The 51,592-nt window shown below is 52.9% G+C and overlaps 1 protein-coding gene across 1 annotated transcript; it reads right to left on the bottom strand.

The window, feature by feature from the left end:
* Nucleotides 1-1,744: 1,744 nt before the first annotated feature.
* On the bottom strand, nt 1,745-49,391 carry LOC105188635 (homeobox protein araucan). The gene is made up of 8 exons (XM_025300404.1): nt 49,333-49,391; nt 48,541-49,019; nt 34,616-35,020; nt 25,590-25,723; nt 16,730-17,088; nt 11,378-12,416; nt 11,089-11,176; nt 1,745-1,917 (listed from the first exon to the last, which is right to left on the bottom strand). Exons 2-7 carry the CDS (start codon nt 48,586-48,588, stop codon nt 11,137-11,139), a joined length of 2,025 nt encoding a protein of 674 aa, XP_025156189.1. The 5' UTR covers nt 48,589-49,019; nt 49,333-49,391; the 3' UTR covers nt 1,745-1,917; nt 11,089-11,136.
* Between the last annotated feature and the right edge of the window lie 2,201 nt (nt 49,392-51,592).

The following is a 51,592-nucleotide window of genomic DNA, read 5'->3' as shown; positions in this document are numbered from 1 at the left end:
GGTATCCGCTCGCGATCTCGGAAGAGGCGCGTCGTTTCGGTCCGGCCGGTCGACCCGACATTGATTCCGCGTCCCATCACGAAAGGAGCAAACAGATCCGAACAGATCGACCGGAGGTATAATAGGATCTCGAAAACGACTCACCTTTCCAGCGGATGTATCGTATACACATGTCTCGTGTAGGTGTGTAGGTGTGTAGTGCGTGTGTAGTGCGCGCGCGTGCACGATCTCTGATGGCGTTGCGACGTCGTCAGCGCAGATTCTCAAAGCGCGTTCGACGCTTTTCTATTTACAGAACCGAGGATTTTCCTACGCGTGCGTTCTGAAACTTGTATCTTACCGAAGATACCGATAATCGAATCGAATGGAGTCTCGACGGAAAAGAAAGGGAAAAAAGAAAAATTAACCTCTGAATCCGTGAGCCACTTAAACTCGAGGGGTCCAACCTAAACCTAAACACAACTAGGTTGTACATTTCACCGTTGTAAGCGCAATTCAACGTGTGCGACGTACAACCAACATTTTTGGCGCGTTACAGTAACGAATAAACACGCTTTTCGCACTCAAAAAGGGTCAGAAACTACTCGCGACATTGCTGTAGATGGTACCGTATTTTGCGTACGTGGAAAAAAATATTCGCTAAAGAAATTAGGATTTCTGATTTTTCCCGGAGCCGAAATTTGTCTCATAAAAGTCGGACTCCTGCCGCCAAAATACGTTTGGCTCGTTTATTCATTCGACCACTCTTGTCGCTCCGTGCGTATGCGTTTTGTATCTATCTATGTATGTATGTATGTATGTATGTATGTATGTATGTATGTATGTATGTATGTATGTATGTATGTATCTATGTATGTATGTATGTATGTATGTATGTATGTATGTATGTATATATGTATATGTATATACGCATGCATGCGTGGAAACGATGCACCGGTGGTACCCGGGCATCGAAAATCGTCGATGGAGAGATCGTTTCACCTCTCTCTCTCTCCCTCTCCCTCTCTTTCTCTCTCTCTCTCTCTCTCTCCCTCTCTTTCTCGACCCGGGTGTAACCGAAAACGTTTACCTCCACCTGAGCGTGCCTCGGCGACAAGGTGAACCCGCGCGTCGCTGCTTGCGCTTCTCCTCGCCGTCGTTCCTCCTAGAGAGAGCGAGCGTCGGCGAGCACGGTGGTCGATGCGGTTACGGTAACCAGTAACCGATCAAAAATAGCGGCCGTGCTCTCTCCGCTACGCTCGGTCGCGACAGGCGTACCGAGAGAGGTGCTCGCGCGTTGGACATAAATTCTCCCGCGGTGCGATATATATCCCCCATTCTCTCTCTCTCTCTCTCTCTCTCTCTCTCTCTCTCTCCTCTGGTACAGCCGAGCTCGCGATGTCGTCTCGCCGTACGTAGCCGTGCGTAAGCAGGCACTTTGACGTAATTCTCCTAATTCCTAAATCTCCCCTAAGCCGTTGCCGCTGCTGCCGCCGCCGCCTCCTCCTCCTCCTCCCGTGCGCTCGCACACTCTCGCACCCCTTGCGCGCGTGCGCTCACTCTATCCGCCTCATACGTCTTCTCCCAGTCGCGTTTCCTTCTAGAGGAACGATTTATGTATCTCGAAGAGTCAACTGCCCTCCGACCGCCATGCCCTCCGACCGCCACCCGCCCACCCTTCTCCCCAACCCTTTCTACTCTTTTCTCTACTCGCTCTTTCCTTTCCCCTTTCTTTCTCTCTCTCTCTCTCTCTCTCTCTCTCTCTCTCTCTCTCTCTTTCTTTCACCCGCTAGTGTTTCGCGCTTCCTTCTTTCTTTCCATCTGACACGAGGTCGAGATAACGCTAATAAATCTCGAGACCACTCAGGAGTGTGTATTTACAGTCCAGTTGCAGGACTCCCTTCGCAGGACCTCTCCTCTCAACAGCGCCGCCTCGTCCTGCAACAGAGAAATGGAAATGATCTTAGATCAGCCGCCGGTCTCGGTGTGTCCTTTTTGTCGTTTCACGAGGGTGGAGACACGTTTCAACATGACGCTCGCATGTCAGGCACGTCGTGTATACCTGAAGATATTATTAGACACGTGCGTATCCCGTTTTCCGCGCGCCTGTACGATTAACGACGCACGCGCATGTCGCCGTCGCGTTTAGCAGCTCCCCGACCCGCCCTAATGATTCGCCAAGACCAAAGTGCTTACGGATTATCGGCGTACGCGCGCGCTCAATTGCAGTCCGCTCCTGCAAAAATTGCCGGCTCGATAAGGTCACGACAATTGCAGCCAGCCAGCCAGCCAGCCAGCCAGCAATTACAACCCGTTCGACGAGCAACGTGGCTGATTACGACCGGTTTCATCAACAGTCCGCGATACCCGCGAAAATGATATTTGTAAACTCGTAAGCGAAACCGTTAACGCGCTCTCGTGCCATTTTCTACCAACGTCCATTAAACGTTCCCGAGTTGGTCCCAAAAGTTTCGCTCCAAATAAGGCTTCAATTTGGGGTTAAGGTTGAAACGAGCGCCCGTGCGTTTCTCAGTTGACTCAGCGACCTATTGTTGCGCTCTCGCGATCAGCGTATCTTGCACGCACGCACACACACAGAACGTGTGGTGAACGTGTCGATTGGTACGCCGAATATATAAATTTTCCAGCGGCGTCGCCGCAATTGGTCACATCGAGTTCTACAAACCCGCTCTTTGTGTATCGCGCACGCCATTTTTGCGCGGCTCGACCCGTTGTCGGCGGATAATTGTTGTCCGGCGTGATACCGCGACAGCGATTGTCACTGTTAATAAACGATAAAGCACCACGTGCCGCACGAGATAAAAGGCGATCGTTATGCAAAACACGCCACTCAGCCGGGCCATTAGTGGCGCGTGTATCGCTGTCTCTCTCTCTCTCTCTCTCTCTCTCTCTTTCTCTCTCTCTCTCTCTCTCTCCGCTCGCTCGCGGAGCGCACGAGGCACTTACACAGGCCGTAAACTATTCGCCGCAATTGTGTCGACTGTTTTCGCGTGGCGCATTAGGCAGGAAGGCGATCCTGACGCGCGCGAGTTTTATGCGAGAGAAACGAAACCCCCCGCGGAATCGACAGAGCCGAGTAAATCCGAGTCCGAGTCTCTCCGCGACGGAGGAGGAGGACGACGACGACGACGACGACGACGACGACTGCGAGTTATCTCTTAATGGACGAAAAGAGTTTGATTTAATCGCACGTTCTCTGTTAACACTCGCGACGACAAGCGATTTCCATTTCCGAAGCCGATAAAATTAGCGCGATCCGAATCGCTCGCGGAGAACCTGCGCGCGACGGCCATTAGCGGCCTCGCGACATGTGTATACGTTCCCGTGTATTGCGCGTATCGATTCCACAGGTTACCACATCTCTTCCGGTGAACAACAAGTTTGCGATATGCGCGCTGCAGTGCAATTGCGTCGTATGAACGATAGGCGCGCGGCCCCACTCGTCTTCTTTGCCTGTTTGTTCGCGCTGTTTATGAGGATCGCGTTGAAATAATCGTTAGTCACGATTTCCAAGCGCGATCTTAGTCGAGACTCGACCGATGCTGTCACACATACGTGCGTGCGTGCGTGCGTGCGTGCGTGCGTCTGCCCTCTCTGAAGAAGCTTCTCGAAAGCGAGAAACGTTTTTCGCTCTCGGTCGCGTCGAACAGCGTCGCCGGCAACGTGCGCGATCGATGGACGCATAAGTCCCGCAGCATCGCGTGAATAAACCATAGGGATACGAGCATGCAAATCGATATGAAACGAGCAGAGATCCTTTTCGCTTGCTTTCGCTGGGGGAGGGGGGAGGGGCTTTTATAGCAGCAGACACGCGTTGTCTTGAGAAATGTAAAACTCGAAATTCCGAAAGTGGGGCGCGGTTTCCTGAAATCCAAGTACCGAGGAAGCACAACTTTCCTGAAACGCTGGGAGCATACAACTGTCCCGTAAAGTTGCGACACCGCGAGATCAGCGCAACGCGACTGTAATGTACTGAAAGTTATTCTTATTATTATTATTATTATTATTATTTTGGGAAAGCCGTATTTCCCAGCGACGAATTCCGACGCGCTTTCCGACTTCGGTATGCTTTGCTTTTTCCGTACGTTTTGCTTTTCCGCGCTACGTTTCGCCAGGATGATGCCAGTATTCGCCTTCTACGCGCTCGTTCTCTCGTCGAATAGATCGAATAGATGATTAAGAGGAATTACGAGGAAGTTTGCATCCCCGACTCACCGCTGCCGTCCGAAAGCGTTACGCGCAAAGCGCACGCGAGTGACGCTGATCGATGCACGACGCATCGCCGGCGATACCTTCGAATCAGCCGTGTTTCGCCGAACAATTATGCGGACACGGGCGCGCACGATGATGCGCGATAACGCCGGCAGGGGGATTTCCGCGCTGCGCGATTAAACGGCACGCCAATATCCATTTGACGCCGACGTTTCGGGAACGACGGCCTCGCGCAGCGGACTCGCAGCAGCAGTCCGGCGAATATTTCGAAACGCCACTGTCCGTAGCACAGCAAGGGCGGCCTGTCTGTGTCTGTTTGTGTTCCGTCGTGCTCCTCTTTCTCTCCCCTATATCACCGTCCGTTCGTTCGCTCTTTCGTTCGTTCTTTCTTTCTTTCTTTCTTTCTTTCTTTCCCTCTCGCTCGCTGAGTCTCGTTCCACGTTCGCCGGACTGCGACGAAATGACGCCGCGTCGCTCCGGATGACAAATGCCCCGCGATTATGCGGCAAGTCGTTTGGAAAGTTCTGCCGTGTGACATCTGGATGTTACACCGCCGGTTTCCAGCGGGAGCATCGCCGGCAATAAACATTTACGATTATCATTTGCGGCGCGGCGCGCCGCGCGCCGCGCGCCGCTCGCGACTCGCGTCCCCGTTTCTGCGTGCGCATTGTTACGAAACTCCTAGCGATCTATCTGGACGATAAAAAACGGGCTCACGGCGGGGCGTGCGCGCACACTGCCGTGCACCGTACGTACATGTTTATCGCCATTATTATTATCGACGTCGGCTGATCTCTCGCCGGCTTTTATTCGATAATGCGGAAGGGAAGGCAGCGCGCGATCGCGAAACTCGGCGAGCGCGCGTGCAAGCAGTGACGCACCGAGGAAACTATTTCGCCTTGGGTATCGGAGAGACGTTGGCGCAAGATGACAAACTTCCTCCTTCGAACTCGGAACTTTAAATGTAAAAGAACGGGAGACAGTGTAATTGCTCAATCATCATCTCTCTCTCTCTCTCTCTCTCCCTCTCGCGAGCGAGCGCGCGCGCGCGCGCGCGACTCAAAATCGCTCGTTAACTCGAAGCCGGCCGGACGGACAGACGGACGCGCGGGGCGAAGGAGGTGTCTTTTCTTTTTATAAACGCGAGGCTACTTACATCCGTTGTCCATTCCTCGACGACTGACCCCTCGTAGAAACCTGTTTATCCATTCTCCACTATCTCTAACGGATGTCCCGAAAGCAACGTTATGAAACATCAAGTACCGCGGGGTAAAACCATCGGGCTCTCTATTCTCACTCGGCTATCGCAATCGAACCTTTCGAATTCTCGTTCTCCGGTGATTTATAAGCCGGCGGAGTGATTATATCCGAATAATTTCCCCGCGCGCGCGCGCGCGCGCGCGATAAATTTGCGCTCAATGGCCGCTCGTCGAAGGATACTACGAAGCGCGCGAGCGGATTCGGATTAAGATCTCAGTCGCGCGACGTTCATTCTCGCGGCCGCAATGAGCTACGCGGCCGGGGACGGTAATTTATTTACAATCGCGGCGAGAATCGTGCCGATTACGACGACAACTTCACTGCCGCTCTTTCTCTCTTCTCTCGGCTAAGCGACGTGACGTCGTAATTTAACGCGAGAGAGACCAAGAGAGAGAGGATTCTCGCCGGGAAGATCTCGGCTCTCGGCGTCGATCTCAACGCGCGATATTGTGCGCTTTATAGAACAAGGCTCTCCAAGGAGGAGAGAGGGGAAGAGAGAGAGAGAGAGGGAGAGAGACAACGCGCGCGGTGGGCGACGAAATCCGCGAGGCGACGCGCGACGCAAGCGCCGTAAACGCGAATTTCATCGCTCGAATTCCCATCCAGTTGATCCCCGGATATCGCCGCCGCGCGCGCTCTGTAATACCAATGTGCCATCGTGTAATTATTACGCTGGTCTCGCGTGGCCGGCACCGGGTAACTTGCATAATGCAGAAGACAGCCCCGGCCGGGTCAAATTATAAACATCAAACAATCATTAATTCAACGAAAGCACCGGTTGCCGGGGAATTTTAATAATAACTCGTGTGTGCTGTGATAGCGCGCAGCTCGCCTTACATTATACCCGGGACTTTTACCTCTTGGCGAAGGAGGCAAAACATTCCGCGCGCGTAATCGATGCGAATTATATTTCCTTGGGAACTCGGGTGCGCCGCGCGGTCGTGGCGACGCCGGCGCGCGCGCGCGCGCGCACATGCGCCTCCATAATGATTTAATTATAACGTGCGCTCGCCCACGGCGAGCGGGGGGGGGGGCGGGAGGAGGAAGATTCTGTTTATTTTATAACTTTATTAATAATCGTCCGCTAAGTGTACGCACGAATCACCGCGCTGTTTACACGCTGATGGCGTAAGGGCGTAAGGATAACAAGCTGGCGCGGCCCTTCGACCGCGCATCAGTTCCTCCACGAGCCTGGTACGATCATCATCGTACCGAAGCGAACGGCCGATTAAGCAGCGAACTCGCAGCGCACGAGAGCGTCATTTTTTTCTTTTTCTTTAATAAACCGAGATAGCATCTCCTAACTGTCTATCTATCCGGTTTTAGAATCAACGCTAGTCGGCTCGGCTCGCGGACGCCGGAGAGCGGCGCGCGCCTCTCGCTCTCGCTCGCCGTCGGAGCTGCATTTTTATTACCAATCGATAACATTTGCATCCGCGCTAGCGCGCTCCGAGTCACGAAATTGTGAGTGATAGCGACACGCTTCGCCTCGTCTGTCGTTAGGTCTCTCGAGAGCGAGCGAGCGAGAGAGAGAGAGAGAGAGAGAGAGAGAATATGCGAACGGGATACGTGTTCCTCTCTCTTTCTTTGCTTCTCTTTCTCAGGTGGGCGCTCTCCGATTACTCCCAGGTAGCAACGGAGAAGAAGCCGTCTAGCGCGCATCCGAGTACGCGCGAATCCGGGCTACCGTTTCGACCCTGAGGACTCCTCTCTCACGATTTACGCGCGCCGGCCGTTACGCGTGATAAACACTCGGAGCGGCGTGAACTCGCGTCCCGAAAATAGAGGTCGAGGACAAAGAAGGACACACGGTATGCATATGCGCGACGAGCAGCCGGCGGCGTGTGTCGCCCGACGAAACACAAGCAAAGGCCGGGAATTCCAGAAACGCGCGCGTTTCTCAAAGAAGCACCGGCTACGGTAGACCTTCTTCGAGATCTCTCTCGAAGAGAAGAGAAAAACAGAAAGGGAGAAGGAGGAGGAGGAGGAGGAGGAGAAGGCGGAGGGGAGGGTAGAGGCAAGAGAGAGAGAGAGAGAGAGAGAGAGAGAGAGAGAGAGAGAGAGAGAGAGAATGAGCGCGCGAGAGGAAGAGACGAAAAAGAGACGCGGGAAACCGCGACGACGTGTTCGAGGATTTATTAAGGAGACACCTGAATCCCCCGTCTGGAATCTTGAAGCCGTTAAAAAGATCGCCTATCCTCTCGCCTGCGAGGCGAACCATGAGTGCGCACGGTGGTCTCGAATTTTATGCAGATGCCGTGAGATCGTGTAAATATCCGGCTAGTCAGGAGGCGACGATAGTTAGAAAGCGGGTTCCGGTCCGAGGGACCAACCGGCCAGACTCAGAGTCCTCACCTCCGGCAGCCATCTTAATGGCAATTAAACATCTGCGCGCTAATTGGCAATTAAAGGGCACGAGAGAGTGTCATCGGCAGTGCGTCGTTGCTTTCCTCGCGAAAGCTCTCCTCTGCGTGCTCTGTTTTTCTCCGTCTCTCTTCTCTTTCCGCTCTCGGCGATGACGGTAAAAGAGAAAAGAGGAGAAGAGAGCGGATCGGGTCTATCTGGTGGTAGGTGCTACAAAAGGCACTGTCTCGCGCGACCTGCGCGACTCACACTCTCTCGTATACCTGTCCGCTGCCTGGCTGCGCGCGACAGGAAAGGCGAAGAGGGAGAGGCAAAGATCGAGAGATGGTCCGAATGGAGCGGGTGCTGGAGTCAGGATGCAAGGAGAAGAGAGAAGAGGAGAGAAGTGCGAGAGGGGAGCAGAGAGTAGCACTATAAGCGCGTCCGAGTTGCGAACGCACGAACGCGGTATATAGTATACACATAGACACACACACACACACACACATAGCGCAGGAGAGAGGAGGAGGTGAGGTGACGACAGCGAAAACTAGTTTATTTGGAACGCGGCTATAAATTAGGATCAGATCGCTACGAGATAAGGGAATACGGGCTAACACCCGGTTCCCTCCGAAAAGACGATCCCCTCTCCCTCGCACTCCACCTCACCCCTTTTTAACTCATCCTCTCCTGCGCTCCCCTCGCCGTCTTTCTACTCACATCCGTCGTGGCATCCTACAAAGACAACGACGACGGATGCGTCGCAGCCGATACGTTCGCATCGGCCTGACCGGCGATCCTTTCTCTCTGTCTCTCTCTCTCTGTCTCTCTCTCTCTCTCTCTCTCTCTCTCTGTCCTTCTCTCGGGTCCTCCTCATCGCCACCTCCTTCGTAGTGACGAACACTCCGGAGGTTGATCTTGTACCTCACGTTTCCCGTTTCGCCGTCCGACGTGTTCTCGAGTTACGTCTCGCGTTTTCCCTTTGTGACCGACCATCACCTGGTTTATCAATGATTACGCTCGACCCAGCGATAATGACGTCACAGCTACTCCATCGATTCGTTCGACAATGTTGCAGCAAGGTGACATTAGAAACGCGAGAACGCGCGTTCTCGGCTTTCGTCTTATCCATACGTTGACGTTAAAAGCTGATACGCACTTTCTCTGGCCGCCGCCGATAGTTTCGATCTTGTCGAGCGAATTCCCATCGCCATTGGACGCAGACACGGCAGGGAAGGATTCGAGAGTAACCCGCACTTGGCTCCAGCCGTTCTCTCACCTCAGCCCTCTCTCGTCGGCCATGGAGGGCTGAGGGGACGGGGGGAAAGCGGGAAATGTATTTTCGCGAAGAGAGCGATCCAGCTCCTTTACGATTTCGACGAATCAGATAACCCTTCAAGGACTCGTGCTCGCATCGCGACGTTACGGATACCTCCACCTCTTCTTCTTCCTTCAGCTCCACCGTCTCCTCGGCGAGACTCGGCGAGGTGGAGAAGAATGGTGCGGAACGGCGAGGGGGTAAGCCCTGGAGATGAATCCCGCGAATCGTTTGTAGAGAAACGAGAGAACAGCCATTTAGACACCCTCCTTTTATCCACGGCCGCGAATGAGACGGAGATTCCTCAGCGTTCCCAAGACGCTTTAGCGATCGCCTTGACTCTATCGCGGATAACCGCTTTTCTATCTTTCGCGCCAATACGAATCGCTCGCTCGCGAGTCGCATACGTAACGCGCGCTTTCTTTCTTCCTGCCCCGTCTACGCGATTGTTTCGTCCCCCCCGCCTGATCCGCAAACTCGTCCGCAAACAATTTCAAGTTTCGCGCTTGCTTTCGGGAGCAATGGCCAATTCTTTCCTCGCAATCCCTCTATAATTGGCACAATAATTCACGCGTAATTCTGCATCGCGCGCGCGCGCGCGCGCGCTCGAGACAAATCTCCGTGAATCGCTCATCCGTGATGCGACGTGTGTAATTTCCATGGAATTTACGAGAGAACACTATTCCTCTTACGACGCTGCCGGAGGTATCCATCTTGAGGTTAATCCGGGACCCGCTAGTAAGGAGATCTCGCTCTCGGGAGAGAGGAGCTAAACGCGAGACTGGACCAAAGTCGTCCGTTCGGTCACCAACGCGACAGGTTGAGGTTGAGGTGTGTCCGGGTATATACGGTGTCCCAACACACGCGGTTCGTGCGCCCATACACCCAGACGGACGCACGTGAAGAGAAAAGAAGAAAAAAAGGAAGGAAAGAAAAAAAGAGAACTCACGGGGCCGACTGACTGGTGTGGTAAGAGAAAGACGCGGTTAGCCAGTGGTGATTCCATTCACTGATTGAAATCTCCGTCCATTTGTCACTGTCAAGGAGGTGGCGATAGCTTCTTTCTCCCTATTTCTCTCGCCGTCTCTCGGATCGTCTCACTCACTCTCTCTCTCTCTCTCTCTCTCTCTCTCTCTCTCTCTCTCTCTCTCGCTCTCTCTCTCTCTCTCTCTCTCCCTCTCTCCCTCTCTCTGTCTCTCTTTCTCTGCTTCACACGTCGCCTAAACATCATGGTAGACCGACCGAGTGGCCGCGTGTTACTCGAAATGTACGATGTCCATTATTATTTCAACTCGGGTCGCCAGGCCTTAACGACCAATCGACGCGTTGGATATTAATTTCTTATCGATTGTCCGAGGCGCGAGGGTCGCGAGAGAGTTCGGCAGAAAACGGAGCGACGCCGGTTTCGGCCTCGCGCCGCGCGCGGGCACCGTTCGCCGTTCGCGCAAGCGAATCCTTGTATCGATTTTCGTGCCGATAAGCCGCTCATGTACCGTTGCTTCGGACAACTTACCTTTTCTGACCCCTCCCTCCCGCTCGTGCGTCCGGGCCCCCAGCGGGTCGCACCGTCGACAGTACGTCTCTCGTCGAGACTTTTTGTAGGCCGAAAGTAAATTACGAGCATCATCGCTCGACGTAGATATTAACGCAACTGTGATTATATATATATATATATATATATATCGCGAACGACCCGGAATCTCTAGAGTCAATTTCTCCACGACAGAAATCGCTCTGTCGAATATATCCTGCGCGATTATACGCATCATTGTTATATTCGTGCACGTGTGCGAGTAGTGACGTTGCGAAAAAGAAACGGGTAAAAAAAGCAGTAGTGACGTTGCGAAAAAAAAAACAGGTAAAAAGAAGAAGAAAAGGAAGAGGACAAAAAGGTTGAAAGTAAAAAATGGAAATACACGAGCGAAAGAACAAATAGACATGATCGTGGGACTTACATTTTAAAAGAAAAATGACTGTCATGCTGGATGCTTCGCGATGGCTGCTTAAACTGGCGACACGAAGCCGCTGCCCATCGACTGCGAGCTGTAACAAAAGACAGGCACGTTCACACATTTTTGAATCGCTTTTTCAAACTGTTCGAAGCAACAACGCATTCTCAGCTTCGCGACAAATTTACAAATTATCACTCGCTTCGACCACCAGTTGACAGCGACTACGACTCGCGTTTCCCGAATCGTATGGACGTACGCGAACAATAATTATCAGACCACATTTTCTACTCACCCTTTGTAGAAGGGTTTGAACGCAGTGGTAGCTTCCGTAGGCGGCAAGCTGGCAGTGGTTTGATGCTGATGCAGAATAGAATTCTGTCCGACTGGCGAGAAGTCCTTGTGCGGCGAGCTCTGCAGCCGTGAGCTGAAAGACGACGCGCTACTGGCCGAGCCCGAGCTCGTCGACAGGTAACCGCCACCACCGCCGGGGTGACTCGCCCCGTAGGGATTGGGATTGCCGTTAGTCGCGGTATTGGCATTGCCACCAGGGCAGTAAGCACCCGGCGGTGGTTGGATCACTCCGTTCGGCGTGGCCACTTTCATATTGGGTGGCGTCTGTGGTGGAGTGTCCGTGCCAACCTCGGGAAACCCCGCCGCTGCCGAGGAGGACGCGCTTGAGCTGGAGCCCGACGACGAATTGTTGTAATGCAGCTGACCACCGGATGAGGACGAAAGGAAACCGCCGTATCTCACAGCGGCGCTCGAATAGGGCGTCGTCGCTGCCGCGGAAGGGCTCATACCCGCCGACGAGGGTAGAGCGAACGAACTTAAGCTTCCTCCTCCAGCACTAGCACCACCACCACCACCACCACCACCACCACCACCACCACCACCACCACCACCACCAGCAACACCCGCTGCTCCCGTCGCACCGAGCCACGCTTGTTGGGAGTGGTGATGGTGTCCTTGATTAGGTATATGGTGTTGTTGTTGCTGTGGATAATGCTGCTGATGATGCAGGTGGTGGTATTGTTGTTGATGGGGATGCGAAGACGGTGGTGGCGTCTTACACGCCGCGGTGTCTGCCAACGACCAGATTTTGGGTTTCGTCGCCGGGATCGGTACGCCACCGGCGCTACAGTCCTGTTTGATCCCTTCTTCTTTCATATGTTCCTCACCGCCGTAACCCTGATGATGATGATGATGATGTTGCATCGTATGGTGAAAGGGATGCTCGCTCCGTCGACGATCGTCCTCGAGATCGAGATCGTCCTCGTCGTCGAGATCTTTCTCGTGCTGCATGAGCTCCGCCTTCACGTGCCTCATCGGCTCTGGAAGCAGTCGGGGAAAAATTATTTTTAGACTTACGAACCGGCTCGACTGCAAAAACATCGAGATTGATATGTTGAACCTTATGCGATTAATTTAGACTAACGTGTAAAGAACGTAGCCGTTATAAATGAATATCATTAAATGCTGAACTATTTCCTCTGTATTAAATATACTTGGCCCGTGTAACTATGTTATCTAAAGACTGAAAACTCGATTGTAGAAATGGAAAAAATTCCTGTTTCTAAAGCAGGGTTTTATATCCAGTCAACTGTTCGATAATATTAACCCAGTTTCACGGCAGTCGAATGTTCAGACAAATATTCTCGGCCACGGTAAAAGAGAAATTGTTTCTGTGACATGCTTTTTTCGTCTGACCCCCAGTTAGTCAGCTAGCCCAGAGCATGGACAGAGCTTTCTTCCTTATTTACTGAAAACTATATTATGTATCGATATATATTTTAGTGAGGGTCACGCGACGTTTGTCACACGCGCGCGTCGGGGAATATCTCGCGAAAGTGAAAGCGGCTGCACGAGAAATATAGGCATTAATGGTTTATAATGTCCTGAGAGAGTGCGAGAGTGAGACGTGGAATGCGAGTCATCGTGACGGGATTCCAACGGCGTGGAGGGTCGTCGAGCGTCGGTGGTGACGATGGTGGTGGTGGAGATACGGATATCTCCCTTACGCCCTTATACAGTTAAGCTGTAAGGGATGCTGTGAAAAAAGGGAGCGAAGCCTTCAACCACTTTGGGGCGCGAGAGATTTCAGTTTTCCCTTTGGGGTAGCCGAGTGGGGACACGCGAACGAAAGGACAGGAGGGTGGTCGGCAAGGAGAGTGAAAGAGAGAGAAAGGGAAGCATATCCTTTTCCTTTTTCTCTGATCTCCCCGTCCCGTCGTCTCTCTTTCTCTTTCTCTCTCCCGGGGCACTCCAGGATCGTCCCAACCGTCTGCCAGCCAGCCAGCCAGCCAGCCAGCCAGCTAGGCATCCACCGAGCCGAGCCGAACCGAGCCAAGCCAGCCAGTCAGTCAGGGGTGAGAATTTCATTAAGAGGTTCGAATGTGTCGGCAGAGGGTTTACTTGATGGGTCGTCAAGCGATAATTCCCAAGCTCGAAGGGCGTGCTGCTACACTCTGGAGTGTAAGAGAGACGTAGAGAGGTTGATAGACAAAGAGAGAGTTGAGGAGAGAAAGAGAGAGAGAGAGAGAGAGAGAGAGAGAGAGGGAGGGAGAGAGAGAGAAGGAGAGGAAAAGAGAGTTTCGGTTTAGGGCGTCCGCACCCCTTTATAAAGGGAACCTTATGGGCCAACTAAATAGATACTACCGTCGAGTCCACAAGTGGCTCTTTAACTTTTGACCCTCTTTTATCAGACGTTAATCTCATAATCTTGGCGCCGCGTAGGTGGCTTCGTGTTTGAATCGAATAACTAAATTGTATCGGACTCAGGTTTACGGGTCAGGTCGTTGGCCGTTTCACATAAATCACGAGAGTGCGTAATACAGTGTCCTCTCCGTTCCAGTGTTACATATACTTACACAATTACGCGGAAGAAACCGAAGAACTCTCAGCCGTACGTCTGACTTTACGTAACAATGGCGAGTTCCACAAACGGGGAATTTGAATGTATATCCTACATGAATACGAATATTTCAATCCGCGCGCGCATATAGATAGCTGACAGTTCCGGCGACCTATGTTTCTCAGGCTCGGCGTAGAAATTCATGAGCGCCGAAAGTTCCCCCTTGAATTTCCAAGGGTCACCCGGCATAGCGAGAGCGAAGGCACGAGTGTGTGTGCGTATCCGCCATACACCCACACGTATACATACACAAACGACAAAGTATGTCCGTACACTTTTACCATACCGCGGTCTTTATCGTCATAGAAAACGGCCAGGAGCGACGAAATTTTCCAACCGAGACCACCGGCGGCGCGACTCCTCTTTGCGCGCGCGCGCAATGAGTGATCTCGCGAGGAAAGCGGCGGCGCGGCGAATCAATTGCCCGCCGCTCTTCTCTTTCTCGTCTTCGCGCTCTTTCCCAGCTGGCGCACCTCGTCGGGGTAGTGCGCTCACCCCCCACCACCACCATCACCATCACCATCACCAACACCGACACCATCATCGCCGCCACTCGCCGCCGGTCTTTTCGAAATTACGAGCCATTGCAGGACGCGTGACGCAGCGCGGACAGGACCTAAATATCCCGAATCGGCCAGAGACCAGGACGACGAATGAGTGAAACGAGAAGGTGCGCGGCACACAGGGACAGAGGGAGGAGGGACGGAGGAGCGAGAGGAATAGAGTGCGGGAGAGGAAGAGAGAAGCCGATATTGGCCAATGTGCGGTGGGGTAATGGTGGCCATAGGAGGGTCCGTACCATTCGTCTCGCCGCGGGCGCCGATACATCACCGTACCTCGAATCAGCGTTCTCTCCGTGTGTATCTATATACATTCGTATACATATGTATATATATATACACACATGTACATGTATATACGCACGTATATGTTAATATGTGTGTTTGTGTCTATATATTTATATATATATATATATATATAAACCTTGTGGCACACGGAGTGTATATGGTCCTACGGATGGCTACTCAGCCTGGGCGCACCCTCTCCCTCTCGCTCTCCCAACACGCATACAATTACGCGCTTCTCTGTCTCTCTGTCTCTCTCTCTCTCTCTCTCTCTCTCTCTCTCAGATCCGCGAGAGCGTGTACACTCCCACACGCTCGCCGAGCTCTCACGGGCAGCCCGTTCCAGAGCCCAGAGTACCAATACCAACGGCGTGGCCCGGTCCACCGGGGGGACCAAACCGAAGGCTATTAATCTCTTCGCGCGGCAACCCGCAACCCGTCACTGTGTTTACCCACATGTGAACCATTATGTCCGCCTCCGCGATATAGAACCTGGCATCGCGCGCGGCGCCGCGCCGCGCCAGTTCGCCGCGAATTCCTAACTCGCCATTTCCGGCCGGCGCGCGCGCGCGAAGAAGCCCCGCTGAACCGCAAAATCTCCGAGCCCGGCGTGGAATTCCCGTATCCTTAATGAACGCGTGTCACACATTCGCCCACGACGGAATCAAGAACGCCGCGGCGTATCCCACATTGTGGGATGTCGCTCGGTCGTAAAATTCGCGGTCGATTCGGGGTCCCGCGGTAGCTCGTGAGACTGCAGGTAATTGCAGGACGTCTGGGACTAAAAGCCCGGCAAAATCGATCGAGAGATAGACCCGCGCAGAAATTTCTCAAGATTCTCTCACACACGGCGCAGCTTCTACTCAGCGTGTATAAATTTGTTCCGGAATTAGTAGTTGTTCCAATCGATGGTCCCATTTTTGCTCTCAGCGTGAGTTTCTTGTCTATATAATACAGTCGAAGAGCAAAGATATGGAGAGATACGCGCTGTTTCTTCCGATGAATGAAAATCGGCGTTACTTTTATGAAATTGTCCTTTCACGCCAATTGTTGTATTCGAGGGGGGAAAATGGAAAACCACCGAAGTATTTGTTGTGTCCTCACAGTGGGATATTTCCGCGCACGATTGCAAACTATATGAAGACGAGAAAGGCTCGAAAGGAGCCATCAGAGCGCGATTCAGAGTCGCGAGTAAAGCCGCGCAAGTCCCGTTCTCACTGCGAGCGAAATGCATGCTCGTGCAGTACGAGAAACGCCGGTCGATATGGCTATTCGATGTCGGGGAAACTAGTCACGCGAGGTAAACACGCCATGGACATTCTTAGTCGAAGAGATCGCTTCGCCGGAGCCACCTTCGCGAAGCGATTCCGGTGATTTCGACCGACGATATCTCTCGCGATACCGAGAATCGCACGTTGCCGATGATAGAAATTTAGCGATAGCCCCGCCGCCGGCCGGTTATGCATGGCGGTGTGTCGCCATGCCGTTTTCTTCAGACCATCCTCGAAAAAACAAAAAAAGAAAGAAAGACGAAGACCACCTCGAACCACATCGGCATTACCCGTTTCGCAACTCAATGTTGCAACGTTAATGGACACGCCTCTAGTTTAATCCGCTTTCGTAGTTTGTAGTCTCGTTAACGGCGCGAACGCGAGGCTGCGATTTCGCGTGCTAACGTCGCGCGGCTCGCCCGCGCAATTTTCTACGGGCAATTTTCTAAATCGTTCCCGCAGATAGCGCGGATACACGAATACGGTTCGCGGTATCTGGCGGCAGCATCACGTCGCATAATAAATTCCGTCTCGCTGTCGGGGGGGTTGCACAAGTGTTGCACTCGAGTATCGTGTGCGTTGCGCGCGGGGGAGGAGAGGAGGAAGAAAAAGCTCACCAGTGTCGTCGAGGCCGCGTCTCGCCTCTTCGCCAACTCTGTCGCCTCTATTGTCCGTCGCGAGGTCGTCCTTTTCCTTGTTATCCTCGGAATCGGTGAGCACCGCGTCGTCGTCGTCGTCCGTCTTGTTCTTCGGCTCCCAGGTCATTTTGTTCTCCTTCTTGAGACGTCTCCGCGCGTTCGCGAACCAAGTGGAGACTTGCGTCAGCGTCATCTTCGTGATGATAGCCAGCATAATCTTCTCGCCTTTCGTCGGGTACGGGTTCTTCTTGTGCTCATTCAGCCAAGCCTTCAAGGTTGCCGTCGACTCCCTCGTGGCATTCTTCCGCCGCGCCGCCAGGTCGTAGCCGGCGCCGTACCTGAAAAAGACAACACGACGGCCCACAATGAGACTGGCCCTGAGAAATTCCACGGGAATTTCGTTACGCGCGAATTAACACAGCCGCCCGTAAACAGGAAGTGCGACATGAGGCGAACTGAGCCGCAAAGAGCTCAGTTAGGAACCCTTATGCGGCATTTGTGTGTTCTCGAGTCTCTTATTTCCCATACGGACCGCTCGACGCTCCGTCTCTGATTACTCGACTCGCGCGTCCCTTTAATTGGGAGATTCGTAAAAATCGCGAAACGACGCCGCCGCCGGCTCTGCTAAATAAACGCCAAGCGCATTATTAACGATCGAGTAATCGCCGTTAAGTAACGTTTACCGCCTGCCTGCCTGCCTGCCTGCCTGCCTGCTCGCTAGAAGGTAACTATTGTTCCATATTTGTCGAAACGAGCCACTCCACTCGAGAAGTGGTATCGTGTCGAGGGTGCGAATTCCCCGCAGATTTTGGCAAGTCCGAAGTGCTCGGTGCGAGCCCTCGGCTTTCCTAGATTCGTGCCTGCCTTTCTCCCTCTTCTCTCTCTCTCTCTCTCTCTCTCTCTCTCTCCCTCCCTCTCTCTCTCTCTCTCTCTCTCTCTCTCTCTCAATATCTATCTCTCTCTGCCTCGCCGAACATCGAACCCCTCTGGGATAGGGGGCGGCATCCTACTGGGTCGAGGGTGATACTCCGGCAAATATATACGGGGAATAAACCCCCAGCGGCGGCGTGATTCCATCGTGCACCCCCGGCACTCACTCGCCGTAATGGCGATTCGATCGATCCTCTCGCCCACCCCCTTTCGTTGGCTCACTCGTTCTCTCTCTCTCTCTCTCTCTCTCTCTCTCTCTCTCTCTCTCTACTCTCTCTCTCTCTACTCTCTCTCGACTCTCTCTCGGCGGCTTTACCTCTTCCTCCCTGTTTCTATTCTCCCCGACGACGAAGAATCTCGACGCGCGAGTATGTTGTAGGTGTGTGGATACCGTTATATAGCACGGGCTAAAATATCTATCGACGATCCCATCGCTTGTGAGACGACGGACGAGGAGCCGGTAGTTCGCGGCGTCGTCGGTAGTGCTGCTGGTGCTGCTGGTTAACGAGGATGTTTCGTCGCGAGCGGAGCGCCTTCCTGATGCCTTGTTCTCTCGTCGGCGCGGCTGAGCGGGGCTGCGAAGGGGTTGACAGAAATTTTCGCGATGCTGATACCGCGCACGGCGAGTCGGAGATAATCGATATCGGAAAGCGATGAAACGGTATTAAAGATGAATCGACCCGCTGTTTATAGGAATCTCGTGCAAATCTGCCGCGAAATAATAGATGAGCAAATTAAGAGCCGCCGCGGGCGGGATAATTCGAGCGGAAACCACAGCGACGACAACGAGAGGACGACCACGATGGCTACATCGCGCGTTTGTTCGATTCACGATCTCGCGACAAAAGTTAGATACCGCGTACGCGGAATAATCGAGCTTCGAAGCGAGTCTCTATTTTCGCTGCACCGATCATTTATTAAAGGTAAACGCGATGTCGGCTTTCTATTTTCGTGCGGTCCGTAATGAAATTAAACGACGGCGAGTGGCGCGTATCATCGGTAGCCAAATCATCGGAGAAATCGTACGGTTCCTCGATGGGAAGTCAATGGACGTAGAAGAGGAAGATGGAAAGACAGGCAGGAAGAGAGAGAGAGAGAGAGGGAGGGAGAAGCGGAAATCGAGGTAAATCCAACGAATGGCGAGCGATTAGGTTCCCGCTTTCACTCAACGAACACAAGATTGCGCAAGCCACCCCCTGCAGCCCCGCGGATCGCTGCAATCCGTATCCGAGATTGCCGAGATGACCGCGTCGATGGGGATGGAAGCAGCAGTCCGCGGGAAGCTGACTCGAAGAAGGTGGAGGACGTTTCACCCTCTATTAAACTCCCTCGTACAAGGGAAAGGCGGCCGCCGAGATACGCCGCCAGTAAAACGAGCCTCTTCTCGACCTCCACGTTTCTTTTTTCCCACTATTCTACTTCTTATTCTTCTTCTTTTTCGTCTCCTTCTTCTTCTCCGTCTTCTTCTTCTTCGTCTTCTTCTTCTTCTTCTTCTTCTTCTTCTTCTTCTTCTTCTTTGCTCTCCTCCGACCGCGTTCCTCCGATCGGCCCTCGCTGCTGCTACCGCAAGAAAGCGGCCATGTCCTCGACGGTGCCCTATCGATTTCAATAAGCCGCCGAGATAGGCGACCGAGCGGTCGCGAATACACGGCGATTCGCGAGAGCCGAGACAATAAAACGCAGCGCGTATCGCGGCGCGACTCTCGTCGGAGGAATCGCCGACTGATGAGCACTTTAGAAGCAGAGAGGGTGACACGACTGCCAACGTCTTGGCACCTCCAGCTGCATTCGTTGGACACACGCGACACAAACGAGCAAAAAGTTGACGAATTCATTGAGGAATGAGGTGTAGGTGCGCGTTTCCAAGGGTCTGTATGTGTGTGTGTGTGTGTGTGTGTGTGTGTGTGTGTTTCGAGGTGCGCGACGAGGCCCGACAGGAATCGTCAGTGGCCCCGACGCTTCGAGATATAATCAAAGTTCGACCCCCTCATTAATATGCGCAATTTCGACTGCCTCCCACACACCGGGCCGAGCCGGCGCACTGTGTTGCGCAATTATCTACATACACGACGAGCCCGCTCGGCATTTACATACTAAGTGTACCGTTGCGTGCCGGCAGAGAATCGCGCGGATGTATCGACGCGATCGCAATACGCGGACGCAGACGCACACGGCGCGTCAGGGCGAGAGTGATGCAGATGCGACGACGAATGGCGCGCAGGCGAGGGAGTGTAAAAAAGCCTGCCGGACGCGGACGCGCGACAATAACGTGCGCGCTCGGTGTGCCGATCTTCTCTCTCTCTCTCTCTCTCTCTCTCTCTCTCTCTCTCTCTCTCTCTCTCTCTCTCTCTCTCTCTCTCTCTCTCTCTCTCGCGGTCCTTGTCCTTCCTCCGGGACGCGCATCGCGAAAAATCCGCGCCATTGTTTGTTCGCGCTGTCGCTCGCTGCTGGACTATCTGACGATATCGGGAAATCCAGCGGGACTTTTCTGCAGATTCGCAAATCATTGTTGTCGGAGTGCTCGAGTCGAGAGCGCGGCAGAAAGCTAAGTGAAGAGGGCAACGAGATGAGGAGGATTTGTTAACAAGTTACGAGCCGGGGGCGTGGAATCGACGTCTTTGAACGCTTCGGAACGGGTGAGGGCCGGAAACGCTGTGACTCGTTTCTTTGCGAGGCCGTGGTGGTTTTCGTAGATTCTGCTTGACATCTTTCTCATAAGGGGGACAATGTTTTAATGAATAAAAAACACGGATGGATGTATTTGTGTGATCCTATATTTTAAGTGAGAATTTGCATAGTTTTAAGATATCGAGGATTTGTGACAACGAATATATATTTCGTGTATTTTAAGTTTATTTTAAGTTTAGTAAAATTATCCGCTCCTTGACGCCTTGATTTCCTTCAGTCATTCCGAAACGTCGCTAAAGCTCGAGTAATCAAAATTGCGATAAATGTGCGCTCTTCCCCGCGGTGCGCGGATTCGCTGGCTCCCTTTATCGAGCTCCCCCCGTCGGCCTCGGCATCGGATTGGCTAGATGCAATTAATTACGTCTTACGTCTTGCCGGTAAATTAATCGAAGCGCCTTGGAATCGTAGCATCGGTTACCGATGCTAGACCACCACGGCGGTCGTCAGCGTGTCAACGCGAGGAGGTACGAAGGACGTCGTCCCGTCACGACTGCGAGATCATCGCTCGCGCGACGCGCGTAGTTGTAAATTAAAACGGCGGATACGTACAATGAACGGCGCCGGCTCGTAAGTGACGGTTTTATGTATTCCGAGGGATTGTAAACGAAGGCGGATAAAAATCTGCGCGCCCGCGCCGCGCTCCTCATGGCGCGAAAGCTCTCACACGCAGTACAGGTTACAGTAGATTACGCGAGTGAATGACGTTATCTACCATCGTAAAAATTCTTCGACACGCTCTTATCGTTTTTCCCTCCCTCTCCCTCTCTTCCTCCCCGCCTGTGGATGCTGAAGCGGAACCGTGAGCGCGGCGTGAACGCTCTCTCGGGGAATTCAGCTTACTTGGGTTTCTAACGCACAATTTGCGCCGACGAAACGCCAACGTATCGAACGTATCTTGATTATCGCGCGTGAGTTACAATCGTCAATCGGCGCGAGTGACCCGCGCGTAAAAATTCTCTACATCTCCCCATATCTCGAGCTTTAATCCGCAGTTAACGTCGAGCGGATAGGCGAGCGAACACACCTCGTGATCGGTCAATCGGCGCGAGCGGCCCTTCGAGCCGCTCGCGCCGGTAATCGCCGATATATCGACGTCGGGCGTATCGGTTACGGCAAATTGATTCGTAATTTGGCGCGTAATGACGAAATAAATCGCCGGTTATCGCGTCGCGCGATTTTTATTCAGATTGTGCGTGGGGGGGGGGACTAACGTCGATTTGGAAACGCGACACACGATTGCACGCGCGGATTGCGCAGAAAGGAGAACGCCGGCTTGGCGAAGCATGTATTATATGCGAATCGCGAAATTGGCGGCCAGGATGGGAGCGGGACGGGAGGGGGAGGAGGAGGAGGAGGAGGAAGAAGAGGAGGATCGTCGAATATCTACGGCGAGTAATAACGATGTGAAAGGGTGCATAGAGGAGCGCGTAATACTAGACACTGGCAGCACTCGAGCGACTCATTAGAGGCTTTGCATATGGTGGCGTCAACCTCGAAAGGTTAACCAATATTGGCAGAACGCGCGTAATTACGTCCTCCAACCTCGTATAACCGTGTATATATAGCTCCAATAGTTACGCCCGGGTTCGGATGTGCAAACGTTTCCTACCGACCGACCGACCAGCCAATCTACGTATCTCTCTCTCTCTCTCTCTCTCTCCCCCTCTCTCTATTTCTCCTCTCCTCTCTCTTCCCCCTCACTCTTCTTCCTCCTCGCCCTCTCTCTCTCTCTCTCTATCTCTCTATCTCTCTATCTCTCTCTCTCTCTCTATCTCTCTCTCTCTCTCTCTCTTTCTCTCTCTCTCTCTCTCTCTCTCTCTCTATCTATCCCTCTGTTTCTCGTACAAGCACGTACATATAGCTTACGACCGCGTCTGCTCCATAGTGCCGCCGACAAGATCCGCCCCCTGCACTCGCGATCCTTGCGTTCTACGATGGGCCGATATGCTGTCTGCGTCTAATCATCGATTTCGCAGCTCCGAGGACGGGGGACTAGACATCCGCAAGGATGCAGGCGCTATTTCGACGATCGGTCGGCGATGTGGAGCTTCGATGTGTGCGTATTTGCTTGCGATATTTTTGTAATGTCGATTCGAAGGTGCGGTTGCTTCTCGTTTGCATCGGGGAGGGGGGAGGGGAGGGGGGCTGTCGGACGATCTCGAACAACATCTCACGGACTTCTACAAAGACACGTTCGATTCCGCACGATTAATCAAAGCGTGAGACTTTGTCGGAATGATCCACCGCGCTCGTGGATAATCTTTTTGCTCTGTCGCTGGATAAAACGCGACTTGCGCGTATGCCCTATACGTCGACGCGTCGGGTATTTTTGCGGAATCGCACCGGTTTCAGGCGTCTTTCTCCCGCACGATTATCAGAGAAAGAGAGCAAAAGAGAGGAGGAGGGGGGAGGGGCAGAGGGAGGAAATAAGTAACCAGTTACGGAAAATCAAAGACTGATCTGACCAGCTGAGGAAAAAGACCGAGCGTTTCTATAATCCCAACATAGTCAATGACTGTAAGCGCTCGTCGTCGCGGAAAAAGCAGTATTTCCCGATCGGGCGGAAATTAAGTTAGTAGCAGCACGCATTCGCTGACACGGTGTGTCCCATCTTCCAGCGGGTGGAAAAAAAGCGGCGACGCGACGTCCGGTCCCCTCGGTAACCTCGAGCGCGGACGAGCTCTCGTTCGGGATTGATCTGTAAAAGTTCTCGGTCCGCGAATGGCGGCGCAAAGAAGAAGTTTCGCGACGCGTCGCGTTAAATGCGTCGTTATCGATGACCACCGCCGATGGTGTGTCCGCGCTGGCGTCTCTATTGACGATTTAAATATTTGCGCCGCGTATTACACCTTATCGCGCGCGGAGAACAAGGAGGAATACGCTCTCTCCATCCATCATTCAATAACAACCAACAGGACGTTGAGGCTCGACGACGACGCGAACGGAGGAAAAACGGAAAGAGGAAACTCCATCAATTTGCGCAAAGGCAGAAAAAAAAGAGAAAGACACCCCCGGCCGCCCCAAGTGCCCCCAAAGGAACCCTTTCGCGGGGGCCCCGGTAACGACGTATTTCTCATTTCCTGTAATCAGAGCGTTCGCGTCGGAGCGTCCCAATCGAGCCGCTTCAATTTACACCCTCCACCCTCGCGCGCGCGCGCGCATACGACCATCCACCCTTCCTTGTGTCGCCGTACAACAGCCCGCAACTTTCAACGCCGCCGCCGGTAAAACAATAGCGGCCCGACGGCGTCGAAAGTGACGGGCACGTAACCCGTTAAGGGAAGAGAGCGACGACCGGCTGAAGAGACGAGAGGGAGAGGAGAGAATGGGAGAAGGCCGTCGTATTATTAAGCAAGTAAATTAATAGAGGCTTGTCCGGGAGTGGCGAGAGTATGAGACACGGAGAGAAAGAGAAGAACACACAGAGACAGAGACAGACAGAGAGAAAGAGAGGAAGAGAGAGAGAGCGAGCGAGCGAGAGAGAGAGAGAGAGAGAGAGAGAGGGGTTGGGAGAGAAAGCGGAGAGTAAGGGCGCTGAATTCCACGATAAACAATGCCTACCGTCGGAGTTTCTCTGGTAGGCGCCGCCGCCGTCGCCGTCGAGCACATGCAAGCTATATACCCCGAAGGGGTGGCTCCGAAGAGAGAGGAAAAGCCTCCCGTTGCGTGAGTCACAGCGAACGCGCTCCTGCCTATGCGTGAACGTGAAGCATGAATGTACGCGTGTGTATTTGTGCGCGCGCGAATGTGTGTGGTACGTGTGCGAGTGTGTGTATATATATATGTGTTCGCCAGGCGGACACGAGGGTTGCTAAGCGAAGCAAGTAAAGCACCTGTGGGAGCCGACTCGTTCGGAGGATACGGAGGTGGCCGGGGAAGTAGTCGAAAGGGAGTAGACAGACGCGGGGAGTGCGAGGAGAACAGGCGGGAGGGATGGGCGGCGACGGGCGGGGGCGGTGAAGGAGAGGACAGAGACGAGACGGACAGAGAGAGAGAGAGAGAGAGAGAGAAAGAGAGAGGGATTTACAGTTAGAGAGAGAAAAAGACGGAGATGCAGGATAGAGCGAGAGGTGAACGCGGCGGAGTCGAGAGTAGAGCAGAGCAGAGCAGAGCAGAGCAGAGCAGAGCAGAGCAAAGCAGAGCAGAGCAGAGCAGAACAGAGCAGAGCAGAGGAGAGGCTTGGCGAACGGGCGAGCCAACCCCGGGGAGGAAGCCAATCAATAAACTCACTCACTCGCTCTCCTACGGAGAGAGACCTACTGCTCTCCCTACGCTCGCGATGTGGCGATACGTGTGTTGCGCGCGCGCGTATGTGGGGTGTATAGGTGCGCACGTGTGCATGTTATATGTGTGTGTGTGTGTGTGTGTGTGTGTGTGTGTGCACGTGCATATACGTCCAACCTGGAAGCCTCCATTATATACGCCCACTCGGCTGCCTACAGCCATTTTGTAGCCGTCCGCCGTGTTTGGCCCAACTCGAGCGAGCCGGCGAACCTTCAACCCCCTCGAACTCGACAGAATTTGAAAATCGCGACAACCGCCGAATGACCAAATGCCCGATTCGTAATCGATGACGATTATCGGCTCTATTCTCGAAATCGCACGTGTTCTTCTATGCCGCGGACTTGATGTACCTCTTTGTCCGCTGCTCTCGCGATATTTAAGGATATCGAATGATCAAGTTGCAAGTAAAGAGACAAGCATTTCAAGTGACAAACGCGTCGTATTTGAAAAATGACGAATTATCCCCAGAACTGCTGAGAGACTTCGATCGATCATGAAGAATAGCGTCGCGACTTGTCTCTTTTTCCGTCTTTCTTTATCGACGTGACGCTACCGGTGTAATTTCAACGGGCTGTGCTCTTCGACAAGCGGCACGCACCTTTCCAGGTGCGCGAACAAGGGAGAGGTATTAGGAAGGGAGAGATATTACGAATTCACGATAACGATAACCGTCGTCGTCGCAGAAACGGTTCTGGCAGAGTGTACCACCATGGCGAGTACGGGATCGTGAGTCTTGTTTTAATGGTAGCACCGAGGGGGATAGGTAGCGCAGACCGCCGCCAAGGGGAAAGGCGGTGACTCGCTCTCTCTCTCTCTCTCTCTCTCTCTCTCTCTCTGTGTTTCTCTCTCTCTCTCTCTCTCTCTCTCTCTCTCCCTCTTTCCGTGGTGGTTTAATCTAATGGAGCCGAGAGACCATGAAACCTGGCGATAAACTTACCCGTAGGCGGCCAGGGCTGAATCGTAAGAGTAGTAACCGGGGGGTGTAGGTTGAAGGGCGGCCGTGCCCCAGGCAGCACCCATGTCCGGCGTCATGCCCATCCCCGTCGCGTCCTTCAGCCCGTACGGATTACCCTGTAAGAGTACCGTGTATGATAAGCGTTAATTTATTTCGCACATTGTCGCGTCACGCACGCATAAATTCTCTCGGAGGCTACTAGAGCGCGCGGCGAAGGTGCGCGAGCGGATTCTCCGAATTTCAAGGTGCGACGCGTCACTTGGACGTGATGAGCGAGACGCTTAGCAGAAAGTCACCAAAGCAAGTTACAATGGTGCTAATCGTTCACGGAGTCAATCCGAGGGCCAACCCTGGGCTCACCCCCGGCGACTCGGTCGGGCGATATTGACGACAATCCGTCAAGGTCCCGCCGACGGAACGACCGGAACGACAATGAATCTCGTCGTATCGTATAAATATTTGTTTGACCTAAACAGCGAGCGGTTTGTAACCCTAAGAAGATTATACGCGCGCGATAAATGCCCCTGAAAGAAGCCTTTCAAGCGTCCTTTGCTCTCGTCTCGGGTTATCCCGCGGCGGACTGGGCAAGAGAAAGAGAGAGAGAGAGAGACAGAGAGAGAGAGAGAGAGAGAGAGAGAGAGAGAGAGAGAGAGAGAGAGAGAGAGAGAGAGACAGAGAGAGAGAGAAAGACAGAGAGAGAGAGAGAGAGAGGGGGGGGGGGAAAGAAGTCGCGAGTGAACCAGAGGCATCTCTAAAACATTGTCACGGACAGATATCAGTTGGTCGATATATTAATACGTCGTGACGCGGCGTCGTCAAGAGACGCGTCATAAAGGCGCACCGTAAGAGAGAAGTAGCGGAAGTGCGGGAGGGACGACACCGGAGAGAGAAAGAGAGAAAAGGTGGAAGAGCGGAGAAACTGGTGGGAGAAGGAGGAGGAGGAGGGCAGGTGAGAGGAGGAAAGAAACGCGGCAGCGGCGGCAAGTTGTGTGGCTAATGGTAGCACAATGGGGGATATTATTAGTGCAACGGCTTAGAAGTGGCCTCTGGCGCCACTTCTCTGGAGTTTCGTGTTACAACTACTAGTCGTCGTCGTCGTCATCGTCGTCGTGGTCTACGTCGTCGTCTTCGTCATCGGCGTCGTCATCGGCTACAGCGTCCTTGTAGCCTGATTCTTAATTCCCCGCTCGGCTACCCTTCGTTTCAATTTTCGATGGCCCTTACGAGTGTCCTTGGCCTCCCTCCCTCCCTTTCCTCTCCCCCCCCTCTCCCTCTCCCTCCCTCTCTCTCTCTCTCTCTATCTCTTTCTCCTTCGCTTCGTCGCGGCCTTTAGTCTCACTCTGCCGTGGGTCTCTCCCTCTGGGGGACGCGCACCGGCGCGCACGTATCTTCGTCTTTATTTCTCTTCTTTTCAGAAGCGGCTTTAATGGCGAACTGCGGGTGGTCCGACGTCGACGCCTCGGACTATTGTTACGACTCTCGCATACACGCAGGGTCGCATACACACCGGTCAGTATAACCGATTATACGAGCTCGCCTGCATTAAGGTAGCAATAATCGCGGGCGCGCGCCCGTCCGAAATCTTGCGCATGCGGCGCGCATTAGGGAGCGCGACAGCGAGGTGGCACTAACTTGACACTCCAGGCCTCGGCGCGGTCCATCAAGCTAATGCAATAGCACCTCTAACGACTATAATTATCCCAATACAGGCCGCACCAAAAGCCCGAGGATACGCTCGTTCTACGATCCTAGCTGTCATGTCGCGATTTCACGCATGTACGCGTTCTTTACGATGCAACAGCAAACGCGATTTTAACGCAGCGTTTATTTAAGACGTACGTTACACCCTCAAGCGGTCCTATCAGGACTGTCCTATCAGCAAGCGTTAAAGGCCTCATTATATTCCTGCTAATAAAAGAGCAGTGCTTAAAATTTTCTCGGATTTTTTACGAGCGAACACGGGTAAGGGTCTTACTGATCTCTCTCTCTCTCTCTCTCTCTCTCTCTCTCTCTCTCTCTCTCTCTCTCTCTCTCTCTCTCTCCGTGCATTATGTATTGATGCGAAACCGTGAAACAAGAAAAAGGAAAAGAAAAAAAGACGGAGGATTAGTGGTCAAGCGTTTCACTTGGTTTCTCGTCCGACGTAGAAAGATGTGTACGTCCGTGCTAGGTAATTGAGACAGATTCGCACGCGTGAGGTTAATAGAAATTCGCTATTTCATGGTCTCTAGTAGTTTAAGAGAAGGGGACCACTTCTGTGTAAGGAGTCGAAAGAGTCGTAAAAGTCCGACTGTTATTGGCTCGCATTTTCGACAAGCTCTCGCCCCGTCAGCCGCCCTATTCAAAATGCTAATCCGATTCTTATTATATTATAATGCTCCTCGCGGCCCGTCGATTCGAATCGTCGTCGGGAAGCACGTGCTTCCCGCTTTAACGATCCGGCGTGAAAGAGACCGGGAGAAAGGGAGAAAGTAACGGGGACGAGGAGGACAGAGATTAATTGAAAAAGCGCAGAGAAATAAAAAAGAGCAGGACTATATGATAATTGGATTACTATAACACGAGAGAGAGAGAGAGAGAGAGAGAGAGAGAGAGAGAGAGAGAGAGAGAGACATTTCGCCCGGTCTTTCAATTATGTAGTGAACTTCGTTAACATTTATGCTTGTACAGCATTTATTTTTGTTAGAGTTACACGCGACAGGTATAAATTCTCAATGTCTCCATCGCCTCTCGTTCAGCGACAGCAGCGCGCTCTCTCTCTCTCTCTCTCTCTCTCTCTCGGCGGCGCGCAATTATATTTAGAATTGCGAGCGACATTCGGAAAAGAGCGTCAATCCCGGCGACTGTCCGTTTTCATTTCGTTACTAATTAATCAATATCAGCGCGCATACCACATTTTCCTAACCGTCGCCGGCGCGACGAGTCGGCGTCTCGCTTGAATTATATTGCGTCACGATGTATAACGCAAACGCATGTTAACAAGATGACCGACAGCCTGTCGCGCCGCAAGAAGCGCGATCGCACGTGCGCGCACACGTATTACACATCGTCATTACTTTTCTTGTCTAATCGCGAGCGAAATAACGCGATTCGAATTGTTACGTCGCGCGCGTCGCTCGTGGCTATATATTGTTTTACGGAATTTTTATTACGCAATGCGCCGCGATGATACAAGATATTTCGATGGCGTTACGTGACGCGATAGAACGTTGTTATTGTCTCTTTGTTTCTTCCTCCGTATCTCGCGTATTACGAAAGAAAAATCACGAACCGTGAGATTTGCACAATCTCGTTAATCCCCGGCGTACTGCGCGCTATAATTGCGAGACACGAGTTTTGCTGCATTGAAGATTGAAGAAGCAAAGAGCGAGCTTTTTCCTTGTTTTCTCGGAGAACCCCGACGAGTATCTTCAGGTATCAGTCCTCACGAATAATCAAGTCCAACGAACTCTGAGCGAAGGTCAGGCGGATATTTCCCAAATATTCCGATGTTTCTCTAATTTCATGTCGCTGAAATCGTCTCTTGGAACGGCGCACCCGATATGCTCGCGAATAGCGGCTCTGGCGTCTTCTGGCAAGAAGACGCAACACACGTGACCTTCGTCGTTTAGCTCGCGAGGGAGGTGGTCCTAGAGCGACACGAGCAAAAGCGGCAGGGGAAGCGTCGAAAGGCCGATGCGCCCTCGTCAAAATGCTGAAAGTTCCCGAGGCGAATGAACGTTCGTGGCATTCCGGGCTACATTGTCGTATGGCCGGGACCCGCTGATCGTCGCGTGCGCCAAATTGCGCCACGGCGTTGAAATTCCACGAAGGATTGACCGCGTCGGCCGCGGCCGGGAGGCCTGCAATTTATGCCGATAAAGGTGCGAAACTATGACGCGCGCGACGCAAACGTCCCGCGCGACAAATGGCATTCCTGGCCCTCTCGCTCTCTCGGTCGCCAACAGGGACCCGAAGCGATACCACCGCGACCGCGAGGGGGTGAATCGCGCGCGCGCGCGCGACCGACGAGGGCCGTCGGACACGGCGTCCGTCGTGCAGCCGCGCGCGCGGCCCTTATCGTGCGCATCCACGCTCATCAGTCTCAATTACATCGGAACTCGCCGGCTGGGACGGCTCTCCGGAGCCGTCCGGTGCTGGTCCGGTGCGTAATAAAAACAGCGACATCCCCGCGAGCACGGTGATTAGCCACGCGGATTCGGTCCGTGGAAATTCACGTTTCACCTCGAATACCTTGAGCCCGGCTGACGCGTTGAAATGACATCGGCGAGGGACGAAAATTCGTGTATCGGTCAAGATCGCGAGTACACACGAGCCGGGAAAATGGGGGAAAGAGACGAATCGCCGGCGCGATGGAGCTGACGCACGAGCTCGAGCGGAATTCCCGACGCGTCGTTCCCGCGGATTCGCAACGATATCGCATGCGTCGTGCGGCCGTGCGCGCGCTTAATTGCCAATTATGAGCGTAACAATCTGCAATTAAGAAAAGCATGCGTGTTATGCTTATCAATGATTCATAAAATAAGCCAACGCGCTCGTCTATCGGTATCGTCTATCCGAGCGCCGCGACTCTTGTATATATGCGATAGACATGCATTAATATTTCTCTCCGCTGAGCTCACAGGTAGAGGGAGACGAAGCAGAGAACGGAGGATGGAGCGAGAGTAAGAGGGAAATATTCCTATATTGACACCGATATTGATAGATGGCTGTTCGTCGTCTTGCGCGAGACACGCGCGCGGTATCACTCGGCGTCGCGCTAATGTCGCGAAATGTCGAGCATCCTCGTCGCCGAGCCAAATCGCTTGAAATCTCGCCAGAATGCGAACTCTGCGACAAGATGTGCTATCGTCGGGGGCGTAATCGCCGATCGATTTCCGTCATCTGCGGTGTTTCGCGTGTAGAGACCAACAGATCTCGTTCACGAAAATACACTCGTCGAATTTCTCTCTCCCCCCTCTCTCTCTCTCTCTCTCTCTCTCTGCCTCTTAAACCGCCACGTGCGTGTGTGGTATGCCCTTCCATCAAGCTGACATCTCGCAAACTCTTGTCGCGATAAATCCCGGCTCGAAGCATGGCGGCACACATTGTGACAATGGACGAGTGAGCCGATAGAGCGCAAAAAGCCCCGAGAGGGCTGCTCGCGAGCGCGACGGCATTCCTGAGGAAAATGTCGCGGCCTCTCGCGCAAATCTCGGAATCCGTTATATCGCGGTACCATCCTCGTCCTCGTCGTCGTCGTCGTCGTCGTCGTCGTGAAATAAAACAAATCCGCCGGCTGATGAGAAGAGGTTTCCGTCCACCACCCCCCAACTCGCGCGCAGTTACGTTACTTCCATCCCTCCTCGCGTTCGCGCACTCCCGCTGCAGCGACTCCCCGGTTCCTGTTTCACGACGGCATCCAGTAGTCGTCCTGTATTGATTCTATAAACTCGTTCGCGTTCTACGCCAGAGAGAGCGATGAACATTCTCCGCTTCCCGCGCGCTCCCGCGCTCCTCCTCGTCTCTCTTCAGCGTCTCTCCTGCGCCAGCAGGGCCGCCTCGTGTCTCTCGGCGAGCCGCTCTCGCGAAGAGGACGATCCCGCTCCTCGTCGTGCATGCACGACCAGCCGTTTATTTGCACCTTGCACCGAGAGACTTACTTTGTATATTATGCGATTCGCGCGAAACTTGTTCTCACCTTGAAACTTCTCTCGCGGGAAGGAACGTGTTTTTGCATACACGCGTGTCAAAACCGTTCTCGCGCGCTCGCAGCCGATTGACGGCAAAAAGATTGATATGTATACGCACTGATTCGCAAGATACACATCGTAATTAATTATACATCTGCCGTTCCGATCTCACAGCGCGCGACGTGTGTTTTCTCCGATCTGACTGTCATTGCCGGCTCGCCTGCCGACTCGCCGGGTATTAAGCACCGCCGACCGCGAGAGCCGACGGTATTAATATCGACAGCCTCTCACGCCGGTTCTGCCTTGTTCGCGACAAACACTCGCCCCGTCGTTCCCCGTTAATGATAGATCCACGCGAGCTATTTGTGAGAGGTGAGAGAAAGAGACAGAGACAGAGACAGAGAGAGAGAGAGAGAGAGAGAGAAAGAGAGAGAGAGAGAGAGAGAGAGAGAGAGATGGCGAGATAGCAAACACGCGCGTATATGCAATCTCCGCGAGACGTGCTTTAATTAACTGCATTAACCGCGTGATATTATTAGCATGTGAAACTGACTGTGAAATGACGGGAAATTTTATTGAGTATTAAATCTGCATTCCCGACATCCAGCGGCTCAAAGTCTCCCGGATCGTAAATCGCCGCGATATATCTCTTTATTTCTTTCTCTCCTTCTCTGTCTCTCTCGCTCTCTCTCTCTCTCTCTCTCTCTCTCTCTCTCTCTCTCTCTCTCTCTCCCTCCCTCCCTCTCTCTCTCCCTCTCTGTCTCATCCGCAGCGGTCCGGGCTAATTTGTAGAATGCGAACGTAACATATATCGGACGTCCTTCGTATTGACGTGCCGGTGTCGCGGCGATAACGCGCGTTACTCTCGTCATTATTCCACCAATCGCGCTTTCTATTTAAAAATTGAACGGCGAAACAACGCTTTTCACTTGCCACGAATTGAACAGATATTCCTCGGAGTCAGTCGCGCGCACGCGCGAGTTCTCAGACGCTTGGCGCGGAGAGAGAGAGAGAGAGAGAGAGAGAGAGAGAGAGAGAGAGAGAGAAGGTAAAATCACGAGACGAATCGCGATTTACGGGCGCGCGCACGTCGCCGTGATAAGAGCAGCTCGTTAATCGACCTTTATCGAGAGCCAGAGCGCGCTGATTACGCGGTGACATCAAAAAGCCGCGGACACTTCCGATGCGTGCAAACAGCGCGACTCGCGAAAATGAAAATGTGCTGTAGAGATAACGGAACGCGCGCACGCGCGCGTTATCTCTGATACGGGACAATGCGTCTTGTCTTATCCTAGAGAATTGCGGATCGATTACGGCGGAGTACGGTGTGTGCCGAAGCGTGACTGCGAGGAACTGTATCGTTCGGAAATCAATCCACTGTAATTCATGCGAAATTCCACGCAAAAGCGCCGCCAAAGGCTGCCGCTTCTTTCCGGAATTCCGTAACGGCGGGCAGCCGCCCGTCGGCAAAATCCTAATTATTCGCCCGCGCTAATTAATTCGTCGCGGTGAACGATCATCGCCGGGCACGCTCGCTCGCTCCACGGTTGAAAAAGTCGCGGCCGCGAAATTGCGCCGACTAGTTACGTATGACAAACGAGGCGGCGACTCCGTGCGGAGCGCGCGCGCTCGGCCGTCGTCAGCGTTCGTTGACTTTCACTCGAGGGATAATCCGCGCGTGCAGCAAATCGCTCGCGAGGAGGAGACGGGACGCGGATCCTCGCGCGATCGAAGAGAAACAACACGAGCGCGCGATATTCCCGATTCGCGAGTGTGTCCTCTCGTCGTCGACCACGCCTCGTGTGCGACGATCCCCTTTTTGCGGACTCCGACTTTCCTCTCCATCGCGACACTCACTGTTCTCGTCTCTTGTCTCGGCCGTTGGCCGTGCGCAGGATAGATCAACGGTCGACCAAAAACAACCCGAAAGCAGCCAATTAGTATAATCGCCCGATAAATTCAAACTTAATTGGCCGCTACTTCCGTTCGTCCGTCCGTCCGCCCGTCCATGCGTCCGTGTGCGTCCGTTCGTCCCACGAAGCCATCGCGAATGTTCCCATCAACGCGCGCGTGCGCACACGCGCTTAATTATATGCGTCTCTGTCCGTCCTTCTCTTTTGCTCGACATATTAGGCACCGTCGAAAAATTCCTGCACAATGAACGGAGATGTAATCACCGTCGTCCTCACCGCTCCTCCATACATATTCAGAACTGGTGCTTCGCGTTCGCGCGTGGTAGTCAGCGAGAGGTGTCAGCTTCAAGTCGGAGGCAATCCAGTAGCGGAAAGAAACGGCGTAGCTACACGATATAAAGTCACGAGTCGAACTCCGCGTGCGAAGCTGCCTGAACGTGAACTCGTCGTCCAAGGATTCTTGGGTCTCTCCGCGACAAGCGTCGGACTGACGAGCGCTCATGGTCGCTCGCTCGTAGGAGGATTCTTCGGTGACATATGCGCGCGAATTCGTCACGAGGCAACCCTTCGAGAGAAAACAGAGGAAGAGAGAGAGAGAGAGAGAGAGAGAGAGAGAGACGTAACGAGCGTAGCACGCCTTCCACGAACCGAAACTTAAACGAGCTTATCGGCCGCTTCTCGAGAAGGAGAGACGCGTGAATAATTTGGCGCAGCCGGTACCAGCCTACGAGCGACACGAGAGAGGAAAAGAGAGAGAGAGAGAGCGAGAGAGAGAGAGAGAGAGAGAGACGCAAATTCCCGAGCGGAGGAGCGAATTGGGGGGGCGGGTGATCGAGGGGATCCGCGCGATCCCCGACGTCCGAGAGGGTTCCGTCGCCGAGATTCCGAGCTAATTCGCGGCAACACCACGTGCTAATCCGTCTTAAGTTAATACTGGAGGCGCAATAATCGCCCGGCACGCCTAGCACGACGAACCGATCAATCTGCATCCGGCAACGGCCGCTTTTACACGTTGCGTTGGTCGTCGCTCGCGAGTCGCTCATGACGCGGTCTGACGCAACGAATCGCGCGAGCTCTTTGATGGCTCTGAGAATACAGCAGGAATGAAATAAAGGAGAAGAGAAGAGAAGGCCCATTAGTTTCGTATTCTGCGAACGAGCGCGCTTGCAAGTGCGCGCGGCGCGTGTAGTTGTTAATTTTTAGCTATCAAGCGTGCCACTCGTTTGAAGAAAAACACGAAAGGGCTCAAACACGAAGTAAACACGAAAGTCAGAATTGGGTGTGACGGATCCCCCCCTTCCCGCCTCCCCCGACGGCGCAACAGAGATTAATCAAACTGACGGGAGGCTTTTCGCCGCTACTCGCTGACGATTAAAACCCATCGTTCGCAACACGCGAACCCACATATGAAAGTAGATCTTACCAGTGGCGAGTAGAACGCAGAGCTGTCCATACCGATGCTGGGGTAAGGCCCTTGGTCGGTGGTTGACGGCGTCGGCGTGGGATAGGACGAGTAGGAGGCCGCGGCCGGCCCTAGCCTGGCCACGCTTGGATACGCACCCAGCGCTAATCTCGCCGCGCTATCATACTGACAGCTGCACACCGTTTGCCCCGTCACAGGGTCCGTCATCATGGGCCTTCCGTTCTCGCAGCAACCGGGCCCGGTGGTGCCGCCCACGGGGGTCGTGGCGCCACCGGTGCCCGCAGGTCCCACCCCCGTCGTCGTGGTCGCCGTCGAGGAGGGTGAAAGGGCGCCCGGGCTCAGAGCACCCCCTGATGACATCGCCGGCGACGTCGCCGTGGTCGGCTGTCCGCCGCTCACTAGGAGCTGAAATCAGAAAGCCGCAACAAAGTCGATTTAGGAATATGGCGTGTGTGGATTCTACGAAAAAGTCCATCTGCGCGCGCGTGCGAGAGAGAGAGAGAGAGAGAGAGAGAGAGAGAGACTCGGGGAAAGATCGCGCCGCTTTCGCGGCTTTCGGCCGCCCCAGCTTCCCCAGCCCCAGTCGAGGCAACCGGGAAGAAGAGAGCTTTCGCCAACTTCCTCCGTAAATCGGACACTACTGATTGCTTCGCAGCGACGTCGTTCCGCCGGCGTGTAGCACCACGGACGCGACTGGCACTTGCGCGCGTCGTTAGCACCCTCCTCCTTAGCGCGCCTTTTCTCATTCTACATTGTTTTATGCTTCTTCAACATAGATACATACGAATGACCGATGCACTGACGCGTATGCATACGGCGTATCATCGCACGATAAGAACATACATATGTACCGCGGAGTGGATGGTACATGCAACGGGAAATGTTAACTATCTGTTTCTGCGTATACAGCCGTCCGCGCCCGCACTTTTGTTTTTAGCCGCATCGCATCGCATCGCATCGCCTCGTCGAGCTAAAAATATAATATTCACCAAGTAGATTACTCGCGCGCGACAAAGTGGATCGCGCGCGCACGCGCGCGTATGTTCGCCGCGACGAGGATCCTCCGCGGGAGGATCCACCTCCCGCCGGCTGGCCGCGGCATCGCGATTCTCACGATCGCGCGCGACGCTCCGAAAACGGAGATGCTCGTTTCTCTTTTATCTTCGCGGACAAACACGCGGGACACGCATCTCGCGCGATCTCCGCTGGAGGTATTCGGCTTTATCGGCTGCAATCTCGGCGAATAACGCGGTGCGTTTATTTGGCGCCCCCCCCCCCCCCCTCGCGATTAATAGCCGCGTAAAGCCCGTGTAAACAGAAAGGCGTCGCTCCCTCTCTCTCGCGTGCTCGCATGCGCGCGCGAGGGGTCGCCTCGCGCTAAATTAGCCCATTGTAAATGAGGACGGAATGAATCCCGGTAATTAATATGGCAAGGGCGCGGAGTTATTTCGAGAGGACGAGGAGGAGGCGCTCTCGAGAGAGCGGCGGGACGCGCGCTTCTCGCGGCCGCTTGTATATCCGCGTTGATAAAAGAAAAAGGAAAAAGAGAAAAAGAAGAGCCGCTTCTCCGAGCTCTCCCGCATTCCGTTACATCTTCAGATGAGAGAGAAAGACAGAGAGGCCGCGAAAGCAGAAAACGACGACGCTCGCTCGCGCATACGCACGCCTTTCTATTCGTAGACCGTGTCGAAATCACCCACGAAAACGCCCACAGCGGTGGCGCGCGCGTGACGAATAGGATCGACGAGAACTTTATTTCCGCGAACGATTCTCCCCCGCGATTCTTTGTGCGCGCGCGTCCGCCTTCTTTTTTATTCCTCTGCTTCATCCTCTTGCTCCTCTCCTTCTTCTTCTTCTCCGCTCTCGTGAATTATTAAAGGCCCCGGCGCTCTGGCGCACCGCCGCTTATCAATTTCAACGTCGGGCAACGCGCGCGCACTACAAAAATACGGCAACTCGCGCGGCTTTACAACGCGGCGATGTCTCTGCCGCGAGCTCCCGCTGTTCGCGAGAGTTCGCCGTTCACGTCTCGCGCGACAAAACCGTCTTCCGGTCGTCAAGCGCCGTAGAAAATGATTTACCTCGATACCGCCTAACTGAAAGCGCGCTGACTTACAGAAGACCGAACGGTTTCTTCCTTTGGACCGAACTTTTTCAGAATATCAAGCCGAGTCTACGCTGCGTGATAGCGTCGAAGAAGGCTTCTGATCATCCCGCTTAGTCCGCGCGCGATTTAACTTTAGATTAATCCACTTCCAATTAATCTTGAATCGTTCTCAATTGTAGTTCTGACTTCAAATGTCTGTCCCGTATGAAATGTTTAGAGAGTCGTCCGTTTTTCTCAGAAACTTAAAATATGTTAGTTATCTGCGGAAGATTCTGTCGGCACCCCGCGAGACACCTCGCTGATCGAACTCTCTCTCTCTCTCTCTCTCTCTCTCGTCTCAGTTCGTCCGCGAGTCTCATACATATCGCTTCGACGGGAGATCACGTCAGCTGAGCTACCGCACTTCCGGCTCGCGCCGTTTACCGCAACCACCGCCGCTCATCGATTTCCCCCGCGTATACGCGTCGTCAATATACGCGCTCGTGTATTTTCACAAGAAATATCTGTCGGGGCCTCGATTCGCGCGCGGTTGCAAAAATAGAAGGGGGAGCAGCAGGACGACGCGTCGCGCCGCGCATCGCCGGGCGGGATTCGCCGCTCCGTAGGAACGAGGTAAACCCAACTTTCGTGAACAAAGACCCCGGCTCCTCGTGGTCGAGCCGCGTGTAGTGGTGCCAGTGTCGCTGCTGGCGAACTTGAAGGAGAGACGCGCTTACGTGCGCGCGCACGTGTGTCCCCGTTCACGCATAACGACGCATGTATGCGTTCGTACGTGCGTGCGTGCCCGCGTATATGTGCGTACCGTCCCCCTTACTGCCCCCACCCCCTTCCGTTCCCTGTTTCGTAGCCACTCTTTTTCTGCTCCTCCCTCCCTCCCTCCCTCTCTCCTTCCTTCCTTCGCTCTCTCTCCTCCCCCCCTCTCTCTCTCTCTCTCTCTCTCTCTCTCTCTCTCTCTCTCTTTCTACCTCTCACGCCTCTAACGAAACGTTCCGGGCACCTCCAGCGTGTCTGGAGCCATTCACGCCCTGCTGGGTTTCCCACCGGAACCTTTTAAGACCCCACTTTCACCCCCGCGGCAGCCGCCGGCGCGAAAACCCTTCGGATCTCGTCGTCGTCGTCGTCGTCGTCGTAGTCGCAGGAAAAGTCGCCGTGATATGGCCCTCTCTATCCTCTCGCCTCCGTCTCTCGCCTCATGCTCTCCACCATGTCACCGATCGTTCCGCGACGCGCTCGTTGGCGAAGCAACCCCTCGAGGGGCCGTAGAAAGGATCCCGTGCGAATCCTGACACGGATAACGATTCGAATTTTACGTGGGAGCTTGAACCGCGGAGTATGTTTCTGGCTCTTCTTTCTGCTTCTCCGAGTGTTTGGTGACGCATGTACGAACATTAACTAACTTTGTCGGGGCACTTTGCCCTTTTGACAAACATTTGATCCGACGCTTTGCGCTCGGAATTAGGAAATTCCTCGGTTGTTCTGACACTCGTGATTTGCACGACTCGGTATCCTCGATATCGAATATGTCCTGAGAGGTGTCTCGAAGGAGAGAGAGAGAGAGAGAGAAGAAAAAAGAAGAGAAGAAACGCACGGATAGGACGGAAATCCGATTATGCGACGTCATCGTCTGGAAAATAGCGGGCATTATTGGTACGATTTCTTCATATGAAACGCATCGGCGCCGTCGCGCTTGGCCGCGATCTAACATTAATATCCACTCGGTGGAAAGTTAAATCGCCGCTTCGAGCTCTTAAACGACCGGTAATAGCGAATAATCGTTGACGCGTTCAATTTTCCTCAGGGTCTCGCTAGATCGGCTCCGCTAGGTGCATGAAATTGCTTGTAAACGCGTTACGTTTGGAGGTAGCGACAGATAACGAGAGAGAGAGAGAGAGAGAGAGAGAGAGAGAGAGAGAGAAAGAGAAGCAGCGATTATTGACAGCGCCCACAGAACGCGAATTTTATTTTTCATTCCAGCGCGAGATACAAATATATATTTTTTTTCCAGGGGTCGACGTTTCTCTCTCTCTCTCTCTCTCTCTAAATCCATATCGCGCTTCAATCGTCCGTGGCTAAATGGACGCGCGCGGTATGCGCTGCGGTATGCGCGTCTCTATCGCTGCGTGTTATCGCCGCGCGATCGACCGCGCGGTTCCATTACCGCGGAAGAGAGAAAACAGCCGAAACGAGCGTCGATCTGTAAGAGTGAGACGCGTCGCGTCTCGTCTATCGCGGCGATTAATCGCGAGATACACGGCCGGCGGCCAGTGATCCGCCCGGCGGAATCGACAAGATTCGTCACTCCGCCGAGCGGCCAGGCGTTCTCGGTCCGGCGACTTTCACCGTGTACGACTTAAGTAGCGATCTTTGTAGCGACAAACCGACACGACCGACAAACAATAATCTCCGCTGAGCTTTACGGTGTCGCTCTCGCGCACTTTCGCGACAGAATCGCGCGGCGAGAAGCGTGGTGTGTGTGTACCTGATGACTTACACGCGCGCGACGGCCAAAGACGCGTGAGAATTCATCATACTCTCCTCCGACTTTCGTGATGCGCGCGTGATCTTTTTGCGTTTTTTTAAAGCGTTTCTCTCTCGCGCTCGTTCTGTCCGTCGTAAATTCAACTATGCCGCTTTTCTCCGAGCGATACGTGTAATACCTCTCGCCACTACCGTTCGTCCACACTCGTCGTGTGCGTACGGCTGCTGTGTGGACACGCATCAACGCTCACGTGCGCGAACGGGACGAACGGGCGACGGGGAGGGGGAGGGGGAGGGGGAGGGGACGAAAGAAGAACCCGGAGAAGTCAGAGTCCCTTAAGAAGAGATCTCCCGTATGTGTGGCTCTCTCGCTCTGCCTCGCCGTCTCGCTCCCTTTCGTCGAGACCGAGCTTTATAAACAGGATTACAAGTGTCCGAAGGGAACAAAATAGTAGTTAGGGTTAATCACGCGTCATCGATATTATGTACGAAGGAATAATCGAGAGACAGACTTCCCCTCTCGCTCCGCTCAGTTGCTTATACTCGTCCTCGCCGGAGCCATCCGCGAGCCGCGACGTATCCAGCTCGGTAAACACATCGATTCGTCCCCTCCTGCGGACAAATTTATTTGCCTCCTGCGGAATGGCATCTCGGGAGCGGGCAGCTACCGAAACTCGTCGTTTCCATTCGCGGTTTCGAAAAGCGAGAACGTCGCTGAGCAGTCCGGTGCGGACGGAAATGCGGCGGACTGGCAGTCGCCAATTACGTGCGCACGATTTATACTAAAAAGATGGCGATCACAGGGAGGTTGAGGTTGTGTGGTCGGTCGGTCGGTCGGTCGGTCGGTCGTTCGGCCCCTTTTCCGCTCGCCTTGCTTTCCTCGGAGACCGCTCCTGCCCCAAACCGCGCAGTTTCTCTCTTTTTGATTCCCTCTTTCCCTCGTGTCGTGCCGTGTATCTTTTTCTCTTTACCGAAATCACAGATGTCGCATGGGAGGAAAAGAGGGGAAGAGAGAGAGAGAGAGAGAGAGAAAAAAAGGATGAACAGGAATCTCGTCTACTCCTTTTCTCACCTTCTCTGACGCGACCTTCTCTTGCACAACAACGGCATTACGAGACTTACTTACCTTTCGTGATAAATTAGCCGGCAGAGCGCCGGCTTTTGTAAACGCGCGCGGAAGGAGAGAATCTTCCATTAAAATTTAACGAAACGTCATTCTCGTCGAGCGGCTCGACGAGAATGACGAAAAACAACATCGCGCGCGGAAGAGCGAGCACCGAAGTGCTCGACGCCCGGCGTAATTAATTATTCTTTCCTTGTCCCTCACCGGGAACGAAAACTGAACGATAAATAACGGCGAGCGAATCACGACAACTCTTTGAATAGTGAATCCTAATTCCGCGGAAAGATGGTAAAATCCGCGGACGAAAAGCGCTGGCTTGAGGAACTTCGGTCTTCTAGCCGTAATCGTCCGGCGTTCAATATTCAACGCGTTCGCTACAACTATATGGAGGTCGCTGGTGACAAGAACTGTATTATAACTACCACGTTTCATTGTACATACATGTAAGAGGCACAATCAATTGCATACATCAAATTACTCTTTAACTTTCTTCCTTGAATGTAAAATTCTCTTCGTAAAAATAGAGCGACTCTCTTGTCGCTCATACATAATGGATTTTTCCATGATGAATTATTAAGTGAATACGTTGATTCGGAATTAAAGAAGGAATCCGACGGGTCGATTTCATCGCCAGAGGTCGCTGGAGCAAGTTTACTTTAATCGATCGAAGAAACACGTACTTTCGAGCAAACTAAGAACCCACTCTGCGCTTCGGCTAGATATTCACCCTTGTGATCCCGAATGGCAGCGTTTTCAGTTGTTCTTCCACGTGTACGAGGAAAAATTTAGAAAGTAAATATATAACCAAGAGATAATCGATGAGACGAACATACACACGCAGCACAAACTGCGATAACTCGGTCGGCGCACATCTTCTATCTTCGCTCATTCAAACTTTTGATGAAATCTCGCAATAATGAACGGAAATTAACGTCAGCAGTCGACACGTTGATAAACGCGATGGGCGAGCCGAGAATTTACAAATTCGGACGAAATGTCGGTTAGACGAGCTCTCGACACTGCGGCGTACAGAGAGGAGCAAACGGTAATTACGTCCGTCCGAGGGACGCAGACGCGACAGACAACGAAGGAGCTCCTCCTCCTCCTCCTCCTCCTCTTCCTCCTCCTCCTCCTCCGTGCGGCTTTAAAAACGTCACCGCGCCGTAGCGGATGACTGCCGTCGGGGAGTATCGCGAGAGGGAGAGAAAGAAGGGGAGAGAGAGAGAAAGAGAGAGAGAGAGAAAGAAAGAGAGAGAGAGAGAGAGAGAGAGAGAGAGAGAGATCTATTTGGGGCGTTAAAGACTCTGTTAAAGCGACGGTAACTCGACGTTAAGAAGGCGCGAACGTCGAGTGCGCGGCCGACTGCGCGCGGTATTTTTACGCGGCTCGTTGAAGCGTTTATCGACACCAAGGGAAATTCTTACGAGCGGTTCCAGCTCGCCGGAATAAAATCCGCCGCTGAAGGAGGAGAAGCAGTGCCACGTCACTCATACGCTCATGGAGGTTTCTCTCTCGTGCGCGTCGCGCGGGGAGTAATGCCGCTTCGCTTTATTATTGCGCGTATCGTTTATTCCAGATATAATAGCGTCATTATGCGCGCGTAAAAACTGTGTAGCTGGAAACATCGCGTTTTTTTTTTTTTTTTTTCACGAGCGTCCATCTCTCCTCCTTTTTCTGCCCGAAGCGGCCGCGCGTCGTCTGATCGGCGCGTCCTGCACGTCCTGCACCGCGCGCGCGCGGCGAAATTCGCGAAAAAAGGAGAGTGACGAATTCGCGCGCGGCGCGAGGAACGAGAGGCTGTGTTCTCCTATGCGGATGAGACACGTGCACCTTTAAACCGGCAACCGGTTTCCGCGCGACGTGCGTGTAAAGGCGAGACCACAACCGAGACCGTTCGGCAAGTACGTGCGAGAATTTGTGGCGTAATTGCCGATTCCGTCAATCAACGAGCGACGGCGTTTTCATGCTGCTGCCAAATCCCCCGTGATACGAGATAAACAGCGCGTAATAACAAAGTATAACCGAATAACGACGGCATAATAACGCGAGTTAACGAAGTGAGCGGAGCCACGAAATTCTCTTTTCAGACATGCGATCGTGAGAAGAGCATAAAATGAAAGGCTAATATCTCGCCGGGCATTATTGTAACCGATGCGGAGCCGGCCAACTAAGTTGTAGTTTTACTCTGTAATTACACAAGCGCGGCAATTTGTATATCATTAAAGCGCTGCGCTATTGAGAATATATAAAAAAGTACCGTACGCGCGCACGTAAATCGACGTGATACATATACGTGTACATATATGTGTGTGTGTGTGTGTGTGTTCACGTGTATATATATATATATATATATATACATAATAATAAATATAGTTAATCATAATCAACCGACGAACAATGGCCGCGGGAAGCAACGTTTCCACGTGTAGCAACGCGAAAAGCGAAGAAACCGTTTCTTTCTTTTCTCTCTCTCTCTCTCTCCCTCTTTTCACCGTCAAAATAGCCGCGAATCGGCGTGCCTTTCCCGACTGATTCAATTTCTCGAGTGTCGTACTTACTCGCCTCTTGCCTCACGCGGCTTGCCCACCGCAACTCTCGGTTCTCTCCGATACTCCGGCTGATCATCTATCGTCTAATTAGCTGCGCGCGAAAGCACGAGGAACATTGGAATTAGGAATTAGCGAGGCGCTCTTTGATTGCTCGCGCGCGCGCGTGCGCACAGTTGAAACGTCGATCTCTCGTCACTGCTTTGGCCATTCGAGTCGGAGTGAATTCACTCGCGATTACAATGGCCGCAAACGGCGCGAAAAGAGGGCGGCGTGAATGAAAGCGCGACAGAGGGAATGCGCGCGTGCATGCAGCACGCGGCCGGAGCGCGATCCTGGAAATCGATATCGCGGGATACGCGGAGGCGCTTCCGTGACGACGCTCGTAATTATATGCCGCGGGTGCACGGTATCGCGCATACACACACACACACACACACACACACACACACACACATACATACATGCACGCCCAGCGCTCGATTGCCATTATCGCCATCACGGCGCGCGGTGTAACTTATTGTCGGCGAACGGAGCTCGGCGCGCCGGGCTGAATGACGGGACGATCGGCAGTTTCGCATCGCTCGAGAGAGTTCAAGCCCTTCGGCCAATCCTTCCTTCAGCTACTCGAGCGGCGATCGGGTCGCGATGGACTCGTGCCGGCGGCGATGGTCGTGCGACGGAATGTACACTGGGTCTCAAAATCGTTTCGACGCTCCTTTCGAGTGCAATCTGAAACGCAGCGAGTGTCCGGAGAAAGTGAGAAAAACTTCGGTTCCTGGGAAATTTTCAGATAGGTTCCCATGGGGACGACCATCCGGCTGTGTCCCGAAGTGCGCCCAACAAAAAAAGGGTTCCAACGGTTCCGAGATGTAGTGCTCTCGCTCTCATTTTGCAGGATAGCTACTTCGGGCGTTCAGTGAGAGGACCTGCCTCCTTGTGACCACGGGACAAATTACTCGGAAACTAAACGATTTTTGTCCAAACTTTTTTTCCCTGAGAGCCAGTGATAGAGCCAGACAGGTAAGGGACATACCCTCGCGATGGTGGTATGTGGGCTCATTGTTCGCGTATGTGGTATCTCCGGTATCTTTTTCAACACGAGTGAAACATTCGAAGGAAATTAATGGCGGAACTTGAAGATCGAGAGCGACAAACAGATGAATCACCTCATATAGGAAAAGGTCAAACTTCGAATATTTATAATCCGCTCGCGCGACTCGATCCGACCTGCCTATCACGGCCGGTAGTGTCGTGAGTAAAGCATAAATATTAATTATCACGTATGCTTTGGAAATGATCGCTATAAGACGGTGATTATCTCGCAGTTCGTGCCCGCGAACCATAACAAATTTCGTAACGCCATTTAGATAATTATACGTAATTACCGCGCTCGCATACGCGGTAACGCGGCGTTGATCAACTACGTTGAAGCGCTCCAACGGCGCACACAATCTCTCGCCGCGCATCCGCGGCTCCCCCCTTACTTCGCTCACTTCAAACGCTGATCACACGCATCAAATGAAACGCGGCTCGTCGTCGCGTCGAGAGTTTCTGCAACCCGCGTTTTAACACGTCGACTACGGACAATCCCCGCGGACGGGGTACGCGAAATTCCCCGTTCCAGGCGCGAGTTAACTCGCACAGATCTCTCGCAGATTTTTGCCGTGTGATAAATGCAACTGATTGGCGCAGTCAAGTATCATCATGATCAATATATCCTCATGATTATTTCTCTGTAAAAGCGCCGGAGACAACCCTGATGTCTCATCCTGGTGAGACGAGCCACCACGTGCCAAAGGAGCGCGACAAGAACGCGCTCCTTCCTCCTGAGGAGGTAACGCGTATTTTCCGGAATAAGAAAAGACTCCCAAACGCTGAAACACGCGAGACGCGATCGCCATTGAGATATCTCGCGAAATCGAAGCGCGATGGGTGTGCTTGGCTTGGCGCTCGAGGGGCCCTTAACACTCGATAACCCCGCATTACCCAGATCGTAAGACGGAGGGAACTCGTGATAACACTTTCGGATAATCTCACGGCGCATCGAGCGCGATGCATGCTGACGCGGCGCGAGTTACATGGAAACGTACTACCCGCCTGGCGTAAGGAGAGTTTCTCTTCGGATTACTTCACGTCTCAATGAATCAATCGGCAATGCGGCTGTTTATGAAGCGAAGGGGTACCGCGCGCTCATCGCTCGCGATTATGCAAATTCTCCGCTCGTTTCGCCGCCGAAGCCCTCATACTTTTCCCCGAACTCTCGCGTCGTCTCGCGTCCCGTCCCGCCCTGCGGAATACTCTGCGGAGCCTCTTGAGCCCATATCAGCCGACTTTGTATCGGAGAGCTTGAGGATTACAGATCAGAATTAGACGTTCGAACTTCGAATTTCGCCCCCCGATCGATCGAGTCTCGCGATCTCTGACTCGCGATTCTCCATCTTCGATAATCGCAATCTGATAGGAGCTTTATTACGTTTGACAATGTCGCACGGCCGAATCCACGTTGCCGGTCTCGCAGCCAGCAACGAGTCCTCCGCGGGCAGTCGATGCGGGCAGCGGAGACCTACCTACCCGTATTATTGCCATCTAGACTTCGGCGCTGGCTGCACCTGCGCGACCCTCGCGACGTTTACGTGAATGCGTGTACGTGTGCGCGCGCATCTCTTTTATCGGGCATTATTTATTTCCATCTCCTTCACTCTCGTCCCTCTACGCGAGCGCGACCGCGGGATGCAACGAGATGCTCGCGCGTATACATCATCCCTATTATGGCGCGTGGAATTGTAATTCATCGGCGGATGTCGCCGGAAATCGCGCGGCTTCTCCCGCCGACAAACTTGCGGTTGATCTTAGCACGCAATTCTTTCGGCGATTTCTAGGCGTCACGATCTCGTTACGAGGAGGAAAATGTCTGTCGAGTCTGCCGAGCGTTACATGCGCTTGCACACACACACACACACACACACACACACACACACACACACACACACACACATACAGTAGACTCGGCCAACTTCGTGGAGAATTTTCAGAGTGAGTACTCGTCTGTGGTAGTAATTTCTTACTGTGCGCTAATTCCGGATGTTCGGGCTCCGATCGGCTGGGCTTCCCGATTGACTTTTGATACGTGTTCGCGGCTGAAGCGCAAAATATGTTACAAATATCGCACAGCTGAATATTCATTGTCTGCGCGAGTCGTTGGAATCTTAATTACCTGTTATCTAATTTAACTCGACAACTAGCATATATCTTCATAATGTTATATCACCGGGCATTTTGTTAGTGTTAATGTTATCCCGCATATTCAACGATGCATTTCAATATCGCGTCCCCAAGCGATTGTTACAAACATGAATTTATGCGAGAGCGTTGCGCGATATCTCTCGCCGTGTTGACGTTGTACCTTTTCGTATAGGTTTTTCGAGGCATATCTCGTTTTCCTGATTTATTTCTAGATAATAGTCGTCGCGAAGCTTGCCAGTCGTCCAACGAAGATTTTACGTCGGGTGAATATGTATCACACACATACACACACACACACAGGCACATTGTGATCTCACGTCCGCCATGGCGAATGCGCGAGGGTTTATGAATATTGCTGCTTTTCTTACGCTGATAGCGCTGATAGCACGGAAATACACGAGGATAACGTTGCGTTTATAAATTCAGTGTTTTTTCAAGCTCCTCGTAGCGCTCGCATTAAAACGCCGCTTTTCGCGAAGAGGTATGCAGATCCGATTCGCGACGCGATAACGTGATGAGCGAAATTATTTAATGCCGAAAACAAACTCGTTTCCATTCGGCCGGTTGAAGCTAGGCCAACCCTGTTTACTTCTATCTCGCAGTCGTCACGATCCCGTCTACGAATCACCATAACTACGTGTCTATACGTACACACACATAATCGATGATTGCACCTGATCTAATCACGTGAAAATGCAAATTCCGCAAAACTGTTAATCATTTATACGCATTAGCTCGAGGATCAATCTGAGATCTTTTTTTCGATTATTTCCATCTTGACTCTTGCTCGACTACTAATTATGTTTTTTCCGCAATGTGACGTACATAATATCGCGCAAAAAGGAAGCACACACGTTAAGTAGCATGTCTATTGAGTAGGTAACATATAAGCTGTCTGATTGCTACTCGGCTCAGGGAGGAACCTGCGAACGCGTGTCGATCATCATCATCGTTGAAAACAGGCCAGGTTCCGTCGCGCCATTCGTGGGTACGTCGAACGACTGTGTTGAAAAAAGGAGGACTTTACGCTCGAATAATCAATCGTCGAGCAGGAGAAGCACCACTTCCGCACGAACTCCGCCCCACCGAATCGATGATCGATTAATCGCCGAGCGAATAACCGAGCAACGCGTCCTATATTTCGCAATGGACATCTATTTAAGGTGTTTTGCATATTTCCTCCGAAAATATTGTTCGCGCGGAGGTGCTCCGTACTCGATCCTTGATTTCCCGGATATATCGCAAATAATCGTCCGACAGAAGGTCGACGGCGTTAACCTAGATAATCGTGATTCATTCTCGTTCCTCGCAAGTCACACCGGGAGAGCTGACAAATTAAGACGCATCGCGTTGTGCCACGGCTAATTCCAGTCTATATTCTTGTCGCATGTTCAGCAAAATGAACGAGTGTCGTGTCGCGACTGTGCGTTCGAGCGTTTTCAGTTCTCAGCGTCGCAGCGATTCAGCGCAACGTGTATCCCGTCATATAGACGGATAAAACGCGCGCGAGATACAATCACACGTGCGCGAAGTTCAACGTTAAATAGCAATTAGCGAGAGCGCGCGGCCCTTCTTACCGACGCGTCACGCAGTCGAGCGACGGCCGTCGCTAGGCCTCAGGTACGCTCTCGACACTTTGCCCCCTAGCCATTACGAAGGTGGCAGGAGGCAGACAGTCAGGCGGGCGGGCGGGCGAGCGAGCGGGCAGGCAGGTGCGCCTCTAGGCGATCTCGCTTTCTTCAGGCGAACTCTCGCGCGAATGTTGATTGTGCGCTATTATTGGCAACGACCAGTCGTGGAATTCCGCTTCTGCGAAGTCACGATCGAGTCTCGTTTCGAGAGCTCCAGCCACGCCGGTATGTACGAACGATACGAGCGCGTTCGGTAGGTCAATTAAACGTTACGTAAAATGCACGCGCATGCAGGCGATTACGCGACCACGCGTTACGTACGACGAAGGAAAGGGTAACCAAGTCGCGGGAGAATCGCGGCTTCTCACCATCTCGGGAAATCTCGCGAGCGAAACGCCTGGGCGACCTAACGCGCGCTGCGCGAGAAGCTGTTAAAACTTGACTTTCGAGAGCGAACGAGAGCGACGAATTTCCACGACAAGATTGATCGACAAGTGGGAATGTTTGACTCTCATTGCAGCGATTAGCATTGGATTGGAGTATCCGAGAAAATAATCTTGAAACGTGCAACTAGAGAGAGAGAGAGAGAGAGAGAGAGAGTGAGAGAGTGAGAGAGAGAGAGGGTGAGGGAGGGAGGGAGATACTGCTTTTTAAAAAATTACGCAAACGACGATTTCAATCGCAAAGACTCGGGAAAGTCGAGTAGAACAATAACGAGTGTTTCGTACGTCTACTTGACGGGCTGGTACTTGTTGGCTCGGCACTTATTATGAGCTGGGTACTTATCGACTTACCTGGGACGCCGACGGATACGAATATCCGAATTGCGCGTACGCCGACATGTCTAAAGTCCACGTCCAGTTTTCTATCTTTCAATTTCAGCTAATACAACAACGCGGAATATGAAGGAATCGAAACACAAGCGCACGTAGCACGCACTTCACTCTCTCCCGCTCACTGTGTCTTTACGCGTGGCGACGTCGCGACATACGGAAAGACGAGACGGGGCGATGGGAGCGCGACGAACAATCTCCGGCGATCAGTTGCCATCAGGGTGCCTCTTCGGAGTCCTGTTCGGCCGTGTTCGGCCTCATGACGCACATTTCGGTCTAACCGCGCGCTCATCAACAACAGGGCGTCATCGCGCCATACTTGGACACACACTTTTAGTCTCGAGTTCCTGCTTGGTTCGAGTAGAGATGCACGTTGCGGTCAGCGACGACGCGCGATAGCTAGGTCGGCGTTTCTCCTCGCTGCGACATGGAGCGGCTCGCTACTCGCGACGCGGCGCGTCATGAAAGCAGATGGTACAGAACGTAGTAGCACCGGAACGCAGCAACACCAGAACGACGACGACGACGATGACATCGAAGCAGGAAGGACATTCGGAAACAAATTAACAGGCAGACGAGTCGGCAGGCAGGCAAGTAGACGGGCAGTCAGGCAGTCAGTCAGGCAGGCAGGCAGGCAGACAGGCAGGCAGGCAGGCAGGCAGGCGGGCAGGCAGGCAGGCAGGCAGGCAGGCAGGCAGGCGGACAGACGGACAGATAGACGGCGTGCGAGGCGTCACGAGCGGTTAGATATACAGTATGTTCGTTCGTTCGTTCGGTCCGTCCCCTGCTCTCACAGGGCACTCCAGTCTGCGACTGACTCGGCACCACTCACACCACCTCAGCGAGCTTCTCCGCTCCGCTCCGTCACGGCTCCCCCTCTGGCGAGGAAATCCGAAAGCATAGCGTGCCCCCACCGGCGAGTCGTGGGCGGTGTCTCGCGTGGGACAGGCCAATCGCTCGGCAGCGGGTGGAGTTGACGGGTTATTTGGCCTGCCGCGAATGGTCGTGAACGTCTGGCGCGCGGGCGGCGGTATTTTTCGAACGTGCCCATTGACGTCGCGACGCCTTTTGACTCCCCCACCCGGCCGACGGAACCACCGGCGAACGATCCGACGAGTCGCGTCGCGGCACCCCGCTTCGCCACGGGACGCGCACGGCCGCGGCTGAACAAGGAGAAACGAGTATGTTTACGCGACTCCACTCTTGTCAACCTGACGGCGAGGGACTTAAATAAATCCGCGAACCCTCCGCGGCCCTCCTCTCGCTCGCTCGCGCGCCGCCCCGTGGAGGAGTGACTACTTTCAGCCGATACATCGCGCCCATTGTCCGGTATTCGCGAGATAGCGGAACCCTTTGCGCGAAACATTAGCACGACTGGGGCCCTCGGCAACACGTAGAAAATGTAAGACAAAATGAAAATTTCCTCCCAGCCGCGTTCCGACAGATTCCACGGGCCGTGGTACCCATCCGGTGCTGGAGGCGCAATCGGTGGAGTGCACTCCACGGTACGGTAGAGTGAGTCCTTGACGGTAAGCAAAGTGCGTAAGTCAATCATTTGTTCTGGCCTATCGTTCTCCCATTGGAAAGTTAACGAGCGATGGACGCCGGGAAGATCAGCCGCGGGATTTATCCGGGTACCGTGCCATTTGGAATAATTTCACGGGTTATTAAGCCGCAGCGATGGGCCAAGACCATTAACCGCGCACGAAATATTTGTCCGTTGAATATTAGCGTAAGCGTTGTTCACTCATACGCAAGAGTTTTCACCGCGCGGCTACAAGATCCAATTATCATCCCCATTTCGCCCAACAACGGCTGGCCCCAAAACGTACCGACGAACCGTCCGATATAGCGCCGTAGGGCTTATTCATTTCGGATTTATCGGCGATACCTAATTGATAATGATTCCCACAAATTAGTTTCTCACTTTTTTCTCCGCAATATTAAAACTATTTGATCGTCCACGATCTGCGTTTAACGTCCAAGATAAATGGGAAGTGTGAAGAACACTTGCAAATATTAGGCTTCTGTCCTGATTATTCAAAAGGCTTCAAACTTGCTCGTCTGTGCTAAAACTAAGGATTATTTCCCTCCTGAGAAACGTCCTGACGAGGACGTTTCTCAGGATAAACGCGGCTGGAGGGACAGAAATATTAGTTGCGACTATAATCCACTGTTATTAGAATTAGAAGTCAGTAGGATTAACCGACACATCGACGAGGTCTTTGCGAGATAAACATTCTTCTGTGAACATTCCATATACCTGTGTACCCTCGTCGGAATGTCCGTAGGTCCCTTGTGGTGATTTATTGTTGTGTGTAGTAGTGATCAGTCGATCACTCCCTATGGGGAACAGTTAAGGACATAATAGCGACATTTCGTAAAAATCCTGCCCTTCAAATCTATCTTTGTTATTCACGCTGAAAGAGTCAGTCTAAAGTCACGATGATCCTTTTCACAGAGTCGGCGTTTTCTTCATCGTTTGGAACATACAATACACATGTAACCTTGAACGATTATCGTTCTCTCGACAACGGAGAATGTAATATTTTTTGTTCTCACAGTCTGTCAACGCCCAAAATGTGACCAGTTGACTGTCGTCTTACATCACGCCCTTGGGACGATGTCTCCCTATGCCTGCTATGGGCGTGAACTAAACAACTGATCCTTGTGATCTTTAAGTTATAGTATACATGCTTCTTACTTTTGAGAAAAAATCAGTTACATCAATTGAATTATTTGCGAGATGATCCATGTTCCTGAGCTAGTCTAAAAAGTCTCTAGATTGTTCAGAAAATCGAACTCAATCGAAGGGACAAGGTAAGCTGAAGATGTCCCAAGAGATCGGGATGATCCTTGTCCTATCTCGAATGTCTGAAGATGTTTCTACGCCCAACTGAGGAAACATGGCCGTTCTATTCTCGCGCAATATAAGTGTTCTGGACGGACATTAAATAATCAAAAGAGAAGAATTACACAAAGAAGCAGGCGTGCCGTCCACTCGACATGACGG

Source organism: Harpegnathos saltator, unplaced genomic scaffold (assembly GCF_003227715.2).
Source record: "Harpegnathos saltator strain DR-91 unplaced genomic scaffold, Hsal_v8.6 scaffold360, whole genome shotgun sequence".
Taxonomy (NCBI): domain Eukaryota; kingdom Metazoa; phylum Arthropoda; class Insecta; order Hymenoptera; family Formicidae; genus Harpegnathos; species Harpegnathos saltator.
This window is presented reverse-complemented; position numbering and strand designations above follow the sequence as displayed.

Coding starts and splice junctions, on each gene's coding strand:
- LOC105188635 (XM_025300404.1), bottom strand. CDS start 48,588: ATGTCGGCGTACGCGCAATTCGGATATTCGTATCCGTCGGCGTCCCAG. Junction 25,724..34,615: donor CTGCGTTCTACTCGCCACTG/GTAAGATCTACT, acceptor GTACTCTTACAG/GGTAATCCGTACGGGCTGAA. Junction 12,417..16,729: donor ACGCGGCCTCGACGACACTG/GTGAGCTTTTTC, acceptor GACTGCTTCCAG/AGCCGATGAGGCACGTGAAG.